This window comes from Budorcas taxicolor, chromosome 1 (genome assembly GCF_023091745.1).
Source record: "Budorcas taxicolor isolate Tak-1 chromosome 1, Takin1.1, whole genome shotgun sequence".
Taxonomy (NCBI): Eukaryota; Metazoa; Chordata; class Mammalia; order Artiodactyla; family Bovidae; genus Budorcas; species Budorcas taxicolor.
The window spans coordinates 192223528-192295616 of NC_068910.1; the positions used below are offsets into that span (position 1 = coordinate 192223528).

Here is a 72089-nt window from a genome sequence, read left to right on the forward strand (position 1 = left end):
GGAAATTTGCTGAGCGTGAGCCATGTTGTTAGAGCCAAGGGTACTGCAGAGAGAAGGCAGCGGTCTGTTCCCCCAGCCAGAGACCCCTCTCTTAGACACCCTGCCCAGACCCACCTCTGGCTGCTGGTTTTCTCAAAATAGAAATAAAAATATAAATCTCAAGTGACATGTTTAATAGATGCTATTTAATAGTTACATATTATAATGTAAATTACATAGTTTATAAATTGTTTAAAGCCCCATCATTGTCTTCCAAATTGTTCTGTCTCATCTCTTTCTCCCTCCCTAATGTTACCTCAAGAAAATTTTACAGCTTTCTAGACACTTCTTGGTTACAAGAACCCTGCTTCCAGGTGTTAAAAGGTCTAGTCAAATCTAAATAAAGACTCTAATTTCACATCTCCTTCCAGGTTAGAATGAGCCAAGCTGAGGGCTCTGTAATGGGAAAGGAGGGCATGGTGACCTTGTCACATTTCCTTGCCGTTCATTCATATCCTTGCCACTGGTTCCTGCTCCCACTGCTTTGTCCTCCAAAGGTGCAGCCACAGTCTCTAACTCACCTGGAAGACACTGCTTTTGAATGAGATTCCATCAGGCTGCCTCAAGCCTTCTAATTTGTGTCCATGGAGTTGTGTAGGAATGTATGGGAATCTCATACATCCTTGCTCCACCAGATGGTGGCAGTGCAGCCACCAGCTGTGTCCCATCTTTCCTTGTCCTGGCATTATGGGCAGCTTTTCCAGGTGCTGCCTTCACAATTTTCCAGGTGTGAATCTCTAGGCTCAAACCCCAGAGTAAATAATCAAGGTGTCTGAAGAACTCTCACCATTGTATCAGTCAGCTAGATGTACAATAAGTCTGTGTAACAACTCACCTCCAAACTGAGCAACATGTAGATTTTACATTTATTAAGCATTTATTTTCACAATCACAGGACTTATGTTCAACTGATACAAGTTTGGCATGTCTGGCAGCTCAGCTTCAAGTGATGGTTCCAGGTGGTCTTGGCTCCTTGCAGCTGATTGGGCTCAGGTTTATTTTATGTGTGTTCCTTCAAGGCCAAAACTAAAGGGGGAGCAGGTTCCCTGGGAAGTTAAGCCCAAGAGATGACAGAAGTACAAGAGAAAAAATCAAATCATGCCTACACACATGGTAATCTGCTAATTACGATGTTTGCTAATGTATCATTGGTCAGAACAAGCCCCATCACTGAATGCAAATCCAGAGATAAGGAGGGAGGCATACTCTGCTCACTATGGTGTCAAAACAAGTCACATGACCAGGTTCAAACTCCATGGTGTGGGAAAGAACACTCCCATGGGAATGGTTGATTGGAGGGAATATTTGCTCAATAAAAATCTAGTTTACCACAGTCACTAAGACAAGATTTTGTTTCTGGAACTCAGCTTCTAGTTGGAGAGAAAACTGCCAGCCCTTCTTCAGTCTCTCCAGGAAGTTCTCCTCCTCCTGCCCTGAGGCGGCACACACATTCTGCTCCAGGGCAGAGGAAGGGAGGAGACCAATTCTCTAATTCTACTTTACATTCAGTGAGCTCTCTTTGCTTGATTCATCTTCTGATTTACAATTTGGATGGAGTAGTGGTCACTGAATGGGTCACTGTCTTTTAGCAAGACCTATATGGATGTATCTAGAGATTTTCTTTAAAACGGGTGAATACATATCCTCTTTGGTTCTCAGCTTTGGAGCTTCAGCCATGCAGAAGAAAAGTCCAGTTAACCAGTCTCTTTCAAAATGATTATGCTATAATTCCCCTCAGATTGTCTGTTTCTCCCCTACCTCCTTTAACACCTATCAATGGACACCTTTCCTTGCCAACATTCCTTATAACGATTTTAGAGTATTTGAAAGTATGGAGATATCATTATTTAGATACTCAAGCTCTTAAATGGTAGGTTTTTAGCTTGTCTTTATTGTTTTGTTATTTTGAACAACTTTGCAATAAGTATTCCTGACATACATCTTTATACACTCATTTGTTTCCCATAGGATATATTTTGAATGGTGGGATTGCTGAATTTGCAATAAATTCCAAAAAAATTTTTTTGTTTTTTTTTTCGTGGAGAAATTAAAACCTAACATAATATTTCCATACAACATTTCTTTACAACAGCTATTGCTAAAGGCATCACTCTTTTAAATTTTGGTAGACTGGCTAATTCTGATGTGAAAGTAGAAAGTCCCAAAGGGAAATCTGATTTACAGTTGAGAAGACACAGAAAAGAAAAACACTTCAGTTGCTCCTTTTCTTTCCTCTAAATTTGTTCTACATGTGCTGACCAATAGTGCCAGGTTGAAAGATGTGTTACGATCAAAGGAGAGACCAGACATTGGAGTTTCTGTTTCCTTCAGGGTCTCCAGATTCTTTGCAGCAGCAGCATTTGGTGTCTTCTGAGCCAGACTAACATGCTGAATGCAGGAGTGACAAGGATGACTGTTCAAATAATAAATGGCCTCTTAATGGGATAGGCAAGCTATATATCATGATTGCATCCAGATTTCATGAATTCATCATGTACACCATGGAACATAAACTCTTATATCGAATGGTAATAAAAGGTAATATCCCAGCAACTATTTTTCTGTGTTTGTTCTTTGAGTAATATTATTACATTGTAATAACTTTAAAATATTTTCAATTTATTTCTTTTCTGGTTATCAAAGAAACATATTCTCTTCTGAAAGTAGAAGAAATGTATAAAGATGCAAGAAAAGATTTACCCCCATAATTGCACCACTTACAGGTTTATAGAATAAATATTGGTATCTTGGCCCTGATTTGCATTAATATTATTGCTGAGTCTGCAAAATGGGGTATCACCCCCTGGTGGAAGCTTGCTGAATTGCAGGTAATGCAGATGACCAGTCATGTACTAAGAGAGAAACAAGAAGCTTATCAGCTAGGAAGGAGTTCCGGGATGGAAACGATGCCCCTTTCCCTTGGCAACATAAGTCTCCTAAAAGAAAAGGCGGGGGGTGGGGGGTGAGAGAGTAACAGGCAGGAAGGCTAGGGGTCTCCAAATGGAGGAAATAGGCTGCAAATGTCAGACATTTTTTCTCTCTCTCTTAAGCAGCAGGAGGAAACAAACTACACATGTCAGATTTTTGGCTTCCCTGATAGCTCAGATGGTAAACAGCCCGTCTGCAATGCAGGAGACTGCAGTTTGATTCCTGGGTTGGGAAGATCCCCTGGAGAAGGGATAGGCTACCCTCCCCAGTATTCTTGGACTTCCCTTATGGCTCAGCTGGGAAAGAATCCACCCACAATGAGGGAGACCTGTGTTTGATCCCTTGATTGGGAAGATCCCCTGGAGAAGGGAAAGGCTACCCACCCCAGTATTCTGGCCTGGAGAATGTCCATGGGGTCACAGAGAATTGGACATGACTGAGCAACTTTAAATGTAAATGTAAAAAAGGAAAAAAGAAGTAATAGATCTCAGCTCACCTTTCAGTTCAGTTCGTTTTAGTCACTCAGTCGTATCCAACTCTTTGCAGCCCCATGGACTGCAGCATGCCAGGCTTCCCCATCCATCACAAGCTCCTGAGGCTTGCTCAAACTCATGTCCATCGATTTGGTGATGCCATCCAACTGTCTCATCCTCTGTTGTCCCCTTCTCCTCCTCCCTTCAATCTTTCCCAGCATCAGGGTCTTTTCCAATGAGTCAGTTCTTTGCATCAGGTGGCCAAAGTATTGGAGTTTCAGCTTCAGCATCTGTCCTTCCAATGAATATTCAGGACTGATTTCCTTTAGGATTGACTGGTTGGATCTCCTTGCAGTCCAAGGGACTCTCAAGAGTCTTCTCCAACACCACAGTTCAAAAGCATCAATTCTTCAGTGCTCAGCTTTCTTTATAGTCCAGCTCTCACATCCATGCATGACTACTGGAAAAGCCACAGCTCTGACTTGATGGACCTTTGTTGGCAAAGTAATGTCTCTTCTTTTTGATATGCTGTCTAGGTGGTCATAGCTTTTCTTCCAAGGAGCAAGTATCTTTTAATTTCATGACTCCAGTCACCATCTTCAGTGATTTTGGAGGCCCCCAAAATAAAATCTCTCACTGTTATCATTGTTTCTCCATCTATTTGCCATGAAGTGATGGGACCAGATGCCATGATCTTAGTTTTCTGAATGTTGAGTTTAAAGCCAACTTTTTCACTCTCCTCTTTCACTTTCATCAAGAGGCTCTTTAGCTCTTCTTCACTTTCTGCCATAAGTGTGTTGTCATCTGTGTATCTGAAGTTATTGCTAATTCTGGCAATCTTGATTCCAGCTTGTGCTTCATCCAGCCAGGGATTTTGCATGATATACTCTGTGTAAAAGTTAAATAAGCATGGTGACAATATACAATCTTGACGTACACCTTTCCCTATTTGGAACCAGTCTGTTGTTCCATGTCCAGTTCTAACTGTTGCTTCTTGACCTGCATACAGATTTCTCAGGAGGCAGGTCAGGTGGTCTGGTGTTCCCATCTCTTTCAGAATTTTCCATGGTTTGTTGTGATCTACACAGTCAAAGTCTTTGATGAAGTCAATAAAACAGATGTTTTCCTGGAATGCTCTTTCTTTTTTTAATGATCCAATGGATGTTGGCAATTTGGTCACTGGTTCCTCTGGCTTTTCTAAATTCAGCTTGTACATCTGGAAGTTCTCACTTCCTCACTGTTGAAGCCTGGCTTGGAGAATTTTGAGCATTACTTTACTAGCATGCGAGATTGTGCATAAGTTTGTGCAAAAGATTGTGCGATTGTGCATAAGTTTGAACATTCTTTGGCATTGCCTTTCTTTGGGATTGAAATGAAAACTGACCTTTTCCAGTCCTGTGGCCACTGCTGAGTTTTCCAAATTTGCTGGCATATTGAGTGTAGCACTTTAACAGCATCATCTTTTAGGATTTGAAATAGCTTAACTGGAATTCCATCAGCCCTACTTGCTTTGTTCTTAGTGATGTTTCCTAAGGACCACTTGACTTCGCATTTCAGGATGTCTGGCTCTAGGTGAGTGATTACACCATTGCGGTTATCTGGGTTGTGAAGATCTTTTTTTGTACAGTTCTTCTGTGTATTCTTGTCACTTCTTCTTAATATCTTCTGCTTCTATTAGGTCCATACCATTTCTGTCCTTTATTGGGCCCATATTTGCATGAAATGTTCCCTTGGTATCTCTTAATTTTCTTGAAGAGATCTCTAGTCTTTCGCAGTCTATTGTTTTCCTCTATCTCTTTGCATTGATTACTGAAGAAGGCTTTCTTATCTCTCCTTGCCATTCTTTGGAACTCTGCATTCAAATGGGTATATCTTTCCTTTTCTCCTTTGCCTTTAGCTTCTCTTCTTTTCTCAGCTATTTGTAAGGCCTCCTCAGACTACCATTTTGCTTCTTGGGGGATGGTCTTGATCACTGCCTCCTGTACAATGTCATGAACCTCTGTCCATAGTTCTTCAGGGACTCTGTCTATCAGATCTAATCCCTTGAATCTGTTTGTCACTTTCACTGTAAAATCATAAGGAATTCGATTTAGGTCAGGTCCAGTGGACTAAGTTTTGTTCACCTTTGCCTCAAGACTTTTTTGTTCACCTTTGTTTGGAAGATCCAATAAGAGCTGGGGAGAGTGGCTGGAAGAAGCACAGGTGCGGAATCAGAGGAGGAACACAGAGCTGATGGAGAAGGCTTTAGGAAAAAGCTTCATTTATTCAACTCCCTTGCCCTAGGCATCTTTGCTTTTTATTATTATTAAATTTCTCCCTATTTTCATTGGCTACAATATAGTAAGTTGGAGACAGTGTAAACCTACTGGTTTGATTGAGTAGTTCTTTGGAAGAAAATTGAATCATAGGCTTTGCACATTTGAAAATCAGGCAAAACTATTTAATCATTCTAACTTTAGTTTCTATGACTTCAAGAGAGCAAGATGAAAGAAAAAGAAACAAAGACAAACCAACCCAACCGCAATCTTCTTCTTTGTGTATGAGAGTCTAGTTATGGGGAACTGGCAAAGTGGTTATGAGAAGAATCCATGACCAGGGGATCCTGGAAATGGGATTTATTTGCAGGGCCTAAATAAAGGGGCATGATTTTCTTCCATTTAAACCATGCTCTAAAAGATTTCCACTTTAATTAGGTTAGTGGCCACAGGAGGCCCAATACTCAGGCATTGCTAGGCAACCCTCTGTCACAGATGCTGATGCTGGGCTGGGGGGCAGTGGAAGGGCAGCTGGAGTGTAGCAGAGATTTCTGACCTTGTCAAGTTTGTGGGTTTCCCTAAATGTCAAGCTGTTTCTGGTACCTGCACAGGCTGTTGCCTGTGATTTCAGAAGCTCTTTGTATCTTGCATTTGTTCATTGCCACAGCAGCTTCAAGTTTGAAAAATGCAAGCTTGCCTGTGGAACAGGTGGCTGCTATTTTTTCAGGCTGCACTCACTGCTTGGTGAGCATGCTGATTCCAGGGCTTTTTTGTTGCTGGGTGGCCCAACAGGGGGCTTCATGGCAGTGATGGTGACGGGCCTCCTAAAACTGCCCTGGGAAAAAAGTGCCAAGAGGCATCCTTACCCTCATCTCAGGGCAAAATGAAGGAGCTCAGAGATAGGCAAATTCTCCTGAATGCAGAGCCTTTGAACTTGGAGCCCCCACAAAGGTGGGATTATGGGCTTCTGGACTCTATTGATATCCTGTTCGAAATTTTGTGGGTATGTGCTTTATGCCAGGGTCTGTCATTTCTCCATATTCTCAAAGTTGTTGTTGTTGTTCAGTTGCTAAACTGTGCCTAAGTCTAGGAATTTTGAAAAAATTCAGAACTGCTCTGCCTTAAAAGAGGTAGTTTTCATCCAGACATGGCTGAATGGAATGATGGCAATTGTGTGGATTATTATTGCAACTGTAGCAACACATCCCGGTTACTGGGCATCCATCACAGGTCAGCACTTCATTTGAGGTATGGGGACGTATTCTCCTTATATCCCATGGTCTTCACGAGAGTCCTTTCCAGTGTTACTCTCCCCTCTAACAGTGAACTCCTGAGGATCAGAGAATGTCAACACCCTGACAAGGTCCTGCAGACAGAGAGTGGCTGAGACAGTGCAGGGGCCCAGCTCTGGTGCCTTCTAGGCTGTGCTTCTCTGGGGAATCACCCAGGGAAGGTGACAATTGTTTAAATGAAGTGTCCTTGGGAATCTCTGCATATGTGTGAGGGACCTCCCTTTCCTGTCCCAGCTCTTCCTGGAGAGCTGGGAGGGAGATCATGTTTTTGGAGTTGGGATCAATCCCCTGAGACAATCCACACATCACAGGCGAGGTCCAATCAGCAGATGGGTTCTCACCTTTAAACCCACAGAGCACTGGGCTGGTCCCAAGAGACCATTTCTCTACAGCTTAGTCCTTCAATTTTGCCCACATAAGACCTCAGCTGCTTTTAAAGTGGAAAATACACACTTGAGCTCGGGGCCCTAATGTGTGATGTTGGACCTCAGTGGTCCTTCTTTCAGTGTCCCTTGTGGGGGGCCATGCCCAAAGCCTCTGCTGAGATGGGACAAGAATGCAGGGGAAGAGCCTGTCTGAACTTGGTCGTGAGATCTTAGTGGGTGTCTCTGGGTCCAGGCCAGGACCTGGGCCCCTCTCCCAGTGTCCCTGTTCCCCCAGGGCCACCTGGCAGACTCCACCCACCCTCCTCACCTGCTTTCTCTAAGAGCCTTTCCCTACTCCCAGGGCATCTTGGACCTGCTTAGATCATGACCTGCCCAGGCTTGCACTTGAAGAGCCCCAATCTGAAAACAGTAAACAATCAAGTGAGAGCTTATGTAAGTGGCAGGACTGCTACTCCAACCAGAGGATTTAAGAGGGTTGTGTGGATCCTGATCAGACCCAGAAGCATCCCCAGGCACCTGTCTACTTTCCATTTTCAGCTTCATTTTCAGAATGGCTATGCATGAGACAGGGTACAGGGTGAAGACAGGGCAGACCCCTCATCCATCAAGTCTCCAGGGCCAGACTGCATTCTGTCTCAACTTCTCTGTGCCACTTATAAGCTGTGTCACCTTGGGTAAGTTATTGAACCTCTCTGTGGCTCAGTTCCTCACCAGTGAAATGGAGATGATAATAATAGTTCCTGCTGTGCTCAGTTGCTTCAGTTGCGTCCGACTCTTTGCGGCCCCATGGACTGTAGTCCACCAGGCTTCTCTGTCCATGGGATTTCCCAGGCAAGCATACTGGAGTGGATTGCCATTTCCTTCTCCAGGTCATCTTCCTGCCCCAGGGATTGAACCTGCATCTCTTATGTCTCCTTTATTTGGCAAGTGGGTTCTTTACCACTGCTGCCAGCTGGAAAGCCCTAATATTAATAATAGGGCCTACTTCATAGAATTATGTGAAAATTAAATGATCCCATACCTGTAAGATGCTTGGTACAGTGCCTGGAAAATCGGTTAGAATCACTACTATTGTTCATTTCCAGCTTAACAACCTCATCAGCCATAGGATAAACTTGAAATTTGTTTTTCACTGACCTCTCTTCAGTTCAGTTCAGTTCAGTCTCTCAGTCATGTCCGACTCTTTGCGACCCCAAGAACCACAGCACATCAGGCCTCCCTGTCCATCACCAGCTCCCGGAGTTCACCCAAACTCATGTCCATTGAGTCGGTGATTCCATCCAGCCATTTCATCCTCTGTCGTCCCCTTCTCCTCCTGTCCCCAGTCCCTCCCAGCATCAGGGTCTTTTCCAATGAGTCAAATCTTAGCATGAGGTGGCCAAAGTATTGGAGTTTCAGCCTCAGCATCAGTCCTTCCAATGAATACCCAGGACTGATCTCCTTTAGGATGGACTGGTTAGATCTCCTTGCAGTCCAAGGGACTCTCAAGAGTCTCTCCAACACCACAGTTCAAAAGCATCAATTCTTCGGTGCTCAGCTTTCTTCACAGTCCTCTTATCTGGCCACAAATGCCCCATCTAGGCTTTCCTCTCCATCCTTGGAGAGGAAAAACACATTCCTGTGTATTTTTTCCTTCGGTGTGAGGGTTTCCCAACACCAAGTAATTCTTCATGACATCAGCTGGGTGTCCTCTAATTTACTTCAAATCTGACCCTGTCTCCCTTCAGATCCCAGCAGTGAGGGGCTCAGTCCCACCGGACTGCCTTTGCAGTTCTCAGGTGGTCACCTGCATTTTTGAGCCACTGGCCAATCATCAGGGTTCCCACAACTCCTCCTTGGGCTTGATCATTTGCTAAAACAGCTCACAGAACTCAGGGAAACAATCCCCTATGTTTACTAGTTTAGTATAGGATAAAGCCTGTCTCTTGCCTGGAAAATCCCATGGATGGAGGAGACTGGTCCATGGGATCACGAAGAGTCAGATACGACTGAGCGACTTCACTTTCACTTTTCACTTTCATGCATTGGAGAAGGAAATGGCAACCCACTTCAGTGTTCTTGCCTGGAGAATCCCAGGGACGGGGCCGCCTGGTGGGCTGCCGTCTTGGGGTCGCACAGAGTCTGACACGACTGAAGCGACTTAGCAGCAGCAGCAGCAGCAGCAAAGCCTATCATAAAGGGTACAGATGAACAACCAGATTGAGATACAGTAGAGAGGTCTGGGAGGGTCCCGAGTTCAGGTGCTTCTGTCCGTGGAGTTGGGGTAAATCACCCTCCAAGCACATTATTCACTAGCCTGGAAGCTCCTAGAACATGTACTATTGGGATTTTTATGGGGCATCATCATGAAAGCCTGGTTGCTTGTTAACTCCATTTCCAGACCCTCTCCCCTCTCTGGAGGATGGGGAGGGGTTGGGCTGAAAAATTCCCAGCTTCCAAACTTGGTGGGGTCTTTCTGGTGATCAACCCCTGTTGGGAGCCACCCAGAAGCCCACCCAGAGTTGTCTCAATGAACAAAAGATGCTCTCATCACTTAGGAAATTACGAGGATTTTAGGAGCTGTGCATCAGAGATTGGGGTCAAAGGTTAAATGTCAGACTAGAAGATCCTCCCAGCACTCCTATTTACAAGAGTTTTAGAAGCTCTGTGTCAGGAACTGAGGGCAGAGACCAATGTAAGTGTTTCTTTTTGTTTCACTTTCATGCGTCTGATAACACTAACCTAGCTTCTACCTCTTTCTCCCCGCTGTTCTCCTACCCGCTCTGCCTACTGCTTGCTTCTCTGCTCCTTTAATTTCCTTCAACTTTCATGGCCCTGGGAATGTTCCATGCCTTCAACCAGACCTGGTCTGGACCCAGAGCCCAATGGGGGTGGCTTGACTCTCTCCTATTGCTTCCGGTGTGGAAACCCATGGAGGGTAGAGCTTCCTCTATCAGCTCCTCTGTTTGGCTGGTGCAGTTTTAACTTTTTAAGCAATTATTTAATTTCAGTTTTGGCTGCTCTGGGTCTTGGTTGCTGCGCAGGAGCTTTCTCTAGCTGTGACAGGTGGGGTCTGCTCTCTAGGTGCGGGGCACAGGCTTCTCATTGCGATGACTTCCCTTGTTGCGGAACATGGGCTCTAGGCTCTGGTAGTTGCAGCATGCAGGCTCAGTAGTTGTGGCTCTCGGGCTCTAGAGCACCTGCTCAGTAGCTGGGGGGCAGAGGCTTCGTTGCTTTGCAGCATGTGGAATCCTCCTGGAGCAGGGATCGAACCCATGCCCCTTGCATTGGCAGGCAGACTCAACCACTGACCACCAGGAAAGCCCTTGATCAGTTTTTATGGAGTGACTTTGTTGTCTACTTCGGGGCTCAAAAAGAAACTTGCTATGCCTGGCTTTATTAAGATGAAAGACTCTCTTTATCTTGATTTTCTTGGAAGGCAAAAAAAAAAAAAAAAAAAATCAAAGAAATAAACCCTGAAACATCTACATTTTTATATAGAAAGCATTATTTCTGAGCTAAATGATTTTTTTTCCTGAAGGAAAATTTAGAAATTGTAGCTCCTAGTGGAATTAAAGGAATGAAAATGAAGTCATGCATAGATTCACAGCAGCTGAAGAACTCTGTTCGGGACTCTATTTTGCTAACTTCTACAATTTGCTGTAAAAAAATCAAGCTTCTGGGCCAGTTCAGTTTTGCAGTAACCCGTGTCCCTTGGGCTTCTCCCTAAATTGCATTTTTTCCCTAGATTCAGTCAATTATTTGCCTTGGAGCATATTGGCTTTTCTGAGAGCTTCTACACAACCCGACTTCTGGTTGTTTTCTGGCCAAGAAATCATTTGATTTAAAGCCAAAATGTCCTTGTGAATCCTCTGGAAAACAGGGTGACAGGGAGAGGTCTACCATCATCCCTCCATCATGTCAGACCTTCCTTCCTCCCTGTCCCCTTCCCGTTGCAGAACTGGAGTTACATTGGAGTATAATTGACATGGGCTTCCCTGGTGTCTCAGTGGTAAAGAATCTACCTGCTCACGCAGGAGATGCATTAATTGAACCCTGAACCCAGGGTTCGACCCCTAGGTCAGGACAATCCCCTGGATAAGAAAATGGCATCTCACTCCTGTATTCTTACCTGGAAGATCCCAAGGCAAAGGAGCCTGGCAGGCTGCAATCCATGGGATCGCAAAAGTGTTGAATACAACTTAGTGACTAAACAACAACAACAAATAGTTGATTTACAATGCTGTGTTAGTTTCAGGTGTACAGCAAAGTGATTCAGTTATATATATATTTTCAGATTCTTTTCCTTATAAGTTACTATAAGATATTGAAGATACTTCCCTGTGCCATACAGTGGATCCTTGCTGTTTATCTACTTTATATAGCATGCATCTATTAATCCCAAACTCCTAATTATCCCCCGTCTTCTCCTTTGGCAACCACACATCTATTCTCTGTGTCTGTAAGTCTATTTCTGTTTCGTATATAGGTTCATTTGTGTCATATTTTAGATCCCATATATAAGGGTCATTATACATTTGTCTTTCTCTGTCTGCCTTACTTCACTTAGTATGTTAATCTCTAGGTCTATCCGTGTTTCTGCAAATGGCAATGTTTCACTTTTTTTGTGGCATACATTCCATTGTATGTATGTACCACATTTTCTATATCCATTCATCTGTTGATGGACATTTTAAGAACCATGCCTCTTTGATCTTCTAATCCTTCAAATCCAAGTGAAAGTGAAAAGTGAAGGTGGCAGTTGCTCAGTCCTGTCTGACTCTGCGACCCCATGGACTGGAGCCCACCAGGCTCCTCTGTCCATGGAATTCTCCAGGCAAGAATACTGGAGTGGGTAGCCATTCCCTTCTTTAGAGCATCTTTCCTACCCAGGGGTTGAACACCAGGTCTCCTGTATTGCAGGCGGATTCTTTACCATCTGAGCGTCTAAGACAAGTTCCTATTGGTTCAAGTTTTTTGGGAGAGACGATATGGTTCAAAGTCAGTGAATCTGGAGTGCATGTGTGCATATATGTGTGTTTGTGTGCACATACATTCGTTCATACAAGTGTATGTGTTTATACGTGTATATGTGTGTGTGTGTGTGGGGGGGTGCACAGCTGAGTGTGTGTGGCTGGGTGCTACTGATGGCTTTTACCAGGAAGACATGTCAGTGGGCAGAAATAGGAGCACTTGTATATAACATTGCTCCTGCCATTTTTGGTTCGTATTATCTCTTTTTCCCCCCTGCATATACCCCTTTATTTTTTTTGGAGCAAAGCAACTGTTGAAATGATATCAACCTTTCCCCACATACCCTGTTTCTCATTATCTCTCAGAGCAAAATGAGAGATAAAGATAAACAGCACAGGGTAAATTCAGACTTTAACAACTCAAATCAATGAACATTTTCTGAGAAGTTTTTGTGCCCAGCTTCCATTCACTCCTGCTGCCATGCCCTTCTGCAAGCCATCTTCATGCTGGCCTCTCCTCTGGCCTGTGCCTTATCATTCCTGTTCATCCCTCAAAGGCTAACTCTGGTCCTCCTGCAGCCTGGAAGCATCTTCCAGCAACTCAGCAAATCTAGTGGGTTCCACATGCTTGCTGGTCTGGGAAAGGGCCATTCCTCACAATCACTCAGAGGCTTTTAAAAAAACACCAAAACCAAGGTCTCTGGGCCCTATAATGTGATCAGTGGCTCTGGGGTGGACCCTGGGCATCTTTATTTTTAAAAAGCTCCATAGGTGATTCCAATGCTTACTTGGGATGGGGCCCCATAGCTCCAGAGGCCTCACAACAGATTCAACACCCATGTGCTTTCCAGGTGGCCTGGTGGTTACTAAGCAACCTGAAGACAGGAACTAGCTTCTTGTCTCTCTGGTCTCTCCTGCAGAGCCTGTTTGAGTTGGAGACAGTTGATACCATTAGTATTCTAGCAAATCACTGAATCACATTCACTGATGACTGGAGTTTGTGTCCCCAGTCCAGGCCTATCCTTTGGGTCCCAGTCTCACATAATTGCAGAGAAGGCAATGGCAACCCACTCCAGTACTCTTGCTTGGAAAATCCCAAGGACGGAGGAGACTGGTAGGCTGCAGTCCATGGGGTCGCTAAGAGTCGGACACGACTGATCGACTTCACTTTCACTTTTCACTTTCATGCGTTGGAGAAGGACATGGCAACCCACTCCAGTGTTCTTGCCTGGAGAATCCCAGGGTCAGGAGAGCCTGGTGGGCTGTTGTCTATGGGGTCGCACAGAGTTGGACATGACTGAAGTGACTTAGCAGCAGCAGCAGCTCACATAATTGTGTCAGTTATTAAGCTGATGTCTCTCAGCCTCTACTCCACCTTTCTGGACTTGGTCTCTGATGCTGAGGTTGTGGCTCTGCAGATAGCTTTTTTTTTTGCCAGCTGACTCCATGATGCTCTGCTACTAGGGGACACCAGAGGAAGACTGGGCTCCTGGGAGGGGGTGTAGGAAAAAGTTTCTTCCGGTCTTGCCTCCTCTTCGGGGCAGCGTCACCTCCCAGGCTGTGGCAGCTCAGCTGTCACTGACAGTTTCCAGCTTTTCTCCCCACACCCTAGAATGGGCTTCCTGGAACTCCCCCAGAGATACCAGCACCAGCACCACTAGTCCTGACCCTTGCTCAGAGATCTGAGTCCCAGCTCAGCAGGGCTCCTCCTCCAGCCTCTGGTTCTGGTAACCACACCTTCTTCCCTCCATTTCCCTGGCCATGGGGGTGACGATGGCACCGAGAGATGACAGTTGTCACCTCTGTGTTATCCCAGTGGCTCTTTTCTCTCCTGAGTCTTCCAACATCTGTTGACCAATTCCTGTACTTAGTTCACTCTGTTAAAAGGGCTGGTGTGGTTTCTGTTTTCCAGACTGAATTAGATTGACGAAACACCCAGATGCCGCTGATTCCACGAATCCTTCAAGCACCCTCTTTCGCCCAAGGCAGAACTGTAATGTTTCCCTAAAACTGAAACTTGTCTCTTCCCTTTCTGGATCTGTCATCCGCCCAATGTTTAATCTGGAATCTTTGACACCATCCTTGGTTACTTTCGCTTGCTCACCCATAGGCACCATTGGTCAGAAAAGGCTCTTGTTCCACCTTGATTCTGTCCCTTCAGCCCAGGTAGCCACGCTGGTGCTAACAGTCCTCCTGCCTTTGCTCTTGGCTCCTTGCAACTCACTGTCCACACAGAACCGAAAGTAACACTGCTAATACATAAACAGGGTTGTGACATTGCCTGGGTTACAGCTTCCTTACATGCACACCCTCTGTGATGGCCTTTAAGTTCTGCCAAGGCCATTTACTGCCCTTCTTTTCTCCTGATTTCCTGCAATCAAGCCTCGAGGATTGCTGTGTTCCTGTTTGCTTCCTGCCTCAGGGCCTTAGTACTGCTGCCACTCCATCTGAGATGTTTTTCTCTTCTGCTTGTCACGTGGCTGGTTTCTTCCCTTTCTTAAGGAGATAGCTTTAAATTCACTTCTTGGGGAGCCCTTTACTAACAAAGTATCATAGACTGAATGTCTTATAATAGCAGAAATTTACTTCTCACAGTTCTAGAGGCTGGAAGTGCAAGATCGGGGTACCAGCATAATCAGGTTCTGGTGAGGACCCTTCTTTTGTGGGTGTAGATGGTTGTCTTCTTGTTGTTCCCTCAAGTGATAGAAAGACAGTGAGTTAGTTCTCTGGCTTCATCTTATAAAGGCACTAACTCATTCTTGAGGGTCCCATCCTCATGATCTAATTACCTCCCAAGGCTCCACCTTCAAACACCATCATATTGGGATTAGGGTTTCAACAGATGAATTTTGGAGAATGCAACATTCAGGCCATTTCACCCTCTTTTGAATTGATACCTCCCAGCTCCATGCTCCTTTCCTCCCTAGCACTTTTCATCATTTCTAGTCATCAGCATACTTATATCTTTGTCTTCCTCATTAGACTGTAAAATATGTGTGGCATGACCATGCCTTTTTAATTCCCCACTGTGTTCCTTGTACTTAGGTCTCATTACAGATGTGTTAAATGAATGAATGAGTTTAGAGTGAAAAGAAAAAAAGAGAAAAAAGAAAGAAGAGGAGAAGTGCTAGAAAAATACCATTTTCTTAGCTAGCAAATATAGTAATATACTACAAAGTCTTTTCAAGTAGACACAGCCACTAATTATCTGTTCCTGAACTCAAACACTGTTCTCTAAAGAAAGACTGATAGGGATGTTGAAATATGCAGATATACAGTGAGATTATTGCTCAACATAGTGGTGTATATTTATGAATCTCTTGGTTACATTAGTAGCACACACATATATGTACTACCATGCACATGCAGAATTATAAATCACTGTATTTTATGGCTGTAACTTATGAAATACTGTGCATCAAATATACGTCAATTAAAAAAAACTTCCTCTTTAGAACAGACTTGTAGACACAGTGGGGGATGGAGAGGGTGGGACTTGAGAGAGTGCCACATTACTGTATGTGAAATAGATAGCTAGTGGGAAGTGGCTGTAGAGCACACGGAGCTCGCCCCAGCACTCTGTGACAACCTGCAGGAGTGGGTTGGGTTTGTGGGGTGGGAGGGAAGTTCAAAAGGGAGGAGACATATGTGTACTTATGGTTGATTTACGTTGTAAGGCTGAAACCAGCACAACATTGTAAAGCAATCATTCTCCAATTTTAAGAAGAAACTAACAAAAACTTCCTCTTTAATAGTATTTTCTACTTTGTTACATGCTTTCATGTTTATTACTCATTTGCATTTGACAACAGTCCTAAGAAGCGGGAAAAGGAACATTGTTCTTATTTTATTAAAGATTAGCTGTAAAATATCAAAGCAAACCACATCATCATATAGACAATAAAGCTGACATTCAGCTTTATAAGATGAGAAGGACTCAGGAAAGGTGAGAGAGGAGCTCATTCAAGGTCACATGGCAGGTTAGGGAAGTGCTGGTTTTATACCAGATCCTTGCCTCCCTTTTTATACCACAGGAAGAGTCCTGGGAAGTTGCACTCTGTGTAAACCATAACCCAGGGACCCAATGATGTGCAAGGATTTCTGCACCATTAAGAAACTCCATCTTGCATTTGGGAGAATAGTTCAGCTACCAGTGAAGTGGGCTTCTCAGAGACTCCCACTGACTGTCTTGGTTGCTGAACGCAAATTTACATGTTCTCTAGAGAGGCAAGATGGGATGCTGAGGCTTATCTGATTCTGGTCATTCTTCTCGGCTCTGAGTAGGTGTGATCTTTGTAATACAAAATTGGTATCATTCTATTTTTTTTTTTATCTAATTTCATTTTAATTTATCAGTAGGAAAATCCCTGCTGGCATGTCATTTAATTTGCTCCCTGTGCTAATGATGATTCTGAAGTCTTTTACAGAAATGATTATATGGTAATACCAAATCTGATGGTGGATTCAAGCCATCATTTATAGTAATAGGATCATGACGAAGCTCCCTGCGGTACTGCTTCTTCTAATACTGTTGGGGGCAGGGCAGGAATCAGCTGAGCTTCATCTCACATTATTAGATCATCACCAGGGACTTCTCACAGGGAAAGGCCCTTTTCTGGCTCTGATATTGAGCCTCTGGGCTAAATTATGGGTTGCAAATGCCATGGTCCTATGGGTGAAGCTAGGTTGGCTGGCCACATATGCCCATGGGACAGCTCATGAATAGGATGGGATTAGAGAAAGGGGAGACCACTGACCACCTGTCCCTTTCCATGCCCCCTCCCGCTTCTGTGTATAGACCCTCACAGTGCAATTTAACGTGTGGGGGGTGGGGTTTACAGGAGGGTCATTCTGTGCGCCTGTCTTCCAACACTAGTTCCTCTGTCCCTGGTACTAATGTGAGCTTCGTTAAATCAGCCATTGGAACAGAATAAATGAGATGCTGTCCCTGCCCTAGAGACCAGGGACCAATGAGTGGTTCTGAGCATCATGGACTGGAATAGATGACTCTGTGGGGGAGGGGTGGGGAAGACGTGCTCTGTGTTTAGTGAGAACCCAGGGGAAAAAAGGAGATATCATCCCAAATTAGACCACCTGGAGATTCAGCAAAGACTTCCTGAAGAAGTGGTTGAGCTGGGGCCTATAAGACTGGTGCTGTCTTCTAACCAGCAACTGGGTGCAGTTCAGGAGAGGGTCATTCCAGGCATGGGTCCTTGTCAGGCATGAAACTCTGGAGGCTTCATGATGTATGAAGGGCCTGGCCAAGTTCAGCGAGGTTGGAGCTGACACACAACTCTGCCATTCTTTACTGCCTTACTTCAAAGAACTGTAGGGGGGCCTTCCACCAGGCCTTCTACTGCTCCTCCTTCGCTCTGGGGACCAGAAGGAGTGAAGAGAAGAGGGAGCACTGTCATTCTTTTGGTTCCAAGGCACGCCATAGGTTTAAAGTTATGGGAAGGCAAGTCCAGGCCCAATAATTAGGAAGTGCATTCTAACAATATTGGCTTTTTCATGTTAAAACTGACTGAATCGGAAGGGAGTGATAGGCATATGTTCATATGTGCTGTGTGCTTAGTCATGTCTGACTCTTTGTGACCCCATAGACTGTAGCCTGCCAGGCTCCTCTGTCCATGAAATTTTCCAGGCAAGAATACTGAAGTGGGTTGCCATTTCCTATTCCAGGGAATCTTCCCTACCTGAGATCAAACCTGTGTCTCCTACGTCTTCTGCCTCCCCATCCATCAGTGATTTGCCCAAACATTAGTTCTAGTAACTAGAACTACTTAGGCCAGGATCAGAATGCTCACCCAGGGACCTGACTTCAAAGAGAGTGACTTTCTTTGTTTTAAACCAATGCTGCCTCCCACAAAACACTACAGAATTCTGAGCCTAGGGTTAGACCTGAGATAATAAAACATACTGACTTGCTGACTGTTTTGTATCTTAGTTTCAATTTAATGAGCAAACAGCAAGCCAAGACATCAGGCATTTCCTTTTATTAGCTCTTAGTAGACTCCTGCTGAAATGGCTCAGAAGTCCAGGGAATATTGTCTACAACCTCACTGAAGAATGTGGTGAGAAAAATACTTTTACATATGTGTCTGTCTCTGTGTGTCTATTTTGTGTTGCATCTCTGAGGTTGCTGCCTGCTCTGCGGGGCTGCTCAGAAGCGTTTCTGGAGGGCAGTCTGGATATTCTTCAGCAGGCCCCACTTAGCTCGGTTCTTTCCACGCCCATCTGGTGTTACCACCTGCAATCAGAAGCAGAGAGCCCTGGCACCAACCACAAGGGGCACAACAGCTCCCAGAAGCCTGGCCTCTGCAGTGGGCCAGACACTACACACATTATCTGATGAGCTCCTCATGCCGACAATCACGTGAGGCAGGTGCCATTGATTCCATTTCAAAGATGAAAAAACTGAGGCTCAGAAGAACCATGTAGATTTCCTACAGTCTCAGAGCTAGTATGTGGTGGGTTTGGGATTTCACAGAGAAGGTCCCACTTCTTTAAGGCAGCTCATGGGACTGGGTGCTGATTATTGTGTTGAGGTTGTGACCCAGGTGGGCTTCACCAGAAAGTAGCCCCAGGATGCTCCCCACCCAACCCATGGAAATTGTTTCTGTCACAGCTCTTATCATTTGTACATCTCAGTGAGTGTGTTTCATTTTCTTCCCAGAGTGTGGGCACCTTGATTGGGATGTGGAGGCGATGACAGTCTTTCATCTCTGTATTGCCAACATTGGATATGGTACAGAGAAGTGTCTTAGAAAATTGAATGAAAGGTGAATAGAACCATAATTTGTACATCTGCCAACTGCTTCTCTTTGATTCTTCATACCATCCCTGACCACAGTGCATATTCACTGCTCCCTAGAAAAGGCAGCTTGCATTGGGTAGCAGGACTTTCCTAGAAGTCTCACTGACTCAGCTTAGATGTGGAGCTCCATGCCTTACCTTGAGCATGAGGGACTTACCCCAATCTTGCCCTGGTGGCATTTCTGTTCCTTCCCAATACACATCTACTGAGAAGGCATTTAGGGAGTGAGGTCAAAATCCGGGTGTGATAGACAGCACACAGGATCAATGAGCTTAGTCTCGATGGATCAGGACTCATGGTGGAGGTAGAGAGAGGGTGCAGTTTGGATTGTGAAGAGCAATGTTTGTACAAAGCACAAAGTCTGTCTATATAAAGATTTTTATGTTTGTATTCAAGGGGAAAGGACAAAAAATAGACACTATTACCATTATGCTCTCTAGTTTTACAAAATTTATTTTTAGTTTTAGAGAAAACAGGGCTTCATGCAAGATAAAGATTATATGTATGGTGTTAGATTACCCATTCCTAGATAAAAATGGAAATACTACGTGGAGATAACCCTGATAAGGGTTATATAAATGTGTAAGATACACACACAGAGCTATTGGGGGCAATGAGGAAGAAATAACAGTGTTGTGACAGGTTGAGAATTGACTTATAAAAATAGGGGATTTAAGCTCTATCTTAAAGGACAGGATCTTCAGAGACAAAGCCTGAGTATGACATGTGAATGGGGCAGTGGGGACTGAGATGTGTCTATGAACAAGAGGATCAGATGAAACAGGACAGAAGCAACAGAGAAGAGAACTTGAGATACTAAAGACACTGAAATGATAGCTGATAGGCCTTCCCCTGACCCAAAACCTCAGGTCGCTTTCAAATCAATTCTATCAAACTTTTGAAAAAGAGTACTTTTAGAAAATAGAAAAATAACAATAGTTTCCTAGCTCATTTTATCAAGCTAGTAAAATATTGGTTCCAGAAGCAGATAAAACCACATAAGCAAAACAGTATAGGTCCAGTTCGTATATGATCATAGATGCAATACTCCAAAGCAAAATATGAGCTAACTAAAACCAAGTATATTATAAAAACAATGCATCATGATCACAGAGGGTTTATTTCATGAATTAAAGTAGAGTTTAACACCAGAAAAATTAATGTGATTTATTTCATTAATGCCTAAAGGAGAAAAATCACATTATTATCTTAAATGATATAAAATATTATAAAGTTGCATAAGCTCTCAAAAATTTAAAAGTAAAAAGAACTTTCCTTAACTTAATAAAGATTATACATCACAAAAACTAAATAAAAAAACCATCAGGGTTCAATGCAAAAACATTAAGATTAAGAATAAGACAAGGACATCGACTCTTACAGTTGCCATTTCTACAGGACTCCTAGCCCTGGCCAAAGGAATAAGGAAAGGAAAAGAAATCAATGAATGTTCAAGAATTGCAAGGAAAGAGATAAAACTGTCATTATTTATAGCTGATATGATCTTATGCTTGGGAAAAAAAGCAGAATCAACAGATAGACTCTTAGAATAATGAGAGATTATTGAGATTGCTGGAATCATGATTAACCTATCAACACAGTAGTTTTTTTTTCTAAGCCAGCAATGCATTAGAAAATATAACTAAATAAAAATAATGTTAATAATATAAACTAAGTCTGTAAAATATGTAGTTTAACCAGAAACATGTAGTACCTCTACACGAAGAATTTTAAAAGCTTAGTACAGCACACAGGAGGTGATTTGAACCAAAATCAGAACTATTACAAAAATATTGTCTCCAAAGTAGAGACTCAACGCCTCGCCAACTGAATTCTACTTGTTCTATCTTTCCTTTCTTTCTTTTTTTTAGGAATTCAATGTACTTACTCCAAAATGGAGTTGGCCTTCAATAAATGAGACCTTTAAAAAGCATTAGTTTTCATGCTTCATGTAAAGGAGCGCATTTCTATGATTAACTAAGTAGACCTTAAAAAAGAAAGAAGGACAATAGGGAGACTTACCTTAGCAGTTCATTAAGACATAACACAAAACTGAAATTAACAATAAAGTAGTGTGGTATTGACATAAGAGCAAACAGACCAATGGAATACAACAGAGGGCTCAGAGAAATGCCTCTGAATATATGGCAATTTAATACCAGATCAAAGTGGCATCCTTTGTGTATTCTAATGGAGAGCATATTGCTAGGTAGATGATATTGGGAAAACTGGCCCATTCAATGCCCCAAAAAGTACAACATACATATCTAGCACTACACGCAAAGGTGAACTCTGGACGGATTAAAGTCCTAAATTTCAAAGGTGAAGCTAAAGTTAATAAAATATGTGGAACACTACCTTTGTGATATAAGCCTTCTTAAGGACTTTTTAAACAGAACTTCGAAAGGTCGAACCATGAAAACAATAAGTGGTGACACTGATCACATCAGAACGGAAGATTTCTGCTGTTTCATGAAATACACAATGAACAAAGTTAGTAGACAAATGTCAGAACTGAGAAGATATTGGCAGTATCTAAAAGCATGATCTAGAATATATAAGGTCATACTGCAAATCATCTAGAAAAAGAAAAATGCAATGGAAGAATGAGTACATGATATTTAGCAGGCCATCTGCAGAAGAAGGAATCCTGAAAACAAGCATATGAAATGAAATTTTAAATAATAAGGAGACAGCACTTTCTACCTATTGGGCTAGCAAAATGGTAATGGGTTAGGTGGGGTCTAGAATATAGGGACCCTCGTTCACTCCTTATGGAATGTACATGCATCCAGTCAGATCAAGTACACACACACGCTATCCCTAGCAATTTCACTCATGGTATATGTCTGATAAGGGCTGAATTGTGTCTTTCAAAAATTTTTATGTTGAAGTTCTATTCCCAGTATTTCAGAATGTGATGCATTTAGAGACAGGGCTTTCAAATAGTTGATTAAGTTAAAATGACGTCATTATGGAGGGTCTTAACAAACCTAGACAGTGTATTAAAAAGCAAAGACAACACTTTGCTGACAAAGGTCCATATAGTCAAAACTATTGTTTTTCCAGTAGTCATGTTCAGACATTGAGAGTTGGACCATAAAGAAGGTTGAATGCCAAATAATTGATACTTTTGAATTGTGGTGCTGGAAAAGACTCTTGAGAGTTCCTTGGACAGCAAGGAGATCAAACCAGTCAATCCTGAGGGAAATCAACTCTGAATACTCATTGGAAGTACTGACGCTGAAGCTGAAGCTCCGATACTTTGGGTACCTGATGCGAAGAACTGACCCACTGGAAAAGACCCTGATGCTGGCAGAGACTGAAGGCAGGAGGAGAAGGGGGTGCAGAGGAGAAGGCAGAGGATGAGATGGTTACATAGCATCACTGAATCAATGGACATGAGTTTGAGCAAATTGCAGTAGATAGTGAAGGACAGGGAAGCCTGGTGTGCTACAGTCCTTGGGGTCACAGAGAGTCAGACATGGCTTAGCGACTGAACAACAACAAATCCAACGTGACTTTCCTTGTAAGAAGAGGAAGTCTGGACACACAGAGACACACCTGAGGTGCACTTGCATGAGAAAAGACCCTGTGTCTTCTCACAGGGAGAAGGTGGGGAGAAAGTAGACATCTTAAACCACGGGGAAGGGTCTCGGAAGAAGCCAGACCCTCCGATACCTTGATCTTGGACTCCTGGCTTCCAGAACAGTGAGACAATACATTTCTGTTGTTTAAGCCAACTAGTCAGTAACATTTAATGTGACAGCCTGCTGCTGCTGCTGCTAAGTCGCTTCAGTCGTGTCCGACTCTGTGCGAACCCATAGACAGCAGCCCACCAGGCTCCGCCGTCCCTGGGATTCTCCAGGCAAGAACACTGGAGTGGGTTGCCATTTCCTTCTCCAATACATGAAAGTGAAAAGTGAAAGTGAAGTCTCTCAGTCGAGTCTGACCCTAGTAAACTAATAAAATGTCCCAGAGGAAGTCTCACTTCCCCATCCCACCCATGAATAAGGCTGTTCACCGAGCATTATTGGAGGTCACCCGAGTGTCTATTCTGCTGAGTAAATAGGTATAATGTGGTGAACACCAGCTCATTGTAAAGGATGGGGCAGTGTTAGGAGTTAGGGGCTAAATGTGCCCAACAACATGGGTGGTTCATAAAATCAGTGTTCAGAGTAAAAAGGTAAGACACAGTAAGTTATGTAACACCATGATGTTTGCTCAAATTAATAAGACATTCAAAATGATACACACCATGTAAGCATACATAAAAGCAACAAGATGCACAGAAAACATACTGGAATGGATATTTAGGGAGGAATAGTCACAAAAGGAATTAAACACATAAATAAGAAAGGGCTTGAAGTCCTATGATTTTTTGTCCAATAAAACATAACTCTCAAGAATGAAAGCACCCCCTAATACAAAAAAGTCAAACAAACAAAAAGAAAAGGGCCTTAAATAGACCCATGTTGGTAATGGACCATGGGTTGAGGTGTCTGACTAATTCCACCTTCTGTGTGTGAGGTTAAAAAATGATAGATCAGGTCTGAGCCTAAATTATACTCATTCCAGGGTTCTAACTTCTTGGCAGGGAAAATAGGAAGGGACCAATAAGGTTCTATTTACATGAACCATCAGGGGGCCCTTTGGAAAATAATGAATTCTAAGGAGACAGAGCATGTAAACCACTTCAACTTCATTTCAGGGCATGGAGTCACTGTGAGCACATGGGTGAGTGAGAGGGTAGCTTTGGGGTAGTTATTTCGAATGTGTACTAGTGTTGGTCACTCAAATTATCCTCTAAACCCAGCCCCTGAATATGTATGTGTTACCCTAAGGCAGGGTGTCTGCAGTAGGGACGGAAGGAAAACCAGAAGGAGGCTTTTGTGAAACTGAACATGTCCAGGAAGGCGAGGTAGCCCTGGTCTGCGGCTGGACTTCCAGCCTAAGAGCAGCCTGAGCGGGAAGGAAGCAGCGCTGTGGATACTCAGGGTAGCTGGCAGGACCACTTCCTGAGCACACAGGAGGCACAGTGAGGGGCGGGACCCAGTATAGCCTGAGAAGGAATTTGAGAGTATGGGTGGGGACAGGGATTGCTGCATTTCATTGAGAACTATAGGGAATGACACAGAACAGTACCGGTTTGTGATTATTCTGGGGCCTGAATATCTGTCCTTAGCCTTGATGTCATCTGGGACATCTGGTTTATGTCAGATTGTGGTAGGCAGAATAAAGTGAAAGTGAAGTTGCTCAGTTGCGTCCGACTCTGTGACCCCATGGACTGTAGCCCACCAGGCTCCTCCCTCCATGGGATTCTCCAGGCAAGAGTACTGGAGAGGATTGCCATTTCCTTTTCCAGGGAATCTTCTTGACCCAGGGATCGAACCCGGGTCTCCCGCATTCCAGGCAGATGCTTTAACCTCTGAGCCACCAGGGAAGCCCAGGCAGAATAAAGCTCCCCGCAAAGATGCCCACGTCCAAATCCCAGGAGCCTGTGAACGTCATGTTACACAGCTCTGCTGTGTGTGCTTAGTTGCTCAGTCATGCCCGACTCTCTGTGATCCCATGGACTGTAGCCCGCCAGGCTCCTCTGTCCCTGGGATTCTCCAGGCAAGAATACTGGAGTGGGTTGCCATGCCCTCCTCCAGGGGATCTTCCCAACCCAGGGATCAAAGCCAGGTCTCCCACAATCCAGGCAGGTTCTTTACTGTCTGAGCCACCAGGAAAGACCTGTTACATGGCAAAGGGGGACTAAGGTTGCTAGTCAGCTGGTTTTAAGATAGGGAGATTAAGGACTTCCTGGTGGTCCAGTGGCTAAGACTCCATGCTGTCAATGCAGGGGCCTGGGTTTGATCCCTGGCCAGGGAACGAGATCCCACATGTTGCAACTAAAGAGCCTGTGTACCGCAGCAAAGACTGAAGAGCTCATGTGCAGCTGCTAAGACCCAGTGCAGCCAAATAACTATTGAAAAAAAAAAAAGATAGAGGGATTATACTGAATCATCAAGCGGATCCAATGTGGCCACAAGAGTCCTTCAGAGTCGAAGAGGGAGAGGCAGAAGGGAACCAGAAAAAGGATGACGTGAGGACTCAGCCTAAAGTTGCTGGCGTTGAAAATAGAGGAAGAGGCCATGAGCCGAAGAACATGGCAGCTGCTTGAAGCCCAGAAAGGCAAGGAAATGAATTTTCCCCTGGAGCTTCTAGAAATCACATAGTCCTGCTCACACCTTAGATATCTGATCCCCAGAACTGTGAGTTAAGAGGGAAATTTGTATTGTTTAAGCTACCAATTTGTTACAGCAGCAATAGGAAACCAAGGCACAGGGGAAAAGTTAGATTTGTCATGGAAAGACTTCCCAGAAGTTTGAAGACTTCCCTGGAGATCTGAAGTCAGAGGGAGACAATGGGGTGAGAACGGGGGCAGTGGTCATTAGATGCACTGAGGTCTAGAGGAAGAGCAGGAGGAGGGACGGAGCCCACAGAGTACATGACTGATCCAAAACCACGTCTCCATTCCTTCTCAAACATCAGTGAAGCTCTTGGATGTTAGGAGCTCTCACCTGGGAACTAGGGGCCAAGAGGGGTGAGCAAGGCCAGCATGATGTCTGTCCTCACTGAATGGGCTGCCTAGTCGACTTGGGACTTGGACCCAGGTACACTGCTCAAGCCCAGAACTCTTTCCGATGTATGATTTTGCTTCGAAAAAAAAAAGTCCCACTCACGGCTGTTGTTTGGATGGCATCCTTCCAGAGTGTGAGGCCAGGTCCCCAAGGCTGAGCCCACCCTGCCCAGACTTCACTGCATGGGACGAAGAACTCCTGCCTCGGATGAAACCTAGGTTCCCACTCAACTCCTTCAAGTTACATGAGGCCAGTCAATTTCCCTGTCTGAGCCTCAGTTTCCTCTTCTGTAAACTGGAGGCAGTAACTCCCTGCCTTTGAGCGGTTGGGATGATCACTGATAATGAATATACAGTGTTGGACACAGAGTCAGCCTGCAATGAATGAGACCTTTAAAAAGTGTTAAAGTTAATTTTCATGCTTCATGTATTAGGCTGCAAATAAAATCCCTAAAAATAAAATCAACAAGCCACAGTCTATGAAAATCAAATATAAAAGGTGTTATTTCACTTCCTTAACAAAAGGATGGGAATATTGCATTTTGGATAAGAAATGATTCTGCTGCCTTGTTATGGCATTTTAAATGAAACCTTTCAGGAATACCTGCAAAGTACTGATGCCGAAGGAAAAATATTTCGATTTTATAGGAAAGAGCTGAAGTCATTACTTTTATGAAGCTTTATAAATGTCATTCAAACACACCATCTTATTTTCATTTGCTATTGAAGCCTTTACTTATGCAAATCATGACGAATGTTAAGGAAAGCTGAGTTTCCCCTGGAATGCTAATATAATCACAAAGAAGGAGGAAGAATTACTTCTGAAGGAAAAATCTATATTGCAGCTCTGTGAGTCAGATAAAAATGAAGCTTCTAGAAAAGCTCATTAATTAGTGCTCTGCTTATTTAGAAGTTGTGTTAAAAAGAAAAGAAACTGGAATGAGTTTTCTTCCTTTATAGGGAGTGCAAATGCTTGACATAAACAGTTTCAGGGGGATGTTGCTTCTCAATTGATTATAAAATAGCACATAACAACTTTCAGGCCTTTTACAGTAGTTTGCAATTATTAATTTTACATATCAGTTTCTTTCCTTGCTCTTTTATGTAGACATTTGTTCATATATTTATTTGTTTGGTCACATTTTCACTCGTGTATTCATTCAATAACCATTAAGAACCTGCTCTATGCACAGTGCTTTGGTAAGCATTGTGGGAGAAAGAAAGATGAATTAAATGTGAATTTTGTTTTCAAGCAGTTCAGACTGTAAGAGGGATGACAAAATATCTGCCTAAGGAAGGCTGACACTCTTTGGTCTCTCCACCCACATCTTTGTCCCTTGCATCTAAAAATGACTTAAGATACATGTATAAAAAAAAACCCAAAAAACAAATAACAGCACTGAGTGCCCTTCATGGGCAAGACATTTCAGAGGAATTTCTAAAAAATGAGAAGGCAGATGGAATTAGATTGAAGGAAAAATCCATAGTCAAAAGGACATGCTGTCAAATGTGGCAGCAGCAGAGGGTGCTCTTTGCTCTGGAGAGAAGGGTACCAGCAAGAACTGGGCTGTGGGGCAATTGACTCACAGGATACCTGGCTGGGGTCTAACAAGGGGAGCAAGCAGGCGACTTTCTCATCACTCACTCTGCCTTCCCATGTGAGTATCTGACCTCCGTGGAGGGGCAGGGGATGCACAGGGGTGCTGTGCTCCAGAAACAGCACATCGGGGTGGAGTAGAGGGCCCCCACCCCCCAGGAGACTTGCTTCTAGTGTAATAAGCAACAGCACAATCCTGCCCCACCCTACCTGCCACTTCCTTTCATCACTAGAGGTAGCAACCAGTCAGATTCTCTTCTGCAAACGTTTGACCAGAGTCCAAGGGCATGGAGCTAGTCAGACTGTGTTGGTCACACACAGATTGCACGACAAACCTCCAAAACCATATGCAAGCTGAATTTAGGGGAGGAGAAATGATGGGCTAGCTAACTGTGGTGCAGATTTGGACAGAAGCAGAGATGGAAGAAGGGTGCGTGTGGAGGGAGTAGAACGAGAGATATTGATGGGGAGACTGAGAAAAACTGATGACTTGCCAGTTTTCTTGCGTATCAGATGTGTGTCTCATGTGGAAGTGGTCTCATGAAAGTCCTCTCTCTCTGTACTATAAATTTCTCTTTTCAAAAGTCAAAAGGAATGGATTTATTCTCTTTACTTCTAAAGAATCTCTGATTAAGATATAATTTACTCTGATTCCTAAGAGCACCATCATGGTTGTACAGTAAGATAGTTCTAGGCAGTCTTGGCATATTTCTTCCCTTTCTCTTTTGAATATCAATAAAATTATGCCCCTGAATGTATTTCCCCTGGAGATACAAGGAAGAACCCGCCTTGCATCACAAAAAAAGATAGAAATAATCTTATCCCTTCCTTTTTGGGAGTCCTTCCTGGCTTGCTCACTGGCAACTCCTTGAATTCCAGATACACAACAAATACATTTTTTAGTGTAAGTATTTCCTAAATACAGCATAGGATAACTAACACTAAAAAATTTATTCATTGCATGCGTCCTGTATTTATATTGGTTAAATCTGATACACTATCTTTGCTTGAGTCACCACTGGGGCTAATGTGTCACTTTTTTGGTCCTTCTTACACCAAGATTATTTTTCTAGACCTTGAGCTCCTTGAAGGCAAGAATTATGTCTTATTTTCCTTGGAATCTCTACATCCTAACCTGATACCTGGCACGAATGTTTTCTGAATCAGACGGAAGTGACGATTCTCAGGCCTCATTGGCAAAGTTGGTTGAGGCCAGGGGCCCTCTCTGTGTCCTTGAGTAGCAAGTTTTTTGGGAGTAGAGGGGCCTGTCACAGGATGAGTTCCATGATCTCACGATCATCCTGACAGCTGCATCCAAAGTGGATCAAGAACATCTGTCTGAGAAGTAACGTGTACAGTACCTTGCAAATGTCACTCCACTGCCCGGGACCGTTATCATTGATGGCTCGCACTTTAAACAGGTACTCGGTGTTGGGGGTCAGGTTGTGTAGCTCCAGATTCTGCTGCATTATGTCCCGAATTTGTCCACAGAGCTCTGTCCGCACATTGTTAGGAGGGGAAGTAATGAGTTCATAGAATTCCATCTCAAAAGAGTCCACGTCTTCTGTTGGGCATGTCCAATAAACCTAGGAAGAAGTGGACGTGTTAGTGGGGTATTAGCAGACACCATGCAGTTTTCTTTTCCTTGAAGATCTGTGTTATTGACCCCATGGAGAAAGTTTAAACTGACTCAGCCCCTCTAGCTGCTGAAGACCTTGTGCAACAGTCTTGAAGGGCTGGGTGATGAGTCCTGACATGATGTTTATCATGCATTTTAAGAACAGATGGATGCTCCTCTGGCTTCTGTTCCTGTCAGTCAACGTGAAGGTGATCTTGCCCTCTGAACACCACTAACCAAAGTGTCTACCATTTACTGAACACCTGTTATGCATCAGATTCTGTGTCAGACATGGCCTGACTCATGTGGTCCTCACAACTTCCTTGGAGGGAGATTTTATTATCCCAGTTTACAGTGGGGGGCTTCCCAGGTGCTGCTGTGGTAAAAAGCCTGCCTGCCAATGCAGGAGACACAAGAGATGTGAGTTCAATCCCTGGGTCAGGAAGAACCCCTGGAGCAGGAAATGGCAACCCAATCCAGTATTCTTGCCTGGAAAATTCCATGGACAGTGGAGCCTGGAGGGCTATAGCCCATGGGGTTGCAGAGTCGGACACAACTGAGTGACTGACCATGTATGCAGGCATTTTACAGCGGAGCTCAGAAAGGTTACATTTAGCAATTTCAACTAGAAGTTGAAAAGTGTATATATTTCAACCCTTCATTTATACCCAAAAGAGTCCCAAAGAGGTGAAATGACTCATCCAAGTAATGGAGAACATATTTTCATACTCAAAGCATAAAATGTCAACTCTTGGGAAGAGAAATATTAACAAATGTTAATTAGTAGATTGTGTCTGACATATAAATATTTTATAATAGCTGTATTTTTAAACAGACATTGCATACTTTATTTAAATTTTCATAAAATTAAGTGTTATTGTGTGTACAGGGAGCTCAGCCCAGTTGCTCTGTGATGACCTAGAGGGGTAGGATGGAGGTTGGGGTGGGAGCGGGGTTCAAGAGGGAGGAGATGTATGTATACTTATAGCTGATTTACGCTGCTGTATGGCAGAAATCAACCAACATTGTAAAGCAAATATCTATCAATTAAAAACATAAAAATGTTGTTGTGTATAAAATAAATTTCTTATAAGTATACATATTTTAAAGTTGCTATGAATTTGCATGATTACTTTATAATTATTTTTATATATTTACACTTTTAAAAGTATAACAAGCCTGACTTATTAATAAGTCATATAAATGTATAAAGTTTTTAAACATTTTTTGATTATCAAAATGTACTTGTTTTAAATACAAACTTGGAAAACACATGAAAAGTGCAAGAAAGAAAGAAAATAAACATCTCTTATAATCTCAGAGTTCAGTTAATAATTCATTATTATTTCTTTCCAATTTCAGAATACACACGAACACAAAAATGTATGTAATTTGGATTATATTGCTTGAATTCCTGCTTTTTTCCACTTATTGCATTTTATATATGACCCTATATCATTAAAAATTCAGTAAAGCACCATTTTAATAATTGCCCCATAAATGATTTGGTCCTTCTATAGTTGAACAGTTAGGTTGGCTCTAATTTTATACTCTAATAATGATGCATTGAACGCTTTGGGGCATGGATCTTCATCACATTTTTAATCATTTCCTCAGGGGGGATTTCTAGAAATAAAATGGAGTTTTTATAAAAAAAAATCTCTTTAAGATTTTTAAGATACATAGTGACAACTCATAAGACTAACTTAAAGAGTATTTCCTGTGCCAAAAGGAGACAATAAATTTAAGGTTACCAAAGGAGAAATGTGTACGGGTGGAGGTATAAATTAGGAGCTTGGGATTAGCACACACACACTACTGTATATAAAATAGATAACCAATAAGGACCTACTATATAGCACAGGGAACTGTATTCAATATTCTATAATAACCTATATGAAAAAGAATCTGACAAAGAATGCATGTATGTATATTTGTAACAGAATCAATCTGCTGTACATCTGAAACTAAAAAATCATTGTAAATCAACTATAGTCCAATTAAATAAAAAAAAACAAAAACAAATATCCCCAAACAAAAGAGAACTGTTAGTCAATCATCACTTAAGAGAGATGCCAATACTGGTTTCAACTTCTGTATCACTGAGCACTATGATTCCTGTGTGAACTATAGCCCATGATCCTGAAATAGGTGTACTTCACCTATTCAGGTGAAAATATTTTAAAAAAATGATATTTTTACACTAAATGCCACTGTCTGGCAGTAGGTTTAGGTGTCCTATTTTGAGAGTCAGTGACTTCACTGAGTTTTCCTATGTATGTTCCTTTCTTGAATTCATCAAGGGTGTGTTAATCCCAAGGGGCCCAGGGAGACTGTTCTTCAAGCCCAAGAATAGAGCAGACATCACCAGTCGTTCCCATCCAGAGCTACTACTACTACTACTAAGTCGCTTCAGTCGTGTCCGACTCTGTGCGACCCCATAGACGGCAGCCCATCAGGCTCCACCATTCCTGGGATTCTCCAGGCAAGAACACTGGAGTGGGTTGCCATTTCCTTCTCTGATGCATGAAAGTGAAAAGTGAAAGGGAAGTTGCTCAGTCATGTCCGACTCCTAGAGACCCCATGGACTGCAGCCTACCAGGCTCCTCCATCCATGGGATTTTCCAGGCAAGAGTACTGGAGTGGGGTGCCATTGCCTTCTCCCATCCAGAGCTAGATCTTGCCAACCTCTCAAGTGGTCTGAGTTGCGTGGAGATGAGACCTAATGCAATCCCTGATGCAATGTCACGTACATTGCAGGTGTTGCTGATCTAGTATCGTTTGGAAGTGTAGATTCAGCTGCTTCGTTGTGGGTACCTGCTATGTGAAGGGCAGAGATACATTTGCAGTGTCTGACAGCCCAAGGGAGGATATGTTCTGTATGTTCTACCTTGCAACATAAGGTCATTCTTGGAGTCAATTATAAATGCCAAAACATAGATTATGATGTTTCAGAAGAGTAAAAAAGTAAGTCTTGGTCAGTGTTTCCCTTTAATTTTCTTGTTTCTAGATCCTTTGATACTGAAGTGTGGTCTGCTAATTGGCAGCAATGCCAACATCTGGAAGTCTGTTAGAAGTGCAGAATCTCAGGCCCCACTGAGACCCACTGAAGCAGACTCTGTATTTAACAAGATTCCCAGTGCACGTTAATGTTTGAGAACCACTAGTTTAGGCTTCAAGGACGTTAAGTGTCTTTGTGAGTGCTCTCAGATCATGAGGACAGAAGGTGGATTCTGCTACATGGAAGCAGGTCATGGGTTGGCTTGGGAATTGTCCCTCTAGTGGTCCCAAGAGGAGGCAAGATATGCTCTCATAGAATACATTTTTTCCTCCCTGGATGCTAATAGAACATTATAGAAACTATTCAATTTAGATTCAATCAGCTAGATTTGAAAGGAATGTTAAGAGATGGGCTATTTGTTCTGTTCATGTTAGGCCAAGAAGGTCAAGGAAGAGTCATATCCCTTGACGCTGAGAGATGGCAGTTGTAGAGGTCTGTGAGAGATACATACCCTCCCCTCACTAAAAGCTGAATCTCAGGAGATAAGAACTGGAATTCCACTGGGGATTACCTTCTAATCTTTCCAAATCATGAAGAGTCTAAATATTTTCTTTAGAAAAAGTAGCAATTTAGAGGAATCACAGCTGATAGATCATGGAGGCTGCTTTTCTAATTCCAATTTCTGTTCTCTTTCTACTGTTACAGGCTTTCCTTTGGGAAATATTATTCTCTTCAAGCAGTCTCTTCAAATTACTTTGGTTCCAAAATTGCAGTCTCTTTCAATAGAGAAGCTGCCTTTGAAGTGGAATTGGGGCTTTCAGATGCATTTCTGGTTATGAGTTAAATATATGTTTGGTTTAAGCCAATCTCGGGCTCTTAAGATTTCAGGAACTTATCCCTTTTGAATGGGCTGACCACACAGAGTCCAGAGGAACAGATCTGAGTGACCAGATCCTAGTGGTCAATGAACTAAGTGCAAACTTTCCTGACTACCCACCTCCATGCCATAGCTCACACCCTCCCATCTTTCCTACAGGGCCCAGAGCCTTTCTTACCTTGGCAGCTCTTGGATACACCAGAGTCTGGTAGATAACAATTGGGCCTGGAGTCTGCACAGAGCTATCGTTGAATGAGTACCAGTTGTGGAAGCTATTGCTATTCTGCACAGGCTGGTTTTCTACCCCTGTGCTCCAGTAGGTGTAGAGGCCGTCTGTGGGCTTGGCAGGTGCAGCTGACTGGGCTCGCCCATAGGCTTCCAGACCTATCTTGGTCTTCTCACAGGCAGGGGCATTGAAGGACAATAAGGAGGAGCTTCGCTGGTATATCTGCTGGTTGTTGAAGCTGTGGGTACTGAAAGTGACCTTCCTGGCGATCATCATTTCTGACTGCAAGGGGTAGGGGGACGGCAGGGAGTCCCCAGAGGAACACACCTTCTTGGGTCCTGTGGGGAAGAGCTCGTGAATGGCACTGGACAGCTCAGCAAAGTCCAAGGGCATGCAGTTCAAGGAGTGTAGCCGGAGCTGTGGGTCGGGCCTATAAGTGCTCTGGATGCCATCCTCAATCTGGTCCACCAGGATCTTGGCTGACTGCAGGAATGCCACTTGGCCTGTCTCCTTGAGCGCCTCCTTGGAGTAGGCAATCAGGCCATCCATTTCGTTCACCTTCATGGTAGTGACGTACACATACTTTTCAATTTCCTTTTGCCTGGACACCTCCAGATTCTCTATCTGCTCCATGATGGTTTTCTCTTTCTCCTGGAGAATGCTGCGCAGCTTGAGAAATCCATTTCTGATCTCTTTCCGCTTTACCTCCTTGTCAGCTTTAAAGCTGTTTTTTAAAATATTGAATTCCATGAGGTCATTATCAATTTCATAGCGGACTGCAAAACAATCAAGTTAGTTACTTCAGTTAAACTTTTCAGTTCCCCAGATATCAAAGCCGGTGGCAAACTGGAGCATACTAACTTGGGCTCCAAAGAAGTGGGTGGAAAGGGAGGAAAACCACTTGTTGCTGGGCTTAAAGATGCTAGCATAAGTTTATAAAGTGACTCTGGCCCCTCTCCACACACCCTTCTCTTCCTCTTTGTCTAATATTTCCCTTAGGTATGACAGCCAGCCTTCCCTGGCATACTTCTATCTAATAATTCTTACAGCCTTGGGTCTAAAGGTGGAAGTTCAAGGCCACCCTTGATATTAGTTTTCACTCAACTTTACCTGTTGGCACGTTGGACGTGAGAAGAGGTGATGTCACAAAGTGATGGATTTTCCCTATGTGAAAGCCTAGGCTTTTGCAGGGGTGGGAGAAGAAATAAATTTCTGATGACTACTTCTAAATATTGCTTTGTCTCGTTCACCAAAACCCAGCCCTAGACAATAGTGGCGAATCAGCAAAGTCCCCCTTCACTGTGGCTTCTCTTTGACATGTCCTTTTCCTCTGCTGGGGGCTTTGACTCCGTTGGGTTCAGCTGGACTCCCTGTCTTGCCTACCCCACTTCCCACTTCCTTTCCAGAAAGGGTCTGCTGTTACAAGTCAAGGAAAACCAAGTTCATCCTGCAGCCTTGATATGGCATTTGGATTTTAAGTCCACTCAACCATTCAACAACCATTTATGGGACACCTATTCCACATCATATACTTTTCTAAGCTCTAGGGATACAGATATGAGTATGAGAGGCCAATGATGCTCTAGGAATGCACAAACCCAATGATACTGCAGTGGGGAGGATGCCAGGGCAGGGTGAGCATGTGGCCCACCTCTGTCTGTGAAATGGCAACTTCATTGGATTTACAGGGTTTTAGGCGTTAGACAGCAATTTGAATACAGGTGAGCCTTCTGTGGCCTATTCTGGATGTAAGGTCCTCTCCAGGAAAGGCTGACTCTGCAGTGAATTGATGGGCTATAATCCTTTCCAGATTTTACTCAGCCATGGGGGTGACCAAATCTCGGTTGGTTACATGGTCCTGGATCCACAGTAAGTTGGATCTCTGTGGGTGGTGGCCTTTGTGACAATGATGTGCATTAAACCCTAGGGTTCTGGCAGACTGTGAGAACAGGATGATGGCTGTCTTGGTTACCACCATGACTAGGATATGTAGAGGTGCTGGAAAGGTGTTTGTTGAGTGTAAGCCATTCTGTTGTGTTTTCTAACATCTTCAGGGTGAATGTCAACAGTGTTGCTTTCTGGTCTACTTTCTGAAGTCCTCATTTCCTCTGCCCACCTCCTTCCTCACACTGGCCCAGAAGGGTGGATGGAGAGGAAATACAGATAGGGGCTGAACAGGGGACTGTCAGATGTGATTGCAGTGGTGCTGAGAAATGCTCCCTACCGTCCCCACACGCAAGCCCTGCTTGTGAGTTAGGGCCCCAGAAATTCCACTTAATGATGCACTGATTCCTTTGACTCTTCAGCAGTTACTCACTGTTAAAGATATTTGAATAGGAAATTCCTTGCTTTATTAGGGATTAGTTAGGTATCTGTAGAGCAGAGTCCAGAGAGACAAGATAAAAATGTCCTGATGAGGGGGAAGGGGGGTTATCAGGAGAGTAGAAAAGGGAGGAGAGACCAGAAGCACTACACACCACCACCCCACCCCCCCACCAAATGCGGTTTTGAAAGAGCTCTTCTTAGAACAAATTCAGAGCAAGGTCTCTTTCAGGCACTGTATTTAATTAACTACTATTTATTAAACATTTACTATAGATCCAATCCATACATTATCGTGTATCACACCTTGAATCATATCCATATATTATTAAACATTGCATATATCTTCCTTTGAGGAAGACATCATTTCCATTTATAGAGGCCACTAAGGCTCAGAGAGGTTAAACGACTGTCCAGTGTCACACGGCAAGTAGAAACCGGGGCCTGTCCCTAATTCTATTTGCCTAACTCCAGAGCCTTATGTTTTTAATTGCCCCAGTTGCCCTTCTCAGCCCTCTGTGAGCACCAGAATCACCCGGGAAACTAAAAAAAAAAAAGAAAGAAATCTCTTAACTTTACCTGCTCAGTGAATCAGGCTGAACTGAGGCTTAGGAATCCAGGTGAGACTGTCTGCAGCTAGATTTAGAATCTAATACAGGGAACCTTCAGGGGGTCTTCTTAAAACTGCAGATTCTGATGAGGGTGGGACCTGAGGCTCTGTATTTCTAGTAGGATCCCAAGTGATTCCTATGCTGCTGGACTTGGATCACACTTTGAGTGGCAAGGCACTAAACTTCTGAGCTCCCTTTAAGCCAGTGGTTCGCAACACTGGTGTCACATTAGAATTACATGGGAGTTTTGAAAAATCCTTATTATTTAGCCTATACCTCTATGGGGACAGGATACATATATCAGATGTTAGTAAAGCTTCCCACTGGTGCCAGTGAGCAGCCAGACACTGCACAGCATCAACCCAAACTGAACCTTCTCTTCAGAGCCCAGAGCTTCTCAAAGTGTGTTTTCAGATCACCTGATTTTAAATTATGTGGAGATCTGTTAACAATGCAGATTTATAGCACCTCCCTGAAAATGAATTGAGTCCTTAAGAATAAGTTTGAGCCCTGGTTTAAAAAAAAATTTTTTTTAACAAGGATGGACAGGCTCAGTTTTTCCCCTATACCTGAATGGATATGCCACAAAGGTGGCCCTTTCCCAATGGCTGGGCTCATTGGAATTTGTAACGATGTCCCCTCGTTGTCTGGTTTTCCAGGTGTCCTGGACTTTGAGAAAATGATCCCAGCATGACTTTGTTAAAGACCCAGGCTTTCTATGATTGCATGAGGCCCGTAGCAGGCTACATGCAGCATCCCCTTCCCTAAACCGAGGCTCTGGAGAATCCAGTCAAGCTCAGGCCACGAGTCCCACCTGAAAAAAATCCCTGTAGGAACAAGTGGGGCTTCCATTGGCCTGGCAGCATGGCTCCTGTAGGATTTCTTTAATATAAGGGCTTCCCTGGTGCTGTTCCCAAACTTAATAAATGTCCATTGACAAGCCATGTTCCTAGGCATGGAGCAATTGAGAAATCAAGGCGTTCCTGAAATAAGATGGTGAGAGGTCCTGAGAGGCATAATTAGCAAAGTCTGTCTTTGACCCACCTCTCTGTCCAATGGAACCTTTCTGCGCAGTTCAGGGGAAAGCTGCCCCCTTGTCATCTGTTCAGACATACTTCTATGGACACTAGGGGAGGAGCTAGGCTGATCTGGGGCATCCTGGTCACTTGACTCTAGGCCACCACTTAGAGGAAAAGGCCGCAGGTGGTGGCGGTGGTCGCTGCTGTTTTTCAATCTCTCTGTCTTTAGATTCTGGCCACTGTTTAGCAGAGTAGGTTGTCAAATGAGTGCTGTGGAATTAACACAAGTTTTGGACTCAGAGAGACTAGGTCACCATTTACGAGGGGCCTTGTGTCAATTACTTCTTGGAATCCCAATTGTCTTATCCATGGAGGGAATTTTAATGCCTGTACTATAAGATTATTGAAAAGATTAGACAATTATTCTGAAAGGCTTGGGTAAAGTAGGCTTCTGTTCAAGGAAGCTATTCCCACTGATAAAACGGCCTAAAAGAGTCAATGAGATCCTCTTGTCTACACTGGTGGATATACACATGGAAATTACTGGGCTCTTTGCTGATATCTGTTGTACCGGGTTCCAACATGAGAACTTGAGTCAGTTTCCCTTATAGAAACTATAACCATGGTATGTGTAGTATTTACATATATCATGAGCAGGTATGCAGAGGAATAGCAAGCTGTGGACTAGAATATTATTGGCTATTTCTGGGTATTTGCTACCAGTTCATTTACTTTACTGCTTGCAGCTTGGGGGAAATTGAAAATCGAAGTAACTCTCAACATCACTTAATTCTTTTCCCCTTCAAATTGGGAAAATACTGCAAGAAATCCATCTTAAGGACAAAACATATTAGACAGGCTCACAGAACTTCAGAATACTACAGGATGAAGTGTCTTCATTCTCCAAAGAGCAATATGAAGCCCAAGGTCATGAAAATTATAACCAAGATTATAGAGTCTTAATGCATTTACTATGTGTGAGATCTATTTTTACATGTTTTAGATAGAGTAATTCATTTAATCCTCGCAAGGAGTTATTACTATTGTAACAGGGAAGAACAAATCTGCCTCCATATTAGATCTGTTCCTTTCGTTTTGTGTTTTGTTAACCTGTGTTTAGTCCTGATGACTCTGCACATTTTGTAAAAGAATAGTGCCTGTAGCCTGAAATATACATGATAGCCTATTCTGAAGACTGGGATCTTCAAGAGTCCATTCATATAGAGATTAAAAGTTGCGGAACAGAGAATAACATTTGTTTCGTTGCAGGTTTGCAAGAACATGGTGACCTGATCTAGGTGGACAGTTGCAAGAACAAAGGATACAGACACAGAGAAGTTTGCAGCACCCAACCTTGCCCCTCCCTTACTCTGCCTTTAGAAAAGTGCTTTGCTGAAACCCTTTGGAGAACTTGGGAGTTGGGTGGGGCAGGAGCCACCTGTCTCCTTGCATGACCCTTCAATAAACCTTTCTCTGTTCCAAACTCCAACATTTCGTTGGTTTGTTTGGCCTCACTGTGCGCTGGGCACATGAGCTTGCATTGGGTAACACTATTATCCCCACTTTCCAGCTGAGAAAACCAAGGCACAGGGAGTTAAATGGCTGGCAGTAGTTGCCAGATGTGAATACCAGGCCACTGATGTGCAGACTGGCTCAGTGTCTCCCAGGGCTTGGACCCCTCCACCAGGTGGAGCTAAGACTCTGTTAAACAGATCCTCCCAAATCACCCTCCCCATCAGTTCCTGGACTAGGAGTAGTGGAGGGAGAAAAAGGGATCAGGACCTGCTTTGAACTTGGCGATGGCGCTGAAGAGCGCGGCAGCCCTCTCCGAGCAGGCGTCGATGAGGCTGATGGTGTCGTGGCCGTTGTGGAGGGCGGTCTTACAGAAGCCGCAGAGCAGCTCGTTGTCGCTGCGGCAGTACTCTATGATGCGGCTGGACGGGTGGTGGATGCAGATCTTCTCGTCCTGGTCCTCCGTGCTGGTATCCACGAACACGTGGTCCTGCATGGCCACGTCCGAATGGAAAGTCTTGAGGCACTCGTTGCACAGATTGAGGCGGCAGGTGAGGCAGCGCTTGTAGGCAACGCGCTGGCTGCGGCAGACCTGGCAGACGATGGGCCCGCTGGAGCGATCGAAGCGCCACTTGAGGTAGCCGTGCTGCTGCATGTAGCGCTTGGTGAGGCGGCCGCGCAGATAGTTCTCGGGCAGCTGCATCTTGTGGCTGTAGGGCATGCAGTGCGAGCGGCTGCACACCGGGCAGATGAGGATGAAGAAGTTCTCGGTGACCTCGGCCTGCTTCTGCAGCCGCCGCAGGCACTTCTCACACAGGCTGTGGTGGCAGGGCAGCATGAAGGAGTGCAGGCGCAGGCGGCCGCAGATGGGGCACGACAGGTGGCCGACCAGATTGCTGTTGGCCGTCGGCAGCATCTTCACCTCCTCCAGCTGCGTGTCGCTGCTTCCGATGCGCAGCGCCGTCTTGGAGCTGCAAGGAGAAGCAAACGTGCCAACTCAGGAGGCGGCCTCCGTTTCTCCCTCTCGGAAGGAACAGGTGCATCGCTGAGTCTCAGCGCGGTGTGATGGGGAGGAGCATGGGTTGTCCGGCAAACCTGGTTCTAAAGCCACCTCCACTATCCTTTAGCTGGGCTCACGCATTTAAGTTAATTAACCGCTGTCTGCCTGTTTCCTCATTATAGAATCACTTGATGGGGCTTCTTGAGAAACTTAAAATGGAACTGAGAACCTGGATGGCCTTTGAGCAGTCCCTGGAATGCTGTACCTGATATGCAACTGCTTGTTGTTATTTTTGAGTAAGAGAAAAACAGCCCAGAGAGGCAGGCACTTTCAGCTGGGTATTCGGATTCTGTTGGCCATAGACAATATCACAGAACACCCTCAGCACACCATTCTGGGACTGTGGTGAAGCAAAGCAGAAACAAATCACTTCCTCATGTTTGAACTCAGAAGCAAGAACATTGTCCAAACCACAAAAATCACCAAACATCCCCTGTCCTGATTAAAAGCAGTGACTGCTGCTTTTGTTTTTTAAACCAATAACAGGTTCAACCCAGTTATTTCCATCTTCTATGCAAGATTTATTAAGATACCCAGTCGGAGATTTACCCCTGTGTCCTCACCTATCATGAGCATAAATCCTGTAATAACTTAGTGATGCCTTCCTACTGAGACAACTCACACTTGCTCATGGTGTATCTCTCTCTTGTTTCAGTGGGACAGTAAATTCAGTCTCCTTCAGCTACAGGTGTGTTCTTCATGGGTTTTACCTAGAGGGCACTGGCATCATTATTATCGTTATGTGTGAGAGGGAACACAGAGATGGGCAAAGTGTTCTTCCCAGGACACCAGGCGGTCAGTCTCCCAGCCAAGCCCAGAACTTGAGTGTTCTAATGATCAGACCACAACTGTGGCTTAAGAGGGTAGAAGCCCCCTTAAGGTCGCACATGATGGAATGCACTGCTTTAGAGTTGCACCACTGAGATGTGTCATCACCTCTCTCATCCTCAGCTTCCTCCTCTATAAATCAAAGCTCACAATACTACTTCCTTCATGAGGATTTTACAGTCTCCGTGGGATAATCCATGATAAGTGCTTAACTGCCTGGACACAGTAAGCATTCAATAAATGTGCGCTGTAATGACTTCATTCTGCTCCTAGCCAGCCCATGTCCACAGCAGAGAAAGACAATGGTCAAGTCTGTAAGAAGTGTATATTTCTACTGTATGTGTCTGTTGAACCTTTATCTAATATCAGAGGCTGATTTCACATATTGTAAGAACTGTGGATGAAGTAAGTGCATACTTGTAAAACTCAAGTGCCTATTCTAAGAAACTACAATCAGGGCAGAAGCAGTTTGTGAGAATAAGTGAATTAGATGGAAGTATGATAAGATACTTAATTTGTGACTATTCCTATCTCTCTTATCCTCTGTATTAGTGATGCCTGGGAGTTGAATTTGACATTGTGCCTGTGTTTTTTTTTTTTTTTTTTTTTTACTTTTGCCTTCTTGTAGTCCTTATATGCCCCTGGCTTCTTCCCCCTTCCCCCTTCCCCCTTCCCTTAGGTCTCAGAGCCCAGACAGTCAAGTGTGATGCCCAAACACGCTGGAATGGAGTGGCCCTTTGGTGACAGTGTCCTTATGGAGACTTGGGCACCTGGGAAGTTCTCTCTTGGAGATTTGGATGCTGGTGTCCAAGCCTGCTAGCCTCAATATTTTCAGTCTCATTCCTTCTCTGCTTTCCCAGCCTCTCTGCTTTCTCCTGCCCAGGTCCTGAAGGGGTCACCTGGAGAAGCAGGCTAGTTTTACAAATGGCAGCTGGATAGACTACTCCAGTTTGATAAGGTGGGACTCTGAGAATCAGGGTGTAATATAAAGAAAAATAGCAAGAGAATTCAGAAAGAAAGAGGGAGAGACAAGGGTGTTGGTGGAAGAGGGAAAGAGAACATGGTGAGGAGACAGGTGTTAATGGCCCAGGGAGCTGGCATGGAGGTGAAAATGAAAGTGGGAAAAGGAGCTGAGTAAGGCAAGGAGGGATGAATGAGCTCAGAGTGAGGTGGGATGAGGAAGATGCTGAGCAGGAAACAGTGAGGAAGAACAGGGGAGGCAGGGATCAGACACCAGGAGGGAGGCCAAATGGAAGGAATATGTCTCAGTGTACCCAGCACAAGCCGCCTGACACTTGTGGTAGCATCTCTGACCATCATCAGAAAGCCTCAGGCCTGGACGCGGGCATTCGGTGACCATCATTCCTGCCAAAACAGTTACCAAGCCAAGCAGCCTTGTCTTCTTGTTGAGATAATGGCCTCTACTCCTCTGTACAATGACTGCCTGCCCCCAGATTTAGGCTTGTTCCTTTTGTACTTGGGTTCCCATCATATCACCTGCAAGTCTCCTGGCTTCCCTTCTTGTTCCCTCCAGGCCATTCTGCACTGTAGCATCATCTGGGGGTAGGGGTGGGGCTTTTCAAATCCTGATGTCCAGGTCCTACCCCAAGCCAATGAAATCAGAATGTCTGGGGGTGGGGGCCAGGTATCAGTAGTTTGTAAAGATCCCCAAGTCAAAAGACCAATGTCGTCCCCCTCTTGTTGGAATGGCTCCAAGATGCTCCATTGCTGATTTGCAGAAAATGGGGCAGTTGAGAGGAGAGAGGGGGTGGAAGCTACTTTCTGTTCCTTAGACCTTCAGGACTTGCATTGAGAACCCCTGGGTTCTCTACTCATGCAAAAATCACAAGATGTGAGTTGAGAGTAACCTTTACAAAGCATCTACTAAGTGCTGACCTGTGAGAGAGAGCATATCCTTCCCTGAATTCACTGAACTTTTGCTCACAAGATTGTTCTTCCAGCCTTAAAAGGCTTCCAGCCTGCCTCCCATCTTTCTGCCTTTCTGAATGCTGTTGTCCTAGAGGGCTGAGTTTTGGTCTTTCTCCTGTAAGAAGTTTGTCTCTGCCACCCCAGACAAAGTGACATAGACTGCTGTGGTCAGAGCAGGAAGAGGATGTTCAGTGCCTGACACGGGTTAATGCTCTAAGTGAGTAATTGAGACTCTTAATGCTATGACATCTGGTTAGGAACAAAGAGAAGGCTGGCAGGAGTTCACAGCCATTTGGGGTATTTACTCAGGCCGTAGGGTAAAAAGCAGCCTGTGGAAGCTATTGCTTTTCCAAGAAGTGTTGCAGATATGAAGGGTTCAGAGGAGGAAGAGGAAGAGCAATTTATATTTTTATATCATGTAACAGATTTCAAAATGATATTAATCCTCATACCCCCTGAATCACTGCAGGTACCATACTCTGCATTTTGAAAGACAGCATTTCAATTTAATTTTAATTTAAGGACACAAGCTCTGGGTTCAAATTCTGACTACATCTTACTAGTGGTGTGATCTTGGGTCATTCAATGTCTTAAATGCTCAGTTTCCTCATAGGTGTAGTGGCCATGGGGCAGGGATTATCTGGGGTCATGCACATGGGTCCTGGCAAGTTGTTTTTGCACTAAGCATCAGCTATTATTATTTTGTAAAGGTGAGAGAGGTGGAGTTCAGGAGAGCTCAGCACTCATATGGGGTGGGGCTGGGTTTGGAACTCAGGTCTATACTGGTTAGTGACTGTTTAGGGGTACCTACACTTCATTGCTACAAAAGTCTTTTTTGAAGTGTAAGTCATTTTTATTGCTACATTTTGAAATGCAAACAAAAGTATTTAAAATAATAAAATCATTCAATATATATTTTTATTGTTACACTAAGTACAAAACAGATTATTTGTAGTATTTTTTAGCTCTTCTTTCACCTTCTAGTTTCATTGAAATGTAGTTGACATTTAACAATGTATAAGTTTAAGGTGTAGAACATAATGATTTGATTTACAAACATCAAGAAGTGATTATCACAGTAAATTTAGTGACTATCCATCTTCTCCAACAGATAAAAATTAAACAAATGGAAAAAAATTAAAAATTTTTCTTGTGCTAAGAACTCTTAGGAGTTATTCTCCTAACAACTTTCATATATAACTGACAGAAGCATTAATTATGTTCATCCTCTTGTATATGATATCCCCGTACGTATCCTTTTAAAAATTTTATTTTATTTTAATTGGAGGATAATAACTTTACAGTATTGTGATGGCCTCTGCCATACATCAACATGAATCAGCCATAGGTATAGATGTGCCCCTCCCTCCTGAACACCCCCCCCCCTTCCACTTCTGGCCCCGCCCCATCCATCCGGGTTGTCACAGAGCACCGGCTTTGGGTTCCCTGCATCATACACCAAACTCCCACTGGTGATCTATTTTACATATGGTACCTATCTATCTTATAACCGGAAGTTTGTATCTTTTGACTGCCTTCATCCAATGCCACAGCCCCACCTTCTGCCTCTGATAACCACACATCTACTCTTTTCCTGTGTTTGTTTCTTTTTGAAGTGTAACTGACCCACAACACTATGTTAGATCCTGTTACACAACATAGTGATTTGATATTTCTGTACATTTCCAAATGATCACCGCCGACATCTAGCTACCATCTGTCACCATACAAAGACCATGTGATATATTTGTACCGTGACAAAGTGTAACTAGGACTTCCCTCGTGGCTAGATGGTAAAGAATCCACCTGCCAATGCAGGAGACATGGGTTGGATCCCTAGGTGGAGAAGATCCCCTAGAAATGGCAACCCACTCCAGTATTCTTGTCTGGGAAATCCCATGGACAGAGAAGCCTGGGACTACAGTCCATGGGGTTTCAAAGAGTCCGACGTGACTGAGCAGGTAAACTAGAGTTGATTGCTAGCAAGTTGTTGGCCTCTCCTTTTCAGATAAGGAGGAGGACTTGGGGCGGGGTGGCTGGCCTGCCCTGTGCCCCCAGTTGGTGGGGCACTCCCCAGGTGTCCGGAGTCACGGTGGCCCGTGTCGGGCGTGCAGCACTTACGAGGTGCCGATGCTCCGGAGGCGGCCCTTGCGGAAGGTGATGGTGGCATTGCGGCAGCAGCGACTCTCGTAGTAGTAGCACTTGAGGTTGCTGCTGGCCGTGCAGCAGCACTTGCAGTTGGGGTCGTTGGCCCAGGAGCAGCAGCACCAGTGGCAGTTGGGGTTCTCGGAGCAGGTGCAGTGGCAGCACTGGCAGTTGCGCTCGTCTTTGTAAGGGCAGGGGAAGCACGTGCAGTTCCGCTCCGAGGTGAAGAGGAACTTGCAGCAGAGACAGGAGCACAGCCGCGGACAACACCTCTGCCAGGTACAACACGGAGAGCAAACACACATAGCGGTATCCATGGCTGCTACATGACGGCCGCCGGCTCCTTGCACGCTTGGAGGCCTCCTCTACCAGAATCCTGTGCAGGGGGTCCCTCCTCCCCCGGATGAGGCCCGTCAGCTTGGAGGTGGCAAGAGGTTGGCTGTTATGAGGCCTTCACAGGTGGTGTCCCTGCTAGGAAGCCCGCGGGCTGGCATTTACATAGATCAGCCCCAGGCCATTTGCTTATGTCATAATCCCTGTCTCCCCACCATGTCTCACCATAAAGGGGAGGAGGGAGGGTGGGATCTGGGGGGCAGTGGCAGGAAGGCTGACGGACACTCCCTGCTTCCAGAGGGCCAGCTCCAGAAGAGTGTCAACGCAGAGAGCATCCTGGAGGTTTAGCTGTGGCTTGGCACCTTTGGGGTTATGAGTTGGATTTCAGAAGCGATTTCTCTTTCCTTGGAACTTGGGCAAGTTGAGGCAGGGGTATGTCTTCATGGGCCGAAAGGCCTGGGTATGGGGCATTGGAAAAGCAGACATGATATTCCTCTCCTTGGGCTGCTTTTGCATTGCTAGAACTCTTTATTTGATGAACAAAGTGAGATGCTTACAAATAATAATGCCATATATAAAGGGAATTACCATTTGTAGAAAGAATTAAAGGAAAAACAAGATAGGTTCTTTAAGGCACTTCTTTCTGTAGTCACTGAGTTTGTTAGTCACTGCATAGTCACTGCTGATTTTCATGAGGCTTCAGGCATAAGTCACTCTGAATGTTTCTTGGCATTTTGTTTCTTTTTGCAGGCTCACGGAGTTTGGCTGAGACTCAGGTTCCATTTTCTATGCCCCTGCCCTCCTCCCCAGTCCCATCCTGCTGTGTCCCTTTTATCAGGAGGCTGGAATTCTACACAAGACTCTTTATCTCTGCTTTTAGCATTAATACATGCTCAGTATCTCTAGAAATGGCCTTCTATTTTAGGGGAGAATTTTGCTTTCCACTTTACGCAGCTTGCAAAGATTAAAGGAGCAGAAATTTCATGATCATACCATATATATGGTATGAACACTGTCTTATTTTTTGTCCAAAAAGAAACAGAAGTGAGAGCCAATTTGGCTGCAGGAATTTATTGCATAATATATTATCTCTCCCTACGATTATCACCTTTATAATAAGAAAGAACATTCGCTGAGTGCTAGCTGTTCCATCCACACTGTGATTTTAGGCTCCTACAGATGAAAATTTTGGATCATAGGCTATGTGCTTTATGTATTTATTTGTAATTAATACATTGTTTACTTAAATGAATAAGCCAGTTCATACTGATAGCAGCAGTGTATGAGACACTCTCCCCCATGTAGTTTCCCGAACTCAGTTTTGTCAGTATTCTTATCTGTTCTCCAAGCACAGAGGTTTGCATTTCATCCCTGAATTTACTTTCATCATTGCTCTTGGGAAGACTTCCTCTTTTTTTTAGAAAAATGTTTTTAAAATTTTTATTAAGATGCGATTCACTGACCACTAAACTCACTGTTTTATTTACTTATTTATTGGCCGTGCTGGGTCTTCATTGCTGTGTGGGCTTTTCTCTGTTGGGGTGAGTGGGGGCCACTCTTCATTGCAGTGTGTGGGCGTCTCACTGTGGTGGCTTCTCTTGTTGCAGAGCACAGGCTCCAGGCACATGGGCTACAGCAGTTGCAGCACGTGGGCTCTGTGTTTGAGGCTCCCAGGCTCTAGAGCACAGGCTTAGCAGTTGTGCCGCATGGGCCTTAGATGCTCTGCAGCATGTGGTGTCTTCCTGGATCAGGGTTCGAACACTTGTCTTCTGCTTTGGCAGGCAGATTCTTTACCACTGAGCCACCAGGGAAGCCCTAAACTCATTGTTTTAGAGTGGATAGTTCAATGGTTTCTAATATATTCACAATATTGTGTAACTACCACCACTGTCTAATTCCAGAACTTTTTCACCATGCACAAAGGCACGCTGTACTCATTAGTTGTCATCCCCTTAGCTCCTGGCAACTATTAATCTATTTTATGTGTATATATATTTGTCTATTCTGGACATTTCATATAAATGTAATCATATAATATGTGGTCGTTTGAATTTGACTTCTTTCACTTCGCATGAAGTTTTCAAGGTTCATACATGTATCAGTATTTCCCTTTTTATGACTGAATAATATTGTATGGGGGGCTTCCCTTGTGGCTCAGTGGTAAAGAATCCATCTGCTAATGCAGGAGACATGGTTTCAATCCTTGGATCAGGAAGATCCCCTGGAGAAGGAAATGGCAGCCCGCTCCATATACTTGCAAAGGAAACCCCATGGACTTTCTGGTGGTAACCATTGCCCCACTAACTGCCTGAACTTAGTGTAATCTTTGAGCATTAGTTTCCTAAGCTCCCAAATGGGAAAAAGTACTATTCTACTGCAGGATTGTTGTTCTAAAATATTAAAAAATAACATAGGTAAAATGATAACATAATACTTATTGCATGACTATCCTTCATCTCCACTATGATGATTTAGGCATGTAGGCATTAGAAAAGGGATTAATCATCTAAATAGGAACATGTATTTTCAATTCTTTTGAGTTTGTACCCAGGAATGGAATTGCTGACTTATATGGTAACTCTATGTTTAACTTTTTGAGGAAATGCCAAACTGTTTCCAAAACAGCTACGTCATTTAACATTTTACATTCTTACCAACAATGTTATGAGGGTTACAATTCCTGTACATCCTTATCAAAACATGTTATTTTTTTTTTCAAAAATTATTATAGCCATCATGGTGGATTAAGAAGTGGGCTCTTCTTGTGGTTAGACTTGAAGTTTCCTTATGACTAATGATGTTGATTTGTATATCTTCTTTGGGCTTCCCTGGTGGCTCAGATGGTGAAGAATCTTCTTGCAGTGCTGGAGACCGGGGTTTAATCCCAGGGTTGGGAAGACCCCCTGGACAAGGAAATGGCAACTCACTCCAGTATTCTTGCCTGGAGAATTCCATGGACAGAGGAACCTCTGTGGTATTGCAAAGAGTAAGACAGGACTGAGCAGCTAGCATGACACTTTGGAGAAATGTCTATTTAAATCCTTTGCCCAATTAAAAAAATTGAGCTATTTGTCTTTTTTATTGTTGGGTTGTAGGAGTTCTTTGAATAATATAGAGACTACACCTTTACCACCGAAAGATTTGTAAATATTTTTTCCATTCTGTTTTTAAGTTTAAATTTTTTTTTTCACAGTGTCCTTTGAAGCACAAAAGTTTTAATTTTGATGAAGTCTAATTTATTTATATTTTTGTTATTATTGCCTGCCCTTTTTGTGTCATTTGAGAAACTTTTGCCTAATATAAGATCATGAAGACTTACACCTACATTTTCTCCTAATACTTTATAATTTGAATTATCACACTTAGGTCTTTGATTCATTTTGAATTATTTTTTAAATTTGATTTGAGAAAATCAATTTACCATAGATGGTTTACTACTGGACTCTATTATGTTTCTTTGTTCTATGTGTCTATCTTTATATCAACCACAGTGTTTTGACATGGCAGCTTTGTAGAAAGTTTTAAAATGGGGAAATGTAAGCTTTCCATATTTTTTTCCCTTGTAGAACTTATTTAGGGTATTCTAAGCCTGGTATATTTCAATATAAATTTTAGGATCAGCTTTTTTTTTTTTAATAAAAGGCTACTAGAATCTTGACAGGGATTGCATTTAATCTGTAAATCATTTGCAGAAGTATTTTCATATTAAAATTAAATTTTCCAATCCATGAACACAAGATACTTTTCCATTTATTTAGGTCTTCAAAGATTTCTGTTAACAATGTTGTTTAGTTTTCAGTGTATAAATCTGACACTTATATGGTTAAGTTTATTCCTAAGCATATTTTTTGGATACTACTATAAATAAAATTTTTTCTTAATTTTACTTTTGGATTGTTCATTGTTAGGCTATAGAAATGTAGCAGATCTTTATATACTGGTCCTGTGTCCTGTAACTTTGATGAATTCATTATTAGAGAGGGAGGTGGGAGAGGGGTTCAGGATGAGGAACATGTGTACACCTGTGGTGGATTCATGTTGATGTATGGCAAAACCAATACAATATTGTAAAGTAATTAGCCTCCAATTAAAATAGATAAATTTATATTAAAAAAAGTTTTTTAAACTTCATGTCATCTGTGAATAAATATACTTTTACATGATTTTTTTGGATATGACAATAGAAACATAGGCAACAAAAGCAAAAATCAACAGGTGGGACTATGCCAAATTGAAAAGGTTCTGCACAGCAAAGGAAACAATCAGGAGAGTGAAGAGGCAATCAATGAAATGATGCGAGAAAGTGAAAAAAGAAAAAGAAATGGAAGAAAGTATTTTCAAACCATATATTTGATAAGCGGTAAATTTCTACAATATGTGAAGGACTCATACAACTCAAGAGCAAAAAAAAAAAAAAAAAGAAAGAAAGAAAGAAAGAAAGAAATCCCAGGTAATCCAACTAAAAATGGGCAGAAGACTTAAACAAATTTTTTTTTCCAAAGAAGACATGCAAATGGCTAACAAGTACATAAAAAGTGCTCAACATCACTAATCATTAGAAAAATGCAAGTTAAATCCACAGTGAGATATTGCCTCACGTCAGTTAGGGTGGCCATTGTTGAAAAGACAAGAAATAATAAGTGTTGTTGAGGATGTGGAGAAAAGGGAACCCTAGTACTCTGTTGGTGGGGATGTAAAATGATATAACTACTGTAGAAACAGTATGGAGGTTTCTTGAAAAATTAAAAATAGAACTAACGTAAGAAATCCCAGAAATCCCGCTTCTGGTTATATAACTAAAGGAAAAGAAGTCAGGATCTTGAAGAGACGTCTGTACTCCTGTACTCATTGCAGCGTTATTTACAATAGTCAACATAGGGAAACAAATTAAGTGTCCATCAGTAGATGAATGGAGAAAGAAAATGGGATACACACACATACATACTCACGCTGGAATATTCAGTCATAAAAAAGGAAATCCTGCCATTTGTGTGACAACATGGATGAGCCTGCAGGATGTACTGCTGCATGAAATAAGTCAGAAGGAGAAAGACAGCTATCATATGATCTGGAAAAAACAAGTCAGACTCAGAGAAACAGAGAGTAGAATGATGGTTTCCAGGAGTTGGGGGTAGGGACATGGGCAGATGTGGGTTAGGGAGTACAACCTCCATTTAAAAGATGCATAAGTTCTGGAGATCTAATGTACAGTGTGGTGACTATAGCTAATATTATGTACTTGAAATATGCTAAGACAGTAGATCTTAAGTATTCTTATCACACTAAAGACTATGGATACATTGAGCAACATGATTGTAGTAATCATTTTACAGCTTAGATGTGTATCAAGTCATCATATGGTATCCTTTATATATATATACAATTTTGGCACCCAATTATTCCTCAATAAAGCACGGGGGAAAACAAAATTAACATTCAAAAATCAATGAACTTCATATACACAAACAAAAACCAGAAGATATAAAAAGAAAGACTGTCCATTCACATTCACAAACAAAACAAAAGCAAAAAACAAGAAGTAAATAGGTATAAACTTGACCAGAAAGTTCAAAATCTATATTGGATAAGTTCTAAAAGACCCTTGAAAGACTTAAATATGGGCTTGAATGAAGAGAAAGACGTACCATATTTATGGACAGCAAAACTCAACATTCTAAAGATGTTGGTCTCCCTAGATTAACACATCCAATGTAATTCTAATAAGAATAGAATTTTTTTTTCCTGAAGGTAGAGATGTTGCTTATAATGTTTACTTAAAGAACAAATAAGCAAGAATAGCCAGGAAAATTCTGATGGGGAATAGAAATAAAGGGGTGTATTGTACTTCCCTGTCAACTCAGATGGTAAAGAATCTGCCTGCAATGAAGTAGACATCAGTTTTATCTCTGGGATCCCCTGGGGAATGGCCCGGGAACCCACAGCAGTATACTTGCCTAGAGAATCCCATGGGCAGACGAGCCTGGTGGGCTACAGTCATTGGGGTTGCAAACAGTCAGATACGACCAAACAACTAACACTTTCACTTTTCACTTGTACTAAATATTAAAAATTTTTTGTGCCTCTATAATTGAACAGTACTGGTGTTGGTGAAGAAATAGACTGACCCTGAAAGAGAAATATAAAAATCCTAATAGACAAAATTGGACATGGAAACTTAACATATGTATAAAGGCATCATCTCAGGTCAATGAAGGAAAAGACAAGATATTTAAAGTATATGGTTAGGAGGACTGGATAGTCTTCTGTAAAAAAATAAAATCGAATCCATTCTTCACACCAAGATAAATCCTGAATGGATCAGAATTTTACATGTGGTAAAAAATGAAATTATGCAAAAAAGGGAACATGGACTAATTGCTTTTTAACTTGGGAGTGGGATAAACCTTCCTAATTGTGACAAAAATGCAAACACAATAAAGAAAAGAGATTGACAAGTTTGATTACATAAATAAGAATATTTTAAAGGAGTGAAATGAAACATAAACAAAAAAGTGAATCAACCCCCCTCCCCCAAAACTACCAAACCCACTCGCGTTAACAAAGTAGAAAGATGATGAAAAATTGAAAACAATGGTAGCCTATGGGCAAAGATTTGATATCTTTAATGTCTAAGGAACTTCTAAACATTTTGTATGAAAAATATCAAGTTTCCTTTGGAAAAATGACCTAAAAATATAAAGTTGATAGAAAAAATGTTATTAGCCTCGGCATGCTCGTGTTCAGTTGCTTCAGTCACATCCCACTCTTTGTGAACCTATGAACTGTAGCCCACCAGGTTCCTCTATCCACAGGATTCTCCAGGCAAGAATCCTGGAGTGGGTTGCCATGCCCTTCTCCAGAGGATCTTCCTGACCCAGGGACTGAACCCAAGTCTCCTGCATTGCAGACAGATTCTTCACTGACTGAACCACCAGAGAAGCCCTTGAAAGTGAAAGTGAATGTTGCTCAGTTGTGTCCAACTCTTTGAGACTCCATGGCCTATAGTCCATGGAATTCTCCGGGCCAGAATACTGGAGTGGGTAGTCTTTCCCTTCTCCAGGGGATCTTCCCAACCCAGGGATTGAACCCAGGTCTCCCACATTGCAGGCAGATTCTTTATCAGTTGAGCCACAAGCAAAGCCCAAGAATACTAGAATGGGTAGCCTATCCCTTCTCCAGCGGATCTTCCCAACCCAGGAATTGAACTGGGGTCTCCTGCATTGCAGGTGGATTCTTTAACAACTGAGGTATCAGGGAAGCCCAGAGAAGCCCTTAGTAGCCTTTAATGATATATAAAGTTTCTTACCTTTGCTCATCATAAGTGAAATGCAAAATAAATCAACACTGAAAAATCAACATTTTCTACCCATTATATTAACAAAATTAAAAACAAAGAAAATTGAGAACATATTCTCTTGGCAAAGCTCTGGATGAACTAAAGTTCTCATGTATTATGTTACTGATGGGAATGTTACACTGGGGAGGACTGTTTGACATAACTCTCAAAATCTCATCTACCTGTTGACTCAGCTGTTTTAGTTCTAAGAATTTCTCCTAAGGATACACTGACAAAATTACAAATAAGATTCATTCATGGTGTTATTTATTAAAGCACTATTTGTAATAGCACAAAACTGGAAACAATTCAAATGTCCATCATCAGGGAACTGATAAAATAAGCTAAAGCACACAATGGTGCTTAATGCTGTTACATAAAAGAGTGAGAAAGACTTCAGGTGACTGTTTTAAAATGATTTCTAAAATATGTTACTGAGTGCAAAAAGGTGTAGCAATGTGTATATAACATGTGGCCATTCATCTCAGAAAAGGTCTTAAGTTATTGGTTTAATTTGACACATGAGATAGAAAGATAAAGCAAAAAATTTAGATTTATAAGGGAGTGCAAGAGTAAGGTGGAGGGGAATATATCTTTAGAAACCACTTAAATATTTTGTATAATTATAATGCAAAATTAAGCTAAAAGAGCAATCCTAAAACTTGAAGCAAAATGAAAAAAAAAAAAGTGAGCCTGTGACTTGAGTTGATGGTACAATCATACCAAGAGGAATTATTTTCAGTTAGTTTAAAACAGTAATTTGATTTTACCTAGTGAGATTGACCTCTAAGTAGAGGCAAAATAAAGCAAGGAGAAAGCTTATGTTCTTTTACTAATCATGCTGTTAATGGTAGTGTTAGTATTGTTCATCGGAAAGGATTGTGTGTGTATTTTTCAATAAATGAGGAATTTTGTTGATGTCAATGAGTATCACAATCTAAGGCATGGGAGAAAAAACATACAGAGATGACTGCTGAAGTTAAGAACATCGGGTAGTCCTGATATGAATTAAAAATATCAATGTCAACTCATGATATATTTTACCTGAAGAAAATTTCTTAATTCTGTCCTCTGAAAAGGCCTTGAAACCATGACTCAGTTCAGTCATTTCAGTCACTTGGTGTTGTCTGACTCTTTGTGATTCTATGGACTGCAGCATGCCAGGCTTCCCTGTCCATCACCAACTCCCAGAGCTTACTCAAACTCATATCCATAGAGTCGGTGATACCATCCAACCATCTCATCTTCTGTCAGCCCCTTCTCCCCAACCTTCAATCTTTCCCAGCATCAGGGTCTTTTCCAATGAGTCAGTTCTTTGCATCAGGTGGCCAAAGTATTGGAGTTTCAGCTTCAGCATCAGTCCTTCAAATTAATATTCAGAACTGACTTCCTTTAGGATTGACTGGTTGGATTTCCTTGCAGTCCAAGGGACTCTCAAGAGTCTTCTCCAACACCACAGTTCAAAAGCATCAATTCTTCGATGCTCAGCTTTCTTTATAGTCCAGCTCTCACATCCATACGTGACTACTGGAAAAGCCACAGCTCTGACTTGATGGACCTTTGTTGGCAAAGTAATGTCTCTGCTTTTTGATATGCTGTCTAGGTTGGTCATAGCTTTTCTTCCAAGGAGCAAGTGTCTTTTAATTTCATGGCTGCAATCACCATCTGCAGTGATTTCTGAGCCCAAGAAAATAAAGTTTGTCACTGTTTCCATTGTTTCCCCATCTATTTGCCATGAAGTGATGGGACTGGATGCCATGATCTTAGTTTTCTGAATGTTGAGTTTTAAGCCAACTTTTTCACTCTCCTCTCTCACTTTCATCAAGAGGCTCTTTAGTTCTTAGCTTTCTGCATTAGGGTGATGTCATCTGCATATCTGAGGGTATTGATATTTCTCCTGGAAATCTTGATTCCAGCTTGTGCTTCATCAAGCCTGGCATTTTGCATGATATACTCTGCATATAAGTTAAATAAGCAGGGTGACAATATGCAGCCTTGATGTACTCCTTTCCCGATTTGGAACCAGTCTGTTATTCCATGTCCAGTTCTAACTGATGCTGCTTTACCTGCATACAGATTTCTCAGGAAGCAGGTAAGGTGGTCTGGTATTCCCATCTCTTGAAGAATTTTCCACAGTTTGTTGTGATCCACACAGTCAAAGGCTTTGGTGTAGTAAATGAAGAAAATAAATGTTTTTCTAAAATTCTCTTGCTTTTTCTAGGATCCAGTGGATGTTGGCAATTTGATCTCTGGTTCCTCTGCCTTTTCTAAATCCCAGCTTGAACATCTGGAAGTTCACGGTTCATGTACTGTTGAAGCCTAGGTTGGAGAATTTTGATCATTACTTTGCTAGCATGTGAGATGAGTGCAATTGTGTATAAATTTGAACATTCTTTGGCATTGCCTTCCTTAGGGACTGGAATGAAAACTGACCTTTTCCAGTCCTGTGGCCACTGCTGAGTTTTCCAAATTTGCTGGCATATTGAGTGCAGCACTTTCACAGCATCATCTTTTAGGATTTGAAATAGCTCAACTGGAATTGCATCACTTTCACCAGCTTTGTTCGTAGTGATACTTCCTAAGGCCCACTTGACTTTGATCTGGCTCTAGGTGAGTGATCACATCATAATGGTTATCTGGGTCATGAAGATCTTTCTTGTACAGTTCTTCTGTGTATTCTTACCACCTTTTCTTAATATCGTATGCTTCTGTTAGGTCCATACCATTTCTGCCCTTTATTGTGACCATTTTTTCATGAAATGTTCCCTTGTTATCTCCAATTTTCTTGAGATCTCTAGTCTTTGCCATTCTATTGTTTTCCTCCATTTCTTTGCATTGATCACTGAGGAAGGCTTTCTTATCTCTCCTTGCTATTCTTTGGAACTCTGCATTCAAATGGGTATATCTTTCCTTTTCTCCTTTGCCTTTAGCTTCTCTTCTTTTCTCAGCTATTTGTAAGGCCTCCTCAGACAACCATTTGCCTTTTTGCCTTTCTTTTTCTTAGAGATGGTCTTGATCCCTGCCTACTGTACAATGTCACAAACCTCCATCCATAGTTCTTCAGGCATTCTGTCTGTCAGATCTAATCCTTTGAATCTGTTTATCACTTCCACTGTATTTAGGTCATACCTGAATGATCTAGTGGTTTTCCCTATTTTCTTGAATTTCAGTCTGAATTTTGCAATAAGGAGTTCGTGATCTGAGCCACAGTCAGCTCCTGGTCTTGTTTTTGCTGACTGTATAGAGCTTCTCCATCTTTGGCTGCAAAGAATAGAATCAATCTGATTTTGGTATTGACCATCTGGTGATGTTCATGTGTAGAGTATTCTCTTGTGTTGTTGGAAGAGGGTGTTTGCTATAACCTGTGCGTTCTCTTGGCAAAACTCTATTAGCCTTTGCCCTGCTTCATTCTGTACTCCAAGGCCAAACTTGTCTGTTACTCCAGATATCTCTTGACTTCCTACTTTTGCATTCCAATCCCCTATAATGAAAAGGACATCTTTTTTGGATATTAGTTCTAGAAGGTCTTATAGGTCTTCATAAAACTGTTCAGCTTCAGCTTCTTCAGCATTACTAGTTGGGGCATAGACTTGGATTACTGTGATATTGAATGGTTTGGCTTGGAAGCGAACAGAGATCATTCTGTTGTTTTTGAGATTGCATCCAAGTATTGCATTTTGGATTCTTTTGTTGACTATGAGGACTACTCCATTTCTTCTAAGGGATTCTTGCCCACAGTAGTAGATATTATGGTCATCTGAGTTAAATGCACCCATTCCTGTCTGTTTCAGTTCATTGATTCCTAAAATGTTGACGTTCACTCTTGCCATCTCTTGTTTGACCACTTCCAATTTGCCTTGATTCATGGACCTAACACTCCAGGTTAATGAATCCTCTTGTCTCCTAGATTATTGTCTCTGAATTTCAGCAAAATAAACTAAGACTTTTTGGACAAATGGATGGTCCTAGGTCTAGGGCAGGAAATGCATAAAGCAAATGTGGATTTGGATATACATTTCACAAAAGTCAACAAGTCCTCTTTTGGCACTCGCTCATTTAGCCTTGCTATTGGAGAAGGAAATGGCAACCCACTCCACTGTTCTTGCCTGGTGAATCCCAGGGATGGGGGAGCCTGGTGGGCTGCCGTCTATGGGGTCGCACAGAGTCTGACATGACTGAAGCGACTTAGCAGCAGCAGCAGAGGATACAGGGCAAGAAGAACAGAATGTCAGGGGCAGGGGCTGGTATGACAGCTCATGTACAAAGGAATGAGACCAAATGAATGGGTACAATGATGCTGTAATGCACTATCCGTGTATCCTTGTTAAGACTGAGGCACTCACGCCTCTTGTTGGCTGCTTGCAGTCCACACCTGAACCTTTCTTTGGGAATTGCTTTCAGTGGAGGAGCGCTGCCTTGCCCAAGATTAAGCTCCAATTCAGGGAGCAGTTCTGCCTAAATTGGAGCCACCACAGTTACTGAGGCTTCCCTGGTAGCTCAGTTGGTAAAGAATCCACCTGCAATGCAGGAGACCCTGGTTTGATTCCTGGGTCAGGAAGATCCTCTGGAGAAGGGATAGGCTACCCACTCCAGCATTCTTGGGCTTCCGTTGTGGCTCAGCTGGTAAAGAATCCACCTGCAATGTGGGAGACCTGGGTTCAATCCCTGGGTTGGGAAGATGCCCTGGAGAAGGGGAAGGCTACCCACTCCAGTATTCTGCGCTGGAGAATATGATGGACTGTATAGTCCATGGGGTCGCAAAGAGTTGGACACGACTGAGTGACTTTCAGTCACCAGCTACACTGAGGAAGTCCAGTTGGATTGGCTGAGGTTTCCAGTTTCAATTATGATACAGTTTAACTTGTCCCACTGTACAATCCTGTTCCCCTCACTCCCCATGAGCCCTCTCTAGTACACCTTTAGTGCATAAATTTCCATCTCATAGTCTGTTTCTTGGGGAACCCAGCCTAACTGATGGGTATGGGAGCCATCCCGGCTTATGAGCGCCATTTCCTTTATGAAACAATATGTTTTACTTCCTCCCGGGGGAATAGTTTCCAGGGGTCTTAGCAAGGGATATGCAGTTACAAGAAAGCACTGCATTCAGAGAAGCTCAAATTATGGATCCCATTTAGATATTTGTAGTTAATTCACAATCCTCCAAGGCCAGGTATAGTTTACTAATTAGAAGTAATTTTATAAGCCATGTTGCCTGGTAACATAGACAACTTCCACCTTTATTATGTTTCCAGGGGAACAGAGCTAGGAAGTTAACTCAAGGTCATTTTTCTGGAGAGAAAAAGAGCGAGTTTGTTAACCATTCACATTTAAAGATAATCACAAAGATAACTGAAACAAAAGAAAAAAATCCCAACAACCCTCACTTGGATGATACTAGGAAACTAACTTATTTTGAGACCTGGTAAATAAAGGGAGAGAATAATTTATCTAGATATTGTTATATGAACTGTATAAGGGGAATTTTCTCTTCACAGAAGTATCCTGGCCTTTTGTGAGGATCGAAGAGGGATTGAATTGTGATATCATCCATTGTAACTCCTACTGAAAAGGTGACTCTAGACAGCGGTCCCCAACCTCCAGGATCTAACGCCTGATGATCAGAGGTAGAGCTGACGTAATGATAGTATCAATAAAGTGCACAATAAACGTAATGCCCTTGAATCATCCCCAAACCACCCCCCACCCTCCTGGTCTATGGAAAAATTGTCTTCCATGAAACCGGTCCCTGGTGTCAAAAGATTTGGGGACTACTGATCTAGACAATATCACCAGAGACAGCTAATAGTTCCAAAGGCCATCAGACTTTGTGCACCCCCTGGATGTACGTACACAGCAGAATCTATAATGTGTTGCAAAAAGTTCTCACCTGAATTTGACCAGACTCCTAGATCTAACTGCCAGTTGTTCAGGACAGTTGATATCAAGGTGAAACAGTTTGCAAAATGCAGTTTGTGGGGAACACAATGACTTAGTTTCTTCAACAGAGACTTTGCAAGGGAGACACACACATTACAGATATAAAGGTGAAAATTTCTGATTTAAAAGAGACCTAAGACACAAGAGACATATAAACCAAGTGTAATTCTTGAGTCTACAATCCTGATTTGAACAAGTTGTGAAACTATTAATTATTCATGATTCAACTGAGGGATTTGAATACTGCTGGAAGACTGGATGATAGGAAGAAGTGATTATTAATTTTTCAGATTTGATAATGGTATTGTGGTTATGTTATTTAGAAGAGTCCTTAACTTTTACAGGTAAAGACAGGTACATTTATAGATTAAGTGATAAAATATCCATTCCCCTTCCCCCAAATAATCTAGACTGTAGCGAAGTGGGTAAGAGATTACATGAAAGAGATGAAAGTGGGTGAGAGATTACAGGCTGGTCATGCCCTGATAACGGCTGAAGCTGGCCATTAGGTTTATGGGGGTTCTTTATACTATTTCCATGACTTTTATATGTTTGAAAATTTTAATTGTAACAAATAGAAGCATATATGCATTTACTTTTTAATATAATCATCTCACTCCTGGAAATCTTCCATAGGTCCAAGGATTCTTAATGCAGCAACACTAACAAAAAGAAAAGAAACCCTGGAAATAAAATGAATACCCAACAATGACATATGGTTGATTGAATTGTGATAGTGTACCGTCATTAAAAAGAACAATTTAGAGCCAACCCAGTTCACCTGGAGGGGCTTTGGGGAATAATGTTGAATGAGAAAAGCAAGATGCACACAGGAGTATATAAGACCTCATTTTTTGGAAGAAAAAAAGACTTGTGCCTATTTGTCTACTATGCCTAGTGTATGTTAGAGGGTGTCCAGAGAGGTGTTCACATGGTTTCCTTGGGATTGGGGAGTGAGAAAGTATGAGCCCTGGTTGTGGGGTCAGACTGTGTTCTGGTCCAACTTTGTCACCAGTGGCGTCGCTACGGAGAGTTCAGCAGTGTTCATGGAGCATTTCCTGTGTGCCCAGCTGGCCTAGCAGCTGATGATACAGCAATATAGATGCTGTTCCTGTGACTTCCCTGGAGGTCTAGTGGTTAAGAATCCACCATCCAGTGCAGGGATGACCAGTTCCTGGTCAGGGAACTAAGATCCAACATGCCTTGGAGCAACTAAGCCCATGTTGAAAATAACCAAGCCTGCATGCCTCCATGAAGATCCAGCTTAGCTGGAAAAAAAAGATAAAATGCTGTTCTTATCTCTGGGAAGCTGCCATGTTGAGGAGGGAAGGTTGAAAGGTCAACATGCCTAAATTGCAGGGTGCTGTGGGCATATTGCTTAACTTTTATGAACCTCAGTTTTCTTATTTGTGAAACGGGATTATGACATATGCTTCATAGGGCAATTGTGAGATTTAAATATGTGCAACATGAGTCTAATTGCACCATCTTGGGCCACAATCTTCTCATTGTAAGGCCCTAGCAACCTGCTAGTATTGTCCCCAGGGGCAGAAAGATGGACCCTGAGAGACTGTAAGGTGAGGGAGGGTGTTGGTCAGGCAGTCAGTCTGAGAGCTAAGACAGAAGAGTGAGGTAGAACTGTATTATGGTTTCTTGAGAACATAGAAAAAAGGAGGCAAATGTGTGCATTTATCCTTCATTTGAAAGCATTCACTTAATCTGTGTGTGGGGGCTTCCTCAGTGGTGCAGACAGTAAAGAGTCTGCCTGCAATATGAGAGACCCAGGTTCGATCCCTGGGTTGGGAAGATCCCCTCAAGAAAGAAATGGCAACCCACTCCGGTATTCTTGCCTGGAGAATCCCATGGACAGAGAGCCTGGCAGGCTACAATCCATGGGGTCGCAAGTAGTTGGACACGACTAAGGGACTAACACTCAATAACTGAAAGTGTGTGTGTTAGTCACTCAGTCATGTCCGACTCTTTGTGACCCTGTAGACTGTAGCTCGCCAGGCTTCTCCGCTCATTGGATTCTCCAGGCTAGAATACTGGAATGGGGTGCCATTCGCTTCTCCAGGGGATTTTCCTGACTCAGGGACTGAACCCAGGTCTCCTGCATTGTGGACAGGTTGTTTACCATCTGAGCCACCAGGGAGGCCCATTCACTTAATTCTTTATATTAATACCTTATACACAAGTGAAAAAGGAGACGAAGACCTGTGCCCCTTCAGAAGTGATGGTCCAAAAAGGGGAGACAGATTCTAGACATTAAAAGGAAGTAGTGAGTAAATCTGATGATTCATTGAAATTTCATGGGAAAGAGGAAAAGCAGAGCAGAGGAAGTATATTAGTTAGCTAGGGCTGCTGTAACAAAGTGTCACAGACCAGGTGACATAAACAACAGAAATGTGTTGTCTCACTGGTCTGGAGCCCGGAGGTCTGGGATCAAGACCGTGCTTCCTCTGCCAAATCTAGAGAAGGATCTGTTCCAGGGACCTCTTCTAGCTTCTGGTAGTTCCTGGCTTGTGGCAGCTTAACTGCAGTCCTCACCTGGCATTCTTCCTCTATGCATGTGTGTCTCAGTGTCCAAATTTTATCTTTTTCTAAGGACACCAGTCAGATTAGGGGTCACTCTACTCCAGCGTGACCTCATCTTAACTAATTACATTGACAATGACCCTATTTCCAAAAAAAGGTCCCATTTGGAGTTATTAGGGGTTGAGACTTCAACAAACAAATTTACGGAACAGGAAGGGACGTGAAGTGCCCAAGATAGTGGGCAGCCTGCAGTATTAAATTGGGAAACTTGGTGAGAAGGGGACATTGGAGAGAATGTTTGAAGAAGGTAGGGAATGGGCCATGTGGCTATCTGGGGAACTGAAGACTATCTCAGGTAGAGAGGACAACCAATGCAAAGACATCTTGGCAGGCGTGTGCTTGAGATTTTCTAGGAGCAGCAGGAAGACTCTGTGGCTGCAGCAGAGAAGGAGTGAACAGGAGATGTCAGATGGGATCAGGCCCTAAGCATACAGCCCTTGGACACTCGTGAAGGACTTTGGCTTTTACTTGGAGCATAACGATAGGTGGCTCTGGGCAGAGTGGCTATGTTGATAGACACAGTAGATGGGTGGGGAAGCAGTTAGGAAGCCATGTCTGTGATCCATGTGGGAAATGACTGACTTAGGAGAGAGGGGAGAATTGCTGGAGCAACCTCCTGAGTAGAGAAGGGGAATCGGTCCAGTGCATAAGCAGAAGGATTGGTATGGGTCCTGGGCCTTGGTGAATATATTTAATTTAAATACTTTCCCTTTATTGCATATTTAAAGAATCTAGCAAAGTATGTGGTGGACAGAAGATTCTCAGTACAGGTTAGTTTTTCTTTCCTCTCCCTTCCATCCCAGAATCTGGTCTCCTCAGCACCCACCCATCATTCTCCATTCCCATCGCTCAACTTGCTCTCTGTTAGTTCTTTAGTCCTTAAAGAATGTGAGCTGGTAGTGGCTTATAGAAATGTTTTGAATGGTTGCTCAATGAATCTTAGGTTTTGGAGTAGTACCTTGGGACCATGTAAGAGTTTAGAAAATCCTAAATGGAGGAACTCCAGGGATTCCTGCCCATTCCCATGCCTACTCCATTTCTCACTTTATCCAGAAAATTCAATGTCTATGGTTTGTATGAAAGTATTAGTTGCTCAGTTGTATCCAATTCTTTGTGACCCCATGGACTCTAGTTCGCCAGGCTCCTCTGTCCACGGAATTCTCCAGGCAAGAATACTGGAATGGGTAGTCATTCTTTTCTCCAGGATATCTTCCTGACTCAGGGATCAGAACTGGGTTTTATGCATTGCAGCCAGATTCTTTACAGCCACCAAGGAAGCCCCATGGTTTGTATTGAGGGGCACATTCAAGAATTCCATTTAAAAGCAAGAAGATTTCTGCTTTTTAAAAGTAACCCATTGCCTCAGAGCATTTCTTTTGTCTGAGATATTTTAAAGCCCTCTAACTCAAAAGAAATAAATCTCTAATGGTAGAATTTTAGATCATGATTCTACTTATTTTGTGGCAAACAGATTTTTTCTGACTTCACCCAATAATGATGATGATGACAATGATAACCAATATTAATTCAGGGCTAAACTTGCCCTTGTTTAGGATCCTGCCAAGGAATTATAAAGAACGAAGCTATTTATAGTCAAAGCATAGATTTGTGAAGCCATTATGTTAGAGCTTGGAGAGCTCTTAACAATACTCTAGTTTCAACCCTTTCATTTTATTAACAAATAACTGAGAGAAATGTTGATTTGATCAAGTTCATCTAAGGGTGGCTGGGTCTAGAATCCAAGCAACCTATGTCCCAGGTCCCCAATTTTCTCATTATATCCTGCTAGAAGGCAGGTGTCCTCAGATTAGGATAAGGAGTGCCATATCACAGCTGTTGAAACAAGGGGTAGACATGAAATGAATGCTGAAGACATTTGATGTGACATTTACCGTCCCTGGGAGTTCACGTTTATAAGCTCCACCACATTTAAGAGCCTCTTAAAGTCTCTAATTGCTCATTTATCTGATGTTGCAAAAACAGTCTCCACAGATACAAACTGGCAGGTAAATAGGTTGTTTAGAATTTATTTAAAGTGATAAACTAGCATAATACATCTTCCCTTGAGAGAATTACCAAAAGCACAGGATTATACCACCATTTGTAGTCATATTTCTTTTGGAGTCATTATTGGCTGTGGCCTCCTAATTTTCTTGGGGAAATATTTCATTTCTTACTCCATGAACGACTGCACTGTAAATAAACCTGCCAGCTCCCATGGGGACACGTGAATCAGAGCAACCTGGTGAAGGGTAAAGAAGACAATTTGGGGGTTGGCCAGATGTGGCTGTGGATTCTACCTCTGCCTCTTGGATCTCTCTTACTTGGGGTGAGTGCCTTAGTTCTGGATACCTTAATTTTCTCTTTGGTAAAACGGGAATTATAATATCTGCCTCATAGGATGGTTGTGGGGATTAAGGCAATGAAGGCTGTAGGCCATCTTATGCCATGGCTGGCTATGGTGGTTGTTCAGTTGCTAAGTTGTGTCCGACTCTTGCAATCCCATGGACTGTAGCCCACTAGGCTCCTCTGTCCATGGGATTTCCCAGGGAAGCATACTGGAGTGGGTTGCCATTCTCTTCTGCAGGGGATCTTCCCAACCCAGGGATCGAACCCAAGTTTCCTTTGTTGCAGGCAGTCTCCTGCATTGCAGACACATTCTTTACTGACTGAGCCACAAGAAAAGCCATGTCTGGGTATGGTAGGTGATAAATAGTGAACTGCTCTGTTGGGAGGCAGAATAGAGATGTGACTTACAGGCCAAGTATAGCCCCTGGACCAGCAGTTCCAGTTTGAGGGCTTCGGCATCAGTCTGGTTGGATTCAAGCTTCAGTGTGGTTAGTAATTAGCTATGTAGCTTTGGGTGAAATCACTTTCTTAAGTGACTCACCTATGAAATGGGAAGGATCACTATAGGAGTACCTATTTTGTGGGTCATTTTTACCTACCAGTGAGATGTTGCAGTCTCTCACCCTGGCTGGCATTTGAGGAATCACTGTTAGAATTTTCTAGAGCCTGCTATCTAGAAGCAGTAAGCCTGTGGTGAAAGAAAGTGACAGTGAAGTCGCTCAGTTGTGTCCGACTCTTTGCAACCCCGTGGACACCAGGCTCCTCCGTCCATGGGATTTTCTAGGCAAGGGTACTGGTCTGTGGTAAATAAAACTAATGTGACAGTTAGGGGATAGGAAAGCTATTTCTGTGTTCCTGTTTTAAATCAAAGTATGAGATGGATCTTTGGTTTCCAAACCACAATCTACCACATTTGTGTTACCACTAAGTCTTAACAGTGATTAGTGCACTTCCGGAGCAGTTGCAGAGGAGGTAAGGGGGTGAGAGGGCTGGAAGTTGGCTCAAGCTGATAACAAGAGGCTTGTACCAGCAGGACTGGAATAGACCTCAATGGTCATCTGCTCCAGGCCCTCTTGATATGGGAACCCTCCCCCAGCATCCCTGACTCATGAACCCTCAGTTTCTCCTAGTACTCCTCTGGTGTTGGGGAGCTTCTTCCTTCCGCCAAAAAAGGTCCATTTTTGTTCAATTTGTGAGGTCTCTGGTTGGGAATTTATTTTAAGTTAAGATGTTCAGTTCAGTTCAGTTGCTCAGTCACATTCAACTCTTTGCAATCCCATGGACTGCAGCACACCAGGCTTTTCTGTCCATCACTAACTCCCAGAGCTAGCTCAAACTCATGTCCATCAAGTCAGTGATGGCATCCAACCATCTAATCCTCTATCATCCCCTTCTCCTCCTGCCTTCAATTTTTCCCAGTTAAGATGTAGTAAGTTAAGATGTAGTAAGGCTCAAAGAAACATTGAGTCAGTTTGGAATTGCTGTAGACTGTTTGTGTCACCACCAAAATTCATACATTAAAAGCTAATCTCCAGTGGGATGGTATTTGGAGATGGCGTCTTGGGAGGAGATTAGGTCATGAGAGCAGAGAGTTCACAAGTGGGTTTAGTACCCTTAAAAAGAGACCAAACAACCCTTTGCCCCTCCTGCCATGTTAAGAACACAGCAAAGACTGCTGTCCTCAACAAGGCAGGAATGGGTCCTCACCAGATCCCACATCTGGGCCTTGATCTTGGACTTCCCAGCCTCCAGAACTGCGAGAGATAAATGTTTGTTATTTAAGCTACTCCGTCTATGGTATTTTTGGTTATAGCAGTGTGAATGGACTGATAGGGACTATGTCTCAGGGCTGGGAACCAGGTTTTCCAGGGTGATGTTTCCTTCTTATGAAATCATTCTAGTGTGATTTTTATTCATTAACCAATCTTGGGGGACATTTATACTCTCAAAAGGTGAGCCACATTTTTTATGACATATTCATATGTTTAATTTGCAAGGAAAGGTTTTGAATTCCACAGGAAAATAAGCACTTTCTTGATTGAATTAAGTAAATAAACTGTTTACTTTGTATTAGCCCCAAGCTACTCTCAAAACCTCAAATTTCTCTCGTGCTGATTATATGAAAGGGAACATTATTAGCCTTATTATTCAGAGCCCTCATTTTATGACAGCCCTGACTTAGCTTAACAGTAACTGGTCAATGTCATTTACTGGAACAATCTGAATCCTTGCCAGTACTGCAAACCCTGTCTTTACTGGGTAGACAAGGTTTAGTACTTGGGTTCCAGGCATTGACTGACGCTCCTTGTGACAACCAGATTTCTCCTCAATAGATAGGATTAATCATTCCAGACAAAATTGTGATCCATTTCTTTGCCTGTTGGATCACTGGCATGCAGAGTCCAACCCAATCAGATCTCCATCTTGACTTCTAAGTCAAAGGAAATGTGGTGTCACGTAGCAGCAAGATTTCCCTCTTAAATCTAAGACTATTTAAGCTAGTAGAGCCCAAAGGTGTAAGGACAGCAAGTAAAAATTCTCTTAAGTGGATTATCAGGTATACTGAGAAGGACTACTCCTATTTCACCTTATGATTCTCAGGTGGACGTACACTACCATCTATCAGATGTTTACCCTCCTAAAACATCCTTTAGGAGGGTACTCCAATCTTGTAATGTATTGTTTCCCAGCTGGCTCTGTGGTGAGTCTGCAGCAAGCTGTTCCATGATTCTATGAGTCCAGTTGCTTCTAGGTGATGGGGTAGGTGCTAAGATGTGTGGGAATTCTGTGAGCATGAGCCAATTGTACTTCTTTGGCCATGAAAATGAGTTATTTGGTCAGAAACAATGTGGTGATGGTTAAGAGAGAGTGAATAAACATTTAAGTCCACAGATGGCTGTGTGCTCAGCAGGGCTGATCTGGATTCAGTAGAAGGACCTGTTTCAGTGAGGTCACATCGTTGCCCCTCTATGATGGAAGGGCAGCATGGCAATCCCCGCACCACTGGGTGACTGGATGACTCTGCAGGGAACAGTGCCATGTTGCGGTTTCAGCACTGATCTCTGCTGTTGTTCAGGTCACTCTCAGCAGTAGTTTAGGTGGGTTAGGATTGGTAGGGAAGGTCCATTTGGAGCTTACATATAGCCTCCATCCTTGCCACTGTATTTAGGAGCCCATTGAGCAAGCACTGAAGTGGCTGGGGACAGAGGTTGAAAATCAACAGATTCTATTGGGTTGGCTAAAAATTCATTTAGAATTTTTCCGTAACGTCTTCCTGAAAAGCCTGAAAGAATATTTTGGCCAACCCAATATTTTGTCCACTTGATTATAACAACCACCTTTGAATGAGCAATCACATAGGACATAAATATCCAGATTTTGTATCCTTTTTGAGAGGACCATTCATATACTTTCCCCGCAGACCTCTTGGTCACCAATTCTTTTCTTTCCCAACACTGACCTTATAGCTAGACTTATAGCCACTGCTTCTGAATCAATGTAGGCTTTAACTTTCTGTAATCGGATTCATCAGGCTTGTTTTTGCCTGAACTAGAGTATTTACAGCTATGTAGATAACATTAATTCCTCAGTAGGTTGTCAAACTGTTTCATTCCAAGGAATGCTGTGATCAATTATCTATTGCCAAAAGTCCCGTGGAGTCAAGACATTGGTAGTCCCTTTATCTCTGTTTCCCCTCAAAGTGGTTACTCCAACTTTGTTTCTGGTGATTAATTTCTACCACCTGGCCCCTCTGCCTCTTCCAGATACCATTATTTCCATTAAAATAATGGAATCATTAAAATGGCAGTGGTAGTCCACATATTTTATTAAATATATTCCTAAAGGAATAAGTTTGTTGACTGCATTGTAATCAAAAACTTTAATTTCATTTTCCAATTATTTTCTGCTGAGCCTGATTTTAATATGTTGAATTTGTTTCCTATGAACTCACTAGACTCACTTACTAACCCTAATAAATTTCATGGTAGATTTCTTAAGATTTTCTATGCTATCATGTCATCTGTACATGATAAATGTTTTACTTTTTCCATCTCATTCTTTTCTTTCTTATTGCACTGCCTGGAACTTCCAGTACAATGCTGAACAGAGGTGGTGATAGTGGACATGCTTCCCTTGTTCCCAATCTTAGGGAGAAAGTATTCTTTTACACCTGACAGTGATATTGACTGTAGTTCTGTTGATATTGCCTGTAGTTTTAAAATTATATTACTTTTACAAGTTTCTTCTATTCCAAGTTTTAAAGTTGTTAATGGATGTTATTTTATCAAACAATGTCCTGCTTTTATTGAGACAATAAATGGTATTAAAAATGGTTTTAATTCATGAATGAGACCATCTGTCCTTCACTACAGGAACTTTTTTTGTTTTTACTATGAATTCAATGTCTCTAATAGTTATAGGGCTATTCATATTATATATTAAATTTTGTCAGTTTTGGTAGGTTGTGGTTACAAAGGAACTTATCTATTTTTTCTGATTTGAATGCCTTGGCATAATGTACATAATCTTTTCTTTTTTACATTTACAAGATCTATAATGAAATTCATGTTTCAATTTCTGAAATTGGTATTTGCATTTGTCTCTTTTTTTCTTGTCATTCTTACTAGCGATTTTTAAATTTATTAGTTAAAAAACTTTGTTTTATTGATGCTATTTGTTTTCCATTTTATTGATTTCTATTCTTGTTTTTTACTGTATCTTTCCTTCCAGTTGCATTGGCTTAATTTGCTCATCATTTTCTAGATTCTTAGGGAAATTTAGAGTATTCATTTAAACTTCTATTTCTAATAATAGCATTTGAAGCTATAAACTTCCCACTCACTTATTTAGTTATATCCCATAAATGTTATCTTTTAATTTTCATTACTATTCAGTTTTTAATATTTTTAATTTTTCTTATAATCCCTTAATTTCATTTTTGACTTAAAAGTTATTAGAAATCTGTTGTTTAATTTCAAATATTTAAGATTTTTCTAGATATATATTGCCATAGATTCTAGTTTAATTGTATTGTGGTCAAGAATATACTCTGCAATTACAATTTTTTGAAATGTCTTAAGCCTTATATTACCCAACATATGGTCTAGATTGAAGAACATTGCACTCATGCATTCTTCAGTCGTCTTATAACTATTAATTAGTCCAAGGCTCTTGACAATATTCTTATCATCTGTATTTTTAGTGACTTTTTTGACTGTTCTATAAATTCCTATAAAGTCTTCAACAATGATGGTGGTTTTATCTATTTATTTCTTTAGTTCTGTCAGATTTTGCTTTATTTTGGAAGCTCAGATATTATGCACATAAGCATATATGGTGGTTATTAGTTCCAAATGAGTTGATTTTTTTAATCATAATAATGGCCATCTTTTTTCTGTAGTAGGTATTAATTTAATTTTTTAATGGAGTATAATTGCTTTACAATGTTGTATTAATTTCTGCTGTACAACAGACTGAATCCACTATATGTGTTATATTAATCATCAGTTTTTTAATGTTTGATGGACAAATACAAAATCTTTTTGCCTTTAACTTATTTTCCCTTTATATTTAAAGTGCATCTCATGTTGACAGTATATTATTGGTTCTTGCTTTTTTATTCAGTTTGACAAACTCTGACTTTTTAAAAATTGAAGTATAGTTGACGTGTAATGTTATATGTTACAGGTATACAATATAGTGATTCACAATTTTAAAGATTATACTCCATTTATAGTTATTATAGAATATTTTCTGTATTCCCAGTGCTGTACAATATATTTTTGTAGCTTATTTTACACCTAAAAGTTTTGCCTCTTAATCTCCTATCCCTTTATTGCCCCTCCTGCCTGACCTCTGCCCACTGGTAACCACTAGTTTGGTCTCTACACTTTTGGCTCTGTTTCTTCTTTGTTATATTCACTCGTTTGCCTTACTTTCCTTTTTTTAACTTTTTATTTTACATAGTCAATTAACAGTGTTTTAATAGCTTCAGGTGGACAGCAAAGTAATTCAGTTAATTCAGTTCCTCATGCACATGTATCTTTTCTTTTTCACCTTCTTTTCCCATTTAGGCGGATAATAATACTGCGCAGAGCTCCGTGTTTCTTGTATTTTATTTTGTTGTTGTTGTTCAGTCTCTCGGTCATGTCTGACTCAGCAGCTCCATGGACTGCAGCTTGTGAGGCTCCTTTGTCCTCTACTATCTCCCAGAGTTTGCTCAAATTCATGACCATTGAGTCAGTGATGCTATCTAAACATCTCATCCTCTGTCACCTTCTTCTTGTTTTGCCTTTCAATCTTTCCCATCATCAGGGTCTTTTCCAATGAGTCGGCTCTTCACATCAGGTGGCCAAAGTATTGGAGCTTCAGCATCAGCATCAGTCCTTCCAACGAATATTCAGGACTAATTTCCTTTAGGATTGATTGGTTTGATCTCTCTGTAGTCCAAGGGACTCTCAAGAGTCTTCTCCAGCACCACAATTTGAAGGCATCAATTCTTCAGCACTCAGCCTTGTTTATAGTCCAGCTCTTACATCTGTATGTTCCTACTAGAAAAACCACAGCGTTGACTATACAGACCTTTGTCAGCAAAGTGATATCTCTGCTCTTTAATACATATTTTCTTATTTTCCTAGTCCATTTCTAGTTAATTTTTTATTAAATATAAATATATTAAATATTAATGCAGTTATTGATGTTGGATTCAACTATATTATCTTATTGTTTTTAGTTGCCCCAGTTATTGTTTTTCTTTTTCTCTTTCTTGTCTTTTTTTGGGTTGATCAAATATTTTTTAGTATTATACTTCAGTTCCTTAATAAGATTTTTCTAACAGTTTGGTTCTTTTTTTACCCAAGTCCTCTGTACCTATTCTTTTAACATATATTGTATTTACATATGTTAAAAGTCTGCAAAGCAATGTTCTAATTTTTATTTTAAATAGTCGTATGTCTTTTAGAGGAATTAAGATTTGTATAATACCTTGTATTTACACATATCTTTACTTCAGTTCTCTTCAGTCTTTTGGTGTGGATTTGAATTTCTATCTGACATCAGTTCCTTTCCATCTGAAGCACTTCATTTAGCATTTCTCGAACTATTATTCTCATGACAACAAATGTTCTCAATCTTACTTTATCTAAAAAAGTCCTTATTCATTTTTATTTTTTGAGGAATATTTTCCACAGGATATAGAACTATGAATTTTTTCTTTCAGCACTCTACAGATGTCACTTCTTTGTACTTTGATCTTGGTTGTTTTTAAATAAAGAGAACTGGTCATTATTCGCATATTTTTTTCCTTTATCTAGTGTGCTGTTTTCTTGGCTGCTTTTGAGATTCTTCACTTATCTTTGGATTAAGCAGTTTGACCACAGGATGCCTAGCTCTGCTCTTCTTAGTTTTTTTTTTCTTTTTTTCTTTTGGTTTCTCTGAGCTTCATGAATCTATGTGTGCTAAGTCACTTCAGTTGTGTCTGACCCTGTACAACCCCTTGGACTGTAGCTCGCCAGGCTCCTCTGTCCATGGGATTCTCCAGGCAAGAATATTGGAGTGGGTTGCCATGCCTTCTCCAGGGGATCTTCCCTACCCAGAGACCGAACCCTCATCCCTTATGTCTCCTGCATTGGCGGGTGGGTCCTTTACCACTAGTGGCACCTGGGAAGCCTTCATGAATTTATAAGTTGACATTAAAAAATTTTGAAAAAATTTCATCCATCATATTTTCAGATGTTCCTTTCTTCTCCTGTTGTCCATCTCTTCTCCTTCTGGGACTGCAGTTGCTTGTTATTGTCCCATAGGAATAGGACACTGTGACCCTTTTGTTAAACAAAAATTCTTGTTCTCTCTGATCTTCACTTTGGAAAACTGATATTGATCTCTTTCAAATTCAATGACTCTTCTGCTATTCTCAATTTTCTGTTAAGCTTATCCAGTAAATTTTTATGTCAGAGATTATACTGTTTTAGTTTTTAATTTTCTATTTGGTTCTTTTAAATTTCTCTGCAGAGGATCCTGTTCTGTCCATCCATTTTTATATTTACCTTTAAGAGTTTGAAAGTATAATAGCAACTTTAAAATCCTTATCTGGTAATTCCAATATCATCTCATCAGTTGATATTGATTGACAATTTTTTCTTAGCTATGGCTCACATTTTCCTGTTTCCTCATATTGTCTAGTAAGATATAATTGTAGGCACTTCCCTGATGGTCTAGTGGTTAGGAATCTGCCTTCCACTGCCGGGGATGTGGATTCAATCCCTGGATTCAAGACCATGAACCACAGTGATACATTCAAATAAATAAATAAATATTAAAAAGACCATATACTGAACATTAGGATGAAACATTATTGAAACTGTAGATATTCTTATTTTCCTCCAATGATTGGTGCTTTTTAATTTAAGGAAGCAGTTTTCTTATTTGAACTCAAATTCCAAACTCTATCTCTTCTATGATTGGCAAACACTGAAATATGCATTCAGTTCTTTCTGCCTTTTGACTATTAAGTGAAGTGAGAGTTGCTCAGTTGTGTCCAACTCTTTGTGACCCCATGGACTATACAGTCCATGGAATTCTCCAGGCCAGAATACTGGAGTGGGTAGCCTTTCCCTTCTCCAGGGGATCTCCCCAACCCAGGGATCAAACCCAGGTCTCTCGCATTGCGGGCAGATTCTTTACCAGCTGAGCCACAAGGGAAGTCCTGCCAAAGCGCCAGGTATTTTCTCCCAGGTGTGTGCATTTCATGGGTCAACTGAGGATTTGAGCAGGCTTTACATGTAGATTGCAGGCTTTATCTCTGTGGCCTTCTTACTTTCCAGGCACCCTGGCAGCCATGAACTCCATCCTCTGAGTCTGTAAGTCTGCAGGATGGTGGACGTTTGCTAGATTTCCAGCCCTGCTTTGTATGGACTGGGGAAAGCCTGAAGGTGAAAATATGCACAAACCATTATCCAGTGCTGTCCTCTTTTAACAACCTCCTCCAGTATCTGCCTGTATTGATTGCTTTTTAATACTTTCAGGTAG

General features: G+C 42.2%; 1 protein-coding gene across 1 annotated transcript; it reads right to left on the bottom strand.

Moving 5' to 3' along the window:
• Positions 1–18488: 18488 nt before the first annotated feature.
• On the bottom strand, positions 18489–44829 carry TRIM42 (tripartite motif containing 42). Its single transcript, XM_052648087.1, has 5 exons — positions 44489–44829; positions 38821–39521; positions 33039–33862; positions 28726–28950; positions 18489–18575 (listed from the first exon to the last, which is right to left on the bottom strand). Exons 1-5 carry the CDS (start codon positions 44827–44829, stop codon positions 18489–18491), a joined length of 2178 nt encoding a protein of 725 aa, XP_052504047.1.
• Between the last annotated feature and the right edge of the window lie 27260 nt (positions 44830–72089).

Bases quoted from the DNA above. Each gene is read 5' to 3' on its own strand.
- TRIM42 (XM_052648087.1), bottom strand. From the start codon at position 44,829: ATGGATACCGCTATGTGTGTTTGCTCTCCGTGTTGTACCTGGCAGAGG. The intron at 39,522-44,488 runs GTAAGTGCTGCA...TTCTCCTTGCAG, and splicing joins CTCCGGAGCATCGGCACCTC to CTCCAAGACGGCGCTGCGCA. The intron at 18,576-28,725 runs GTACTGTACACG...TTCTGATTGCAG, and splicing joins AGTGGAGTGACATTTGCAAG to GTGGTAACACCAGATGGGCG.